General features: G+C 38.5%; 1 protein-coding gene across 6 annotated transcripts; it reads right to left on the reverse strand.

The window, feature by feature from the left end:
• Positions 1-10,218: 10,218 nt before the first annotated feature.
• HNRNPC (heterogeneous nuclear ribonucleoprotein C) lies at positions 10,219-36,130 on the reverse strand (the record flags this gene model as incomplete). Of its 6 annotated transcripts, none has more annotated exons than XM_084239923.1 (7): positions 35,836-36,130; positions 31,525-31,600; positions 30,867-30,914; positions 11,974-12,134; positions 10,802-10,915; positions 10,402-10,559; positions 10,219-10,302 (listed from the first exon to the last, which is right to left on the reverse strand). In XM_084239923.1, exons 1-7 carry the CDS (start codon positions 36,074-36,076, stop codon positions 10,219-10,221), a joined length of 882 nt encoding a protein of 293 aa, XP_084096049.1. In that variant the 5' UTR covers positions 36,077-36,130. The 6 variants fall into 6 exon arrangements, with proteins under 6 accessions (XP_084096049.1, XP_084096048.1, XP_084096047.1 ...); XM_084239922.1 differs by having other exon boundaries at positions 10,402-10,562; XM_084239921.1 differs by having other exon boundaries at positions 10,402-10,583.
• Between the last annotated feature and the right edge of the window lie 35,959 nt (positions 36,131-72,089).

A 72,089-nucleotide genomic window follows, 5' to 3' on the forward strand; every position in this document is an offset into this window, starting at 1 on the left:
GTAAACTTTGTAAATGTCCATGAAGCTGTTTACTTAAGATGATAGCATGAATGTACACTTTTAAAAGATTAAAGGATGCAGGTGTTAAGGGGGAAGGAGATCTATTCACTAAGGAAAACTGTGAGGAAAACGGAACTTAAAGGTATTAAAACAGGTTAATTGCAACAGACACATTCACCTTTTTTGATAATGCCCTCTCTCAACCTTGGATTACTGAGGGATTTGTTGGAGTCTGGCACTGGGAGAGAAGTGTGGAGTTATTAGTGAAAGCAGGGACATTGAAATTCACCTGTAACACTCCTCCAGGTGTGAAGTCAGTTCTTCCGCCTTGCTTGGAGTTCCTGTTGCCATTTCCAAGACCGCCTCACCCAGGGCTAACCCTTCCCCACTTCTTCCTTTCCCTTCCATCCACCCATTCATTCAAAATATATTTCAGAAACCATGTTAGGCACTCAGGATATACTGGTGAACAGTAGCAGATGTGATTCCTGTTCTGCTGAGTTCCACTCTTTCAACATTTTAATCAAGTAATCATACAAATTTATGAGTGATTGTAATTAGTATTACAAAGAAGAGATTCCTGGTTCTATGAGCTTACTGGCCTACTTAAGAAAGGCAGGGAAGACATGATGGAGGAAGTGACACAAACTCAACTCAAAATGGAATACACGTTAACTGGGGAAGAATATGGGAAAAGAGGAAGTAATAGGAAGGGGACGTAAAAGGGTTAAAGAAAAATCCACTGTGGTTGAAAAAGTACAGGAGCATATGGTAGAGAGGCTGGATAGATGGGCAAAAGAAGACCATGTTTAAAAGTTTTCTAATTATCCTAAGGACAAGTAAAACCAGGAGTTTAGGGCAAAGAAGTGCCATGGTTATCATGTTTGGAGATTACTATGCCTGTAATATGAAGTAGATTGGAAAAATGATGAGACGATGTGGGTGCACAGGCAGCACAGTAAGCTGGGAGCAAGGTAATGGTAGCTTGAACTGGGATGGTTGGGATGGAAAGAAAATGATTAACCAGATTTGTAAGAGGCACATGAGCTTTAATAGCTATAAAAGATGGTGTCATCTTTCTGACCAGAGCAATCCTAACTGTCTTCATCAGCTAGATAGATGCAACAGTTGAGTCTTCTTGATCTTGCTTGTCTCATTTCTTATAAGACTTAGAAGACATTTCTTCTAAGAAAAAAGGTGTGTGGTCATACTGGAAATGAATTGTGCCCAGGACATTCTAAAGCTTCTAAATACAAATATTGCTCAAGGAGAAAACTGAAAATTATGATAAAATCACAAGGAAAGAGGGCATGTGGGGACATGGCTATGGAACTGGAACCAGCGATTAAAAAAAAAAAAAAAAGTTCCCAAAGGTGATTTAGCATTGTCTGAATACAAAGGATAGGCAGGAGGTTGCCACTTTGGTGGAAAAAGTTAAAAGAGGATCTTCAGATACACCGAAACAGAAACAATCTTTCCAAGGTCTGTAGAGATCCAGGGAAAATGAACCATCCAGTCATTAACATGAAAACCGCAGACTCCTAAATTTTAGATAAAAATACATACCCCTACACTCAAGTGAGTGCTTAAAAGAGGACGACACCATCACATTCAGGAGTGCTGCCCCTCACAGGCTGAGGGGGCGATAGCACCCCAGGTAGTTGCAGGCCACATCACACATCCAAGTAACAGGGAATGGAAGACAGCAGAGACTGAGGTCGTCTCCAGAGGCAGGCAAACAGTGAGAAAGTAAGGAACCTCGTAGATTCTCCTAAGAGCTGCTACTCCCTCAGCCCAAAGCAGGGTAGAAATAGTTCTAACTGGAAGGATGTTAAGGGAACATAAGGGACACGGCAAGAACCTGAGACCACAACAGCATATCTAGCACTTATGCAACTAACCCCCAGCAGTTTCTGGGAACTTGTGACCTAGTGGAGGCTTCGGAAATGTTTGTGGAGAGTGTATATAAAGTCCTGGGGAAAGGGCAGGTTTGGCTGGATGAGGACTCCAACACAAGTATTAACACAAGTTCTACATAGGGAAAGGAGTACTGTGAAGCTGGGCTGGCAGTTGTCTATATAGTTATTAATCAGACAACCTGGTGCCACTCACCATAAACCCTCTGGTTGGGGTCATATCCCCCAGCAGAGAGGGCTGAAAGGAACTTTAAAATATTTCATTCACCTTTGCAGAGCAAGTCATCTTCAGGGCAGGAAAAAAAAAAGCATCAAAGCATCAGACACCAAGATTGTATGGTTCATAAAGGATGCTTTCGAGGCCTGGATGGAAACTAGTGAACCTGTTAACAAAGCACCAAGCAAGAAATGGATGTTTCTGAGTCACTGAACTTGACAGGTATTGCTAGCACCCTCCCTTCCTTTTTAACTTGTATCCAAATTCACACCAGGAATTACTATTGTGGCTTGTATGGATCTGCACAAGTGACTCAATCTGCCACTGGACCCCTTCCACAAAAATAAGCCCCTGTCAGGGACACGAGTCTTTTTTGGGACATTTTTTTAAAAAAAGATTTATTTATACAAGCACTGGGATACAGGCCAGAGGCACGGGAGGGTGAGAGAATTCACCAGAGACAAAGCAGGGAGCAGAACAGGCAGAAGGACAGAAATACACTGCTGAGGGGAGAAGCAGGAGAGACAGGAAAGGTCTGCCACACCATGTGGGAAATCTCCCTGGCTGGCCGGGAATCGAACCTGTGCTGCAGAGGCTGCGGACAGCTTCACAGTGCTGTGCTCAACCCACTGCACCACCAGGGAGGCCCTTTTTTGGGACATTCTTGGAATGACACTTAAAATGGGTGATGCTGGCTTATCAAGGTTCAGGGACGATAAGAAACGAGTTCGAATGGTTTAAAATATTTGAGGTACCCCAGGAAGACCTAAGGACAATGAGTGGGAGCTTGACAGTATTCTTGCTAATTTTCTAAAGTCCAACCAAGTTGCATGAAGTAGCAGTTATTTTAATTAAGAGCCAGGCATTTAAAAATACAGTGCTTTTGCAAGTTAGGCCTATGAATGACCCTAGTGTACAAAATGGAGAAGATACTTCCATCATTGAGAAGGTGCTGACATCCTACAGTCTTTTATTGTAGTTTGAAAATACTGTGTCATTTCCTAGCATTCAGGTTGTGGGTGCAGAGATATCATTTACTCTCTTAAGGTCCAGAATGCATGGAAAAGTCAGGTTACTGGTCAAAATGTTTGCTTCCCCATTTAATAACTATAGGGTTTAACCTAACCAAGCTACTTAATTTCTCTGCAACTCTTTGAAGCATAGGTATTAGTTTTATATATCCATACTTGGTTTATGTGAAAATCAAGATCATACATTAAATGTTTGCCTTGATCACACTAATGCATATAAAACCTTCATTAAATAGCAATGTTTGCCTTGAATTTGATTTGGAGCAGCCAACTGACCAGACAGGTTTATACTAGCAAAAACTTCAATGTTAGGGTCTAAAAATATGTATTTTCAATGAGCTCAGGACATGAAACATCTTGGAAACATATTTGTTGATCTAAGTTTGAGTTAGTAAGACTATCTGTACTTTATAAAGTGTACTCAAATACAAAACTATCCAATAAGGTACAAATGCTACATGTGGCTATTCATATTCAAAGAAAATTTAAATCCAATCCTCACATCTTTTTTTATAAAGATTTATTTGTATATTTGTTTATTTATGCATACAAGCACTGGGTACAGTCAGAAGCACGGGAGGGTGAGAATAATTCACCAGAGCCAGAGCGGGGAGCAGAGCAGGCAGAAGGACCGAAGTACACTGCTGAGGGGAGCAGCGGGCGGCAGGAGAGGTCTGCGCACCATGTGGGACCCTCCTCCAGTGGCTGGGGATAGCAGCCGGGGATCGAACCGGCGCTGCACAGGCCGCGGGCAGCTTCGCAACCCAGCGTTCAACCGCTGTGCCACCGGGGAGGCCCCAATCCTCACATCTTCAGAGCGCAGCAGCCTATTATGGCTACCCTATCAACTAATGCAATATGAGACATTTCCATCACAGAAAATTCTATTACTCAGTAGTTATCCCTACTCAGAAGTTGTCATAGGTACTTTCTGTACCTTGGCCACAGATTTCAATGCAGGTACACTCTCATCAGAAGTTTTTCACTTTTTAAGCAAAGCATGCACTGTATGCTTGCTTTCCTCACTACTCCAGGAAGTTTTCTTGATCCACTTAACATGGACATTCTTTTACTGACTTGTTACCCAGCGATATCCTCTCCAAAGTGGAGTCTTTTCCTAATCCATTCTCCCTTTCCACCTACTTTACTAAGGAAATGGCACTATTTGCCTCTCAGTGCTGTGATTCTCCATCTTGGCAGCAAATTGAAATGACAGCAGCTTGAAAAATATTGATGCCAGAGAACTCCAGATTTAATTGGCCTTGAGAGGACACCTGGGCAAAGGATTTTAAAACCTCCCTTGATAATTTTAACACAGAACCAAGGTTTAGAACCAAATTAGAACCAACTAATTTAATAATATACTAGCAAATCTTTTGTGAAAGGCCTCCCACAGTTATTTTTGCACAAGTACCTTCAGAACATCTCATTTTCCCTTTTTAGTCCCGTGTAGCACTTCAAAAAAGCTGGCATGCTCAGGACTGAGAGAGCAACATACCCTCTTAGGCGCATTCATCTTGGACCACAGGCTCCTTCACATTAACACCTTTGTCTTTGGCAGTCATCCCATTAGTGGCCCTCTCTTTTCTATTACATTCTGTTGTTTAAATTTAAGCAGGGGGGAGGGGCCTTAACATAACTGCAACAGAGCTTTTTAACACTCTTAAGCAGATTCTAACTTTCTTAACAAAAAACTCAACTAATATTGTTTTCAGGGCTTCTCCTTGATTTACTTGATTAGGATTAATCTGATGAAAACTCAAATTTGGAATTTTCTAACACCCCTAATTGGATCTTTCTAACTATCTGGAATGCAGTCATTCCAGTAAGGTATACATCAATATCCATCTTTCTCTCTGCAGTTCAATATTCTTGAACATAATTCCCATTAGCCAAATAACCACCACAGTATATAATCTGTTTCCTGCATATTATATATAACTCATTTACTGCTCACTCTCATTTATGTTGTATGTTTAGAATTCTTAAGTGGTTTCCTTATCAGGATACCTTTTCTTCTTTCCCTCTAAATTCAACTGAAATGCATTTTCTTGATCAAGGTGATTGGAACTAGGGTTCAGAAATTCATATCTTGACATTGGTGTAGCTGAGTTTCCTTATCAAGGAAGGAGGTCTACTATCAGCAGGAAAGGTAAGGGCTAAGTCCTACAGGCTCCCAGACCTGTCAGTGATGGTTTCCAGTTCTATTCCAAAAATAAAATTAGTGCATTAGTAGTCAGTGCTGCCAGAGGCCAGCAGCACATTCTCAGAGCCAAGTACTACTTTCCTCTAATCTCACTACACAGCTATTTTCCTATTCCAACTATTTCCATAAAGCGCCCCATTAGACTACCTAAAAATGTTTTAGTACAGTTATATACTGCATGATGACATCTTGGTCAATGACATGTTTAAGTTGCCTAAGTGTGTAGTAGCATAGCTATAACCATTCAAGTTTGTGTAAGTACAACCAATGACACATAACAAAATCACCTAAGGGTGTATTTTTTTAGTGTGCCCATTGTTAGTTAATGCATTACTATACTTGATAGCTTATCATCTCTTCTGTTTCATTTCTTTCAATATTATACCCCTGAGCTTTGTGATCCCTAGCTACTTCTTTTGAACTTTTAAACACACTGTTGCTAAGTTATCCAGTAGATTTCTTTGACATTTTATATGGCTACTATAGATGGCTCAAACAATGACTGTATTAATGTGTTCTACTCCTATTATATTCTCAATCCTCATCTTGTTAGGGGGAAAAGGATGTCCTAAAGCTAATTCCATACAGGCTTTGTGGACTCCACCCCCACTCCAGACCAAAGCCAAAAGACATTGGGAGACAAATCCCATCACCAGCAAAGGGAAGGTTGCTGGAACCTGAGGGTGGGGTTAAGCAGCCAGGTTTGGTATAAAACCAGACACATGGGCTTTGGCGAGGGGAGGGGGGAGGGTGTCCCTTTTTTGGCTCTCTGCCAGCTCGCAGTGCTTGGTCAGCTCTTGGAGTGCCTTTGGGTTTCCAAGTCAGCGATCGGATAGGATGCATTAAAGACTTTATTTCCCTATTTTCTCCCTGAGTTGTACATTTCCTCATTTCCCTTTCCCGTGTAAATAAACCTTTTATTAACCTTTTGTATGTGCCTGTAGTGGAGTATAAGTAAGTCCCTTTTAAGCGCGCAGGTGAGGACCCACAGCCAGGCAACCCGTTTTTATATTGGAGCTGCTCCGTAACAATCTGAATTAAGTTTCTTTCTTTCTGATTTCCCCTATTTGTTTGCATTATTTTCCTTTTGTTATACCTCATTCCCTCTGTCAAACAGGGACTTTCAAATTTAGACTGACAGGTACTAATCATATATAAATCCTTGCAGGTTTCAGGTACTGTGAATCTAAACTAAAATCTAATGGGAGCCCTCTTTTCAAGCACCTCAGATTTGTCATCTATGTCCACCTAACTTTTAAGTCAGCTCTTAATACTGGTGAGTATAGTATCAGAAAGGTTTTAAAGGGATCTTTTCAATCATTTATCTTCTCTCCTGCTTTCCAATTTGGCTACAAACTTACATTTTGTAAGTTTCTGGACTATGAGATTTTATGGCATAGTGAAAAAACCTATTCTGATGACTTCATAAATGCATTAATTTACTATTTCCATTGAATACTGGAAGGATCCTGCCTTTGCGATTATCAAATTACCCAGAATGCTCTCTAAACAATTATTAGCTAACTCTAAAACTATGGGACTGCATCAAATTAAAGAGCTTCTGTACAGCAAAAGAGACAGTAACCAAAACAAAGAGACTCCCCACCGATTGGGAAAAAATTTTTGCACACATTAATAAAGGACTGATCACAAAAATCTACAAAGCGCTGATGAGACTCAACAAAAACAAAGTAAATAATCCAGTCAAAAAATGGCAGAAGAGCTAAAAAGAAACTTCTCCAAAGAGGAAATGCAAATGGCCAACAGTCATATGCAAAAATCTTCACTTGTAATCTGGGAAATGCAAATCAAAACTACAATGAGATATCATCTTACACCAGTGAGAATGGCACATATCAAAAAAAAAAAAACCAAACAAACAAACAAACTAGCAACAACAAATGTTGGTGAGAATGTGGAGAAAAAGGACCTCTCCTGCACTGCTGGTGGGAATGCAAACTGGTCCAACCACTATGGAAAAGCTGTGTGGAGATTCCTCAGCCTGCTAAAGATGGAGCTTTATGATTCAGTAATTCCACCCCTAGGTATTTACCCAAAGGACACAGAAACATTAATTCAAAAGGGCACCTGCACCCTTATGTTTACAGCAGCACTATTTACAACAGTGATGCTATGGAAACAACCCAAATGCCCCAAAACAGACTGGCTCAAGAAGATTGGTACGTATACACAATGGAATATTACTCAGCAATAAAAAAGGTAAGCTCATGCAATCTGCAGTAACATGGAGAGCAGGAAGGGATCATGCTCAGCGAAATAAGCCAGAAAGAAAAATACCGGATGGTCTCACTCGTAGCAGTAATTTAGAAAACCTAAATAAGGAACCAGGAAAAAGACTAATTATAATGAAGTAATAATCAAAATCAACAAGCAACTATAAACCAGAGATACACTGTGGGAGGGAGGAGGAAGGAGTCAGATCAAAACAAGGGGGGTGGGAATTATATGGGGGCTACAACCAAGATGAAAATGCACACATTGTACAAAAATAAAAAATGATGTAAAAATGTATATAAAAAAAACTATTGGGTCTTTTATCTGCAACATCGAGTTTACAGTTCTACCTTCTAATTTATATTGAACATACCCCAGTCTTATTTCCTGGGACCCAGGGTTAAGCAATTTAAGTTTACACATCCGATAGTCTTTAATAACATCAGTCTCTTTTTAAAAAAAAAAAAAAGCTGCTGGTATCTATTATACATAAACTGTTTTGATCAAATTATTAATTTGCTATAGTTTTAGCACTGGAGACAAAGTATTAAGTGCATACGCCTCTGATCGCACAAACTTTAAAGTAATGATTTCTTACTTACATGAGGAAATGTAATTCATAGCAGCCCGAGACCAACAATGTGAAGACTGCTATTTTATCAAAAACGCTATATGTGTGTAGACTTTCTAAGAGAATATATATAATCATTTCTCTAGTTATTAAAAATGGCTCAACATGGGCATTTTTTGGTTATTGTTTTCTTCCTCCTCGATGTCATATGGATTAAAAGTAGACATTTTTATGTCTGGACCAGTATATTTTAAATACTGATGGGCAATATAGTCTTACAGGTTTATTAGCATCTTAGAATTTTGACCCTTTCTTCTAAACATTTAGGTTATTTTGCCATCAGTTAAATGCAAAAAGTTTGCATAAGATCAGAAAACAGGGAGGGTACAAGAATTTTAGACCAAGAGCTACTTTTATAATGTGGATATGGCCTTCAAAGGTAGTCTATATCTATAGTTCAGCCTCTTCTTTCTATCTGCTTTATCACCTGTTATATAAAAATGATTTGTAAGATCCAAATATATATATATAGTATATGACTTCTGCCAATAAATGCCTTTGCTACATGATACAAGACAACAGTAATTTTCTGATGAAGTCACGGTTTGTACAAATGATAAATCAGCTCAAACTGAACATGTTTTTGTCCTGCTGTGATGGAAGAAAAACACATAAAACAAACTGGGTCTTTCTGAACTGAAGGCTGATTATTATATCCATTTTTAGAAGTTTGGGTGCTAACTAGTGTACTATGCTTAAAAATCACTGCAGTAAATCAAATTAGGGAAAGGGATAAAAATTAGTTCATATGAAATGAACTTAATAAATACATAATTCTTCATGATATTTCAGTTACCCAGGAAGCTAGAGACTACAGTATAGAAGATCAGTAAAGAAAGAACTTTCCTATTTACAGTGACACCAATGCAGACCTCAGAATCCAGGTCACTGAGGCTATAAATAGCAATAACAAGGACAAAATGTAAGCAAACAGAGGTTTCATTCTTCAGCTTTAAATTTTTCCTAAAATCTCAACATGTTTGGGGCCTCTTCTATACAAGGATTTTATCATACAACAAAAAATCTCAAATGAGTATCAACCAGACTACAAAGCAATATAAAGGCTTAAACGAGTTCTCCAATCTTTTCATTAGGACATATAAACGCTACTCTAGCTCAGTTACCTGGGTCCTTGATGCAACACTCCCCCCCCCCATGAAATATAATTTGAGTAGTGTATGTTGGTATGCATAATGATTATGATTCTAAGAAATCTATACCTAGTACATCAGAGGGGTTTTGTGGAGGCCGCTGTGAAACAAAGAATTTGAATAAACAATTATAAAATACAAAAATAAAAAAACCAGGTTATTTTTTTTCTCCAAATTCCTGGTTTAATAAGGACTTGTTTATTTTGAGAAAAAAAGGTCCCAAACATCAGGCTGTTCACAAAAATAACCCACAGTATCAACTTTAGAAAACAAATTTTAAGACTATTACACTATTTTTCTAGAGGATGCATTTGACATGCCAACTCTCATTCACAAAAATACATTGTTACATCTGTGTTGACCATCCCCACATAACACTCTTATGTGGAGTATAACACACATACCTCTAACTCAAAGCTGCTCTCAGGTGCTACTCAACTAATGAGATTGCCTTTGCAGTTAGGGAAGCAACTACTGAACTCATGTTATGAATGAAAAGAACTGTACTCCCTGCATAACAAGAGATTATTTTGGAGACAGTTGATAAAAACCATACATCCTTTTTATTGTTAAGTCATAAAGAGGTATCAAAATTAAAAGCAAAAAATTACAGGGTGAGACTTAACATAACTACTAGGAGCGTCAAAGGAAGTGAAAATGGGACTAGGCGCAGGGCAATATGAATTAATGAACATGGGAAGGACAAGGATGGGTAGAACAGTGAGCATGTGCTGAAGATACTAGGGGAGAGGATCTGGTGAAAATTTTGATTTTAGACAAGCGCCTAGGTAAAGAAATAATGGGACAAGATTTCTAAACCCCACTATGTGCTTAAGAGTCATCCTCGCCATTGGCGCTGTCTCTGTCATCCTCTCCTTCCTCAGCCTCTTTTTCATCATCCTTGATCAACTCCAGCTGTGAGAAACAGACACAAACAGGATGGAGTTAGAGGCACTCCATGTGTCCCTGATCCCCCCTCCACCACCTCTTTCTTTCCTTTCCCGTGGTTTTCACCTGGTCATCCCCCCGATCTTCATTATCATCATCATCCAGTAGGTCCCCCTCCTCAGCAGAGTCATCTGCACCCCCCTCAGACTCCATCTTCACATTAGTCTCATCTTTCTTCAGGGAGCTGCTGCTCTGCTCCTCTTCTGACTTATCATTCTTCATCTCTACTGGGGATGAGAAGGACAAGTCTGTCTAGGGGCAAGTAATGTCCACAGGATGTAGACAATCCCCACTACTGATCATAGATGGCAGCACAAGTCTAAATCCTCCCACACAAATGCCCTTCCCAATTCAAAGTCCCCAAGCTTCAAATTCATTTGCTTTATAGCCCACTATTCCAATATATACTTTCAACTGTCTTAGGTAACTAACCCAACTTTATACCCAACAACAGCGGACCATTTACCTCCTTGTTTGCTCTGTTCCTTTTCAATTTTTTCCAGGCTTTCAAGTAGAGAATCCACTTTTTGTTTTATCTGGGTCAACTCCTTCTTAATGGTCTGAAGGTCATCTCCTTTCACTTTAATATAACAAAACCCTAGATTAGAATCAAATATACAGAAGCTACCAGTTACTAAATACCTTCTTGCTAAACTACACACCAGGAGCCAACAGGAGATCCCTGGGGAGCCAGTACCAGACTATCCCCAGTAAAATGGGGACCTTTGCTCTTTCATTTGGTAGTTGAAAACTGAATCTCACATCTACTTCCTTAGCAGTAGCATGCAGACCTTTGTTGGCCTGCCAGAAAACTTTAATCCTTCTTTTAAAAAAGATTTTATTTATTTATGCATACAAGAACTGGGGTGTAGGCCAGAGGTGCAATGAGAGGATTCACCAGAGACAGAGTGGGGAACAGAACAGGTGGGTCCATTGTAATTCACTGCTGAAGGGAGCAGTGGGTGAGACAAGAGAGGTCTGCTGTGCCATATGTGGGTTGGCTCCCAGCCGGGGTTCAAACTCAGGCTACAGTGGCTGGGAACAGCTTGATAGTGCTGAGACTTTAACCCCTGTACCACCCAGAGACCCTTTAATTCTATTTAAAGCATTTTCTCTATGTTTTACTGATATACGTTTCATACATTTATTTATTTATGCATTTAAGAGCTGGAGTGTAGGCCAGAGGTGGGGAGGAGAGGGGTGTGGAGAGGATTCACCAGAGACAAAGTAGGGAGCAGAACAGGCAGATATGCCTTAAAATACACGGCTGAGGGGAGCAGCGGGTCCGAGACAGGAGAGGTCTGCTGTGTCATGTGGGTCACTTCCCTGGCAGGGCACTGAACTCGTGCTACAGTGGCTGAAGATTAGCTTCATAGTGCTGAGACTTAACCCCTTGCACCACCAGGGAGGCCCTGTTTCATACATTTAATAGGTGCCTCAACTAATAGTCTATAATGACTTCAAATTACCAAGGTTGTAGGGATAGAAGGCAGACTGGAATTGGCCCCTTAGTTATTATCTACTTGCATTATTTTGATTATGCAAGCCATTTATACAAAACCTGAACATGATTAACTGCATTAATTCCACAATTTCAACACAGAAGAAACAAGAATCACAAAAATGAGTAATACATACACTTTCCAGATTTGGAAGAAGAGCCTCGCTGTCCACTCTTAGAATTGAAGCCACTTTTGCCCCTTCGTGATGTGTTTCCTGATACACGCTGGCGTTTCGAGGGCACTACAGCCCGAGCAATAGGAGGAGGTGGAGGAACACGAGCGGGGTAACTGTACATCCTATTGGATAGAAGGAAAAGAGAATTCCTTCATAATTAAAATTAAGTCGGCAAGATTCAAACAGTGACTTAATAAAATAATGAATATGCATCTCTCTCAATCATTTTTTTGCTAATTTCATTCAAAAGGACAGTAAAAACTTTCACTCTAGTATTTTTAATACTGTAGTCACTTTTCTTCAAGAAAATATCCAATTAACATTGGATATATTGGCCTTAAGCACTGGACATAAAAAGGTTCCTCTGTACTAAGCAGTAGTAAGAGAGTATTGTGTTTTTACAATATGAATGGCTTTTATCTATCTGTTATTTACACATACATACTACACTAAGCAGTTTCTGTACAAAGTACATCATCGTTAAATAAAGTACACCATCATAAAGGACCGCAACTAACTATATCTGTAAAGGGAGGTATTTGCTACTAGCTAAATCCTTGATCTCTTCATCCAAAGAAACATACAAATCATTTCTAGTGATATTAGGTTGAATCACAAAGAATCGTCAATAGTTAACTACTCTTGGTTTAATGAACAGCTGCTTTGTATGTTAGCTGGGTATAAGGTACTGCTATCAGTTGTAACAAAATTTAAGCATAAGCCCCACTTAAAGCTAACAGTTTAAAAAATATTGTATACTTTTGTTCATTATCATTATTACAAAATATCATTATTTAAAAAAATTCCACTGCCTAGCATATATTTAGCTTTCAAAACTCATTGATTTTTCTACTGCTACATCCATTGGAAAAGCAACCCAATGACTGCTAAAGATGTATCAACATAATGGCTTGGTATTGACTCTCACAATAAAGATGGATTCAAAATACCAACAAAAATTTCTTACATTGACATTAGTTCAGAAAATTTCAACATTACATATTTCTATTTTTACAAGAGTCTATGGGGACATAAGAGGTAACAGCAGGGGGAGAGTGGGCGGGGAACTTTTTAATTCTAGTTCTGGGGTTTTTAGCTACTAAACTCCAAGGCCCAGGTATTCCTTAAACAAACAACCTCAACCTTAAACAAACAACCTCTAACTGCTTTCCCAATTTCAAAGGTTTTAAGGAACAAATATGATGTATTTAAACAGCTTTGAAGTTTTATAAATCATATATTACATAATTAGACTCCCTCATGAACATCTCCTTAGTGACTAGTCTTCTCTGAATTTGTAACTGTTCACTGCTGGTGGTAGTGAAAACATTGGTTTTATGGTCTGGCTATCATACCTAATTCTTTTCTGGTCATTTCAACAATCTAAAATATTTCCTTTTCATTGAGAACAAAGTAGTATTTTATCTTTATTATTAAATATAGTTTTAAAAGTTTAAAAAATTATTTTTATCATTATTGTAATAAAATGTCATTATTTAAAAAATTCCAATAGGGAACACTTTTAAGTATGATCCCCAGAAAATAAAGTTTATTGATTTAGAAATCAGGAGGGCCTTGTTTCCAGAGGCTTCTTCTCAATGGTTAAGTATTAACTGAGTTGTCAGTTTTACTCCATTTATGGAAATAAGCACAGCTATTCAGTAATTTTATCATCATTACCATCTTTCCCTCTTTACATAAGGCTTTATTTTTTTGGTCTTATTCCAAAGTATGATTCAGAAACTGTAAAATATCAGCATTTTTTTTTGAAAAGACAAAAAATAACAAAGATTTAATACATATATACCCTATATACATAGCAGAGATTAGGCGTGACTGAGTAACTCACCCATATGGCTTCAGACACCATCTTAATCGCTTAATTAAGACAAGAGATGTTGGGAAAAAGAAGGGAACTTCAATATGGAGTATGCCAAGGAAGGCACAGCAGACAGAAATATACAGATTAAGTGCTGCCTTCTCCATTGAAAAGAGATTAGGTCTTCCTGGTACACACCCCTACAGAAATGTATATGTAAATGTATTTTTTTCAAAAGCTACTTTCATCTAGCCTTCAGAGCCCCTCCCATTAAATGAAACTTTTAAAAAAGACATAATAAGTTGTGGTGGTAGACTTTTGATCCCTTATAGGGAGCTTACAAAATGTAAACATGGGGTAGGAAGGTTATGATAGCTAGCCTTCAAAATAGCATCTCCTAGTCTTTTGGTGTGTGCTGCTTCTCCCCACATGAATATTAGCATTCTTAAAGTACTATCCTGTGGGTAAGGTGATGGTATTTTAAAAACAATTTCCAGAGGCAAACAACAGTGAGTTATCCAAATCTTTGGGCACAGAACTGAGATCTCATGCTAAGCCCAGCTGGGTTGAGTGATCTCACCTACTCCCCAACCTCATGTACTGTCACGAGCACCTGTCTCAAAGCAATGAGCCAGCTGTTCTAGACTCCATATATAGGTAAAAACATTGAAATTTCCTTTTGAACCATACAATTCAGTTGATCCAGTTAATGGCCATAATGAAAATGAGGCAAGAAATGCAGTTTATTTTCAATCTCTGGAACGGACCCAGAAAACAAAAGGGAGAGTCAAAAATTCTAGTTGATTGAAAGATCAACCGTAATGTGTGAAGGGCTCTTTGTGCCAAAGAACTTAACTGCCACTCAAACACAAATAAACTCTCAAAACACAAAGATTTCTCCTAGGGGGCCTCCCTGGTGGCGCAGCGGTTGAGCACTGGGTTGCGAAGCTGCCCACAGCCTCTGCAGCGCCGGTTCGATCCCCGGCTGCTCCCCGGCCACTGGAGAAGGGTCCCACATGGCGCAGACCTCTCCTGCCACCCGCTGCTCCCCTCAGCAGTGTGCTTCGGTCCTTCTGCCTGCTCTGCTCCCCGCTCTGGCTCTGGTGAATTCTCTCACCCTCCCGCAGTTCTGACTGTACCCAGTGCTTGTATAAATAAAATTTAAAAAAATAAAATAAAAATAAATAAATCTTAAAAAAAAAAAAAAGATTTCTCCTAGGAAGTTTAAGGAGAGACCATGTCGCTGTAAAGTATCAAAGTGCATGACTGTGAATGTCAACTGTGATAGCCCTTAAGGTAAAAGGGACAGATAATAAAGAAGCTCAGCATGACAGCTGCCAGAACCATACAACAAAATTAAGCTTCCCCTTGAGAAAAGCTATACAGCAAGTTACAAATCTACAATGGCTACTATCGCCTATTGATAAAGCCCTATTGTTAGTAGGTCTTGATGAAAGTTTCAGCACCAGAGAAATATGCATAATCCCCAAGAGAATTATGACTATACCTAAACCAGAAATTGGATACCAAATGTTGATAATAAAACCTATAGCAGTAACAAAATGTAATTAAAACACCATTTTAAAGAAACAAAAACATTTCTGAATGTACAGAAGCTAGATAATTATTTGAACTGCTAAGAAAATTTCTATCCTTACCTCAATGCTAAAACCATAAGCATCACTAAATATTTACTAAAAATACAGGCTTTCAAAAAACAAACTTTGGGCTTCCCTAGTGGCGCAAGGGTTTAAGACACTACCTATGAAGCTATCCACAGCTACTACAGCACAAGTTTGATCCCCGGCCAGGGAGCAACCCATATGGCTCAACAGACCTTTCCTGACTCACCTGCAGTGTACTTCCATCAATCTGCCTGTCTGCCTATTCTGTTCCCCACGGTCTCTGCTGAATCCTCTCACCACCACCCCCCACCTCTGGCCTGTACCCCAGCTCTTGTATGCACATAAATAAATCTTTAAAAAAAAGTAATAAACACTTTTTTTTTTTTTTAAAAAGATCCATCTACCTATGCATACAAGAGCTGGAGTACAGGCCAGAGTGGGTGAGAGGATTCACCAGAGACAGAGCAGGGAACAGACAGGCAGACTGACCCAAGTACACTGCTGAGGGGAGCAGCAGGAGAGCCAGAAGTTTGCTGCACCATGTGAGTTGCTCCCTGGCCGCTGGGGATCGAACTCGTGTTACAGAGGCTACTGACTGCTCCACAGTGTGGTGCTCAACCCCCTGAGCCACCAGGGAGGCCCGGAAGAAGCAAATCCTGTCTTAGAAAGAAAAGTTTATTTTAAGAAAAGACAAAGACTCCCAGGTATAAGGTACCTACCTGGGAGGGGCCAAGAGCAGCCAACACACACACATTTTAATCACTACCAAAACATTCGTTGTTGGAAAAGTCATGATGCATTTTTCCTACGTTTTTCAAAGAAAAAAATACATCCTGGCTTTCCCCACAACCCAACAGAAACCTGAGGTAATATGCTAGTATTAATTCTATGTTCTCTGGAATATATCTATGGTACCATAGTTGTTTCCTGTCTTAAAGAATTGGGATTATACAATTCTAATATAATTTAATCCAAGTGTTAGGAGATAGCATATATAACAGAAAATTTTCAAGATGAATTTTCATCCTGTTGGCCATTGATTATCCTAGAAAAGGTACTGACTTAAGAGAATACTATGTGTGGATTTTAAAAATGTCTGAGAATCCCTGAAATTGTCTGCCAAAAATATATGAATGTACCCATTTATTAAAAGTTAAAATTACTGATGCAGAAACAATTCGTTCTATGTAAGCTAATTGGGACCAAATCTAAAGTACTATGCGCTCATTTCTGAGACAACTGCTTTACATTTAGAGAAGTACAGAGAAAAATATGTACAAGGCCATGATGAGATTCAAAAGGAATGATTTTAAGAACGAAAACAAGAGACCAATGAAGAAATAACACATAAAATGCAATCTGTGGGCTATACCTAGAGGAACTTGTGCAAAACTATGTGACAGTTTGCAAAATTTATAGTGTTTAAGAGCCATGAGCAGATGTCCATACTAGCTCCAATAATGACTAGCTGAATGAACTTCCAATTGATGACAGATAACCAGCCTCAAACTCAACCAGAACGCTGATGGAAATCAGCACACTAGTGACTTCTTTAAAAAGAGTTTAGGGCCTCCCTGGTGGCGCAGCAGTTGAGCACCAGTTCGATTCCCAACCACCGGGTGAGGGTCCCACACACACAGCGCAGAGACCTCTCCTGCCCCGCCCGCTGCTCCCCTTAGCAGTGTACTTCGTCAGTCTGCCTGCTCTCTCCCCTCTCTGGCTCTGGTGAATTCTCTCACCACACCCCCACCGCGCTTCTGACTGTACCCAGTGCTTGTATAATAAATAAATCTTTTAAAAAATAAAATAAAAAGAATTTAAACTAAACTAAGGTTCTGAGTGAAGATCTTCTGTTACTATAATTGTTCTCATTCCTTCCTTATCGATATGCCCCAAACTATGACAACCTAGAACTTCAACAATAGCTTTCCCTAAGTATCATTCCAAGCAAAACTTCAGAATATACCATTACATAACATTCTGTACAATTTTGTAGAGAAGGCCTTTACAAACTTAATCTTTGGCATTTTGTGGACTGAAGTTTTAAGCATTATCCTCCATGAAAAAAAACTATCAGCTACTGATAACTCACAAATACCAGAATGAAAACTACTGAAAAATCTAGCTCTCTGCTGAAAAATAATTGCTCTCTTTGAACTTTACAATATATATAATCTGGATACTTCCTTCCCACTTTTTATAAAAGTGGCCTGCACCCCAGTTCTTATATGCATAAACACATCTTTAAAATTTTTTTCAGCAAAATGTAACTATGAAATCACATCATGAAAAAAAATGACCCCTCCCCCAAAAGACTTTTCATAATTGTATCTGGAATTTGTGTTTAACAATAAACCATCTGGCTACATTTCTGTAATGTGTCTTATTTCTAAATTAAGACAATTTCTAGATATTATTTGTAAGCATTCCACTACTAACACGCTGCCTGTTGATTCTGGGATAAACTGAACTGGACACAACTGTACAGGTTTTGTTAATGTAATTTATGGATTGCATGCCAATTATCAAAGCAAACTGGTTATATTTTATGTTTCTTAATTTTCTCCATGGTGCTTTTATCCAATGATCCACTGAGGACATGGATTACCAGTAGAACAGTCAATTTGGTAACAGCAAACACTACTAGTCTAACTGATAAAGGGACTAAATGATGATTAACAACTATGCTGTTAAGGATCCTTTGACGTATATGGGAACTCAAACTGTTATATTTAAAAAAAAAAAAACAAAAAACACCTTGTAAAGGGGAAAAATAACAGAGGTTATTACCACCTCTGTGGCTTTAAGAATCTTCCCCAAAAGAATACTACATTTGGTTGGGAAACACCACATGCATTCCTACTTATAAAATGCAGAAACTGGGCCTCCCCAGTGGCGCAGTGGGTTGAGCACTGTGCTCTGAAGCTGTCCTCAGCCTCTGCAGCGCGGGTTCAATTCCCGGCCGGCCAGTGAAATTCCCACATGGCATGGCAGACCTCTCCTGTCTCACCCGCTGCTCCCCTCAGCAGTGTCTATGGTCCGTCTGCCTGTTCTGCTCCCCGCTCTCTCTGGTGAATTCTCTCACCCTCCCGTGCCTCTGACCTGTACCCCAGTTCTTGTATAAATAAATAAATCTTAAAAAAAAATAAAAAGAAATAAAATGCAGAAATCAATGGTATCAAGTCAACAATCTTCTACGAGAAAGAATTGTTGATATTGGTACTTAGGGTATTTTTGCAAATTCAAAGATGTACTTGACTGAAAATTGCTCCATTTAATTATTTACAACCGTTTTGAAGGGGAAAAATATTGAAGGTACACATTTTACACAGTTCATTTTGAGATACACTCAATTTTTACAAATTTTAAAATAAGAAAAGCAGTAAGAAAATACAGCAATTTGTTCAGTTGGATTCATGGGAAAGCTATGTTAACACAAAATTAGACACTGCATTGAAGACAATTTGAAAATTCACATAAAAACTTTCTGAAAAATAATTTGGACAATGATGTGCTGGTTGTTCTGAGTCCTAAATCAATCTGTTCAAAAACAGGGCTGAATCCAAGACTACCCTAAGAAAAGCAATGAATTCCTATTTTTGCTTCTGTTTATAAAGCTTTCTAGCCAGATGATGATCTTTTCTAGATTCCTCAATTTTCAAAGAATTAAAATATTACTCACTAATAGTTCTCATCACATATACTTCCATATGTCACTTTGAATCTTTCCCAAAGACAATGTCTTAAAATGTCAGCGTGGTCCATATTTTTATTTTTAGAACAGCTAACTATAACAGTATTTATAAAGAACACTGTTTATACACCCTACTTTTAAGAACATATAAATAAAACTATTCATTCCTATATTGTCATTTTATCAAATAAGAAATTACACATCTTTCCTTCCACTATGAATAAAATATCTCTTAAGGAGTTGTCTGAGAAAACAGATTTGCGGCTGCTAGGGGATAGAGTTGAAGGAGCTGACTACAAAAGAACTTCATAGTGAATTCCTGGGAATTATGACGCTACTTGTTATCTTCATTACACTGGTAGACAAATGGTAATCCATGTCAAAATCGTAGGTTTTGTTATTCTATGCTATCTCCAATTTCTAGCTTTCTAGTCTCCTGAATATCCTTTCGTTTCTTCACCACACCCACCATTATCAAAACCTACCTTGTCTAGGTCACCAGTAATCGCAATATTGCAAAATGAAGTGGGTAGGTCTAAATCTTCACATTATTTCCATTTCCAACGTTACTTAACAGTTCTTCCTTTTATTCTTTCAGTACATAATTAGACAGGCTCCAGAACACTTCAATCTCCCTTCTATCTCCATTTATCTAATACCCAACTTTTTACAGTTGCTAGGCAGATGACAGCTTTGGCCCCATGTAACTAATTGCATACTTAACATCCCTTGAAGTGGATGTCTAACAAGGAAGCCGATAACATGTCCACAAGTATGTGATATTCACTCCTAGTTCTGTGTTTATGTTCTCCCTTGCCCCAATCACTATTTCTGTAAATGCCAAGCACCTAGCTATACAGGCCAAAAAACTTTGGTGACATTTTTGACTACTCTCAGTTCTCACATCTGTACATGAATTTTTCTACATTAACTTCAAAATTCAAATACTTCTCACCACCTCCTTGGTTCTTCCCAAAATGAATGCTTGTGTATTATTATTCTATTGACCACTTATTACCTATTCTGAGTGATCTTGTTATAATACAAATTAGATTCTGTCACTCCTCTGCTCAGAACTCTCCAATGGCTTCCCATCTCATTCAGAGTAAAAGCTTAAGACACATACTGTGTATCATGTGTTCAATCTACCCATCTGTTTTTCATTACAGAACTCGAGGTTCGCAAAACAATGCCTCACAGTGAGATCTTAATACCTTTTGAAAAAATAAACGTGTTTCCTAAATTTGCCTCAAGGAAAGAATTTATCACAAATGGTAACATTAAACCATACTAATATTTGGAAATCTAGGAGAATGAGTTTACCTTTTTTCTAACTTTATAAAGACAACTGGACAGCACAAGTTGAATATAATTATTTACCACAAAATTAGCTTTTTCAAACTATTATAAAATCAAAATCTGATCTTATGCTTACAATGGATATGATCTGAGATGATTATGCCAGGCTTGTTATAATCACTGACATAAATTTTCAGACAACTTACCCTGCTACTTTATTTCCTGTAGCTTATTCATCTGTTCCCCTTGCTGAATTTCACTAATCTCATAGTAGCAATACATTTGTTTCCTTCAAGGCAGTAAAGATACTGGGAAAAAATGTTTTCCTGCCTATACAATCAAATTCTAATTAATAAACTGTAACCTAAGAAACAAAGTCCAAGAGGTTATTATTAAAGTGTAATCCTATTTATCAAAAGTATATATTCCCTATTTCAAAAGTAACATTAATTTTCTGAATATTCTTTCAACATTGTCAGCTTTGATGCAAAACTATAACCTGGGATCTCTGATTTCTTCTAGGAAGAGTAGTCTCTAGTCATTGCAATTCTCACACTTAATACTCAAAACTCATTTGATCTAGGGCCTCCCTAGTGGAGCAGTGTGTTGAGTGCAGCGCTGTGAAGCTGTCCACAGCCTCTGCAGCGCGGGTTCAATTCCCAGCCAGCCAGGGAGATTCCCACATGGCGTGGCAGACCTCTCCTGTCTCGCCCGCTGCTCCCCTCAGCAGTGTACTTCGGTCCTTCTGCCTGCTCTGCTCCCCGCTCTGGCTCTGGTGAATTCTCTCACCCTCCCGCACTTCTAACTGTACCCAGTGCTTGTATAAATAAATAAATAAATAAATAAATAAATAAATAAATAAATAAATGTTTAAAAAAAAGACACCTGACAGATTAAAAAAACAAAACTACTCATTTGATCTAATAAAACTAACTTCGCAATATTCTAGGGTGGCACTGTCCAACTTAGTCACTTACCCACATTTCAAGTGCCAAGCAGCCGTATGGCTAACATTAGCACACTAACATGGGGCAGATATAGAAAAATATTGTATCACGGAATTCCTAATGGGAAGCACGGTTCTAGTCTGTTGCTTCCACAGACCTTTACCTACTGCCTATATGGCTTTCAAAGAGAACATAAGATTCTATGATTTTTTTTCAGTTTAACAAAATACTCCACAAACCTTGTCTAATGTCCATAGCATTAATTGATAATTACACAGTTATAATCACAAAGCACAATGTTGAAACTCATATAAAAAAGCTGAAAACAGGGTCTCCCCAGTGGCACAGCAGGTTGAGCACAGAGCTGTGAAGCTGTCCGCAGCCTCTGCAGCACCGGTTTGATTCCCGGCTGACTAGGGAGACTCCCACATGGCGGGGCAGACCTCTCCTGTCTCGCCCACTGCTCCCCTAAGCAGTGTACTTCGGTCCGTCTGCCTGTTCTGCTCCCCGCTCTCTCTGGTGAATTCTCTCACCCTCCCGCACCTCTGACCTATACCCCAGTGCTTGTATAAATAAATAAAATCTTAAAAAAAAAAAATCTGAAAACAATTAACTTTACAATGCCAATGTCAGATATTCTACTCAGAGACTTACATCCAGAACATGCAAGCCTACAATACCAAGAAAACAACCCAATATAAAAATGATAAAGAATGAGAATACATTTATCCAAAGATTAATAAACCATCAACAAACACATGAATATTCAATAAGATCACAGGCTAACAATACTACTCCCCCCTGGAGACTACAATGGCTTATATAAAACTGGTAATAAAATAAATGTTGGCAGAGAGATATAGAAACTAGAACCCATATATGGACAATGGGAATGTAAAATGATTCAGCTACTTTGGAAGACAAATTGGTAGTTCTTCAAAAGGTTATCCTAAGACCTAGCGATTCTACTAGGAGGTATATACCTAAGAGAAATGAAAACACATGTCCATGCATAAATTATTCAAAGAGGTAGTCAAAATGTGAATTAACTCATGACCACTAACTTGATGGACAAATAAAATGTATTATCCAAAGTGAATATAATTCTTTAGCAATAAAAAGGAATGTGGTACCAGTACATGTTACAAATGATGAACCATTATTCCAAGTGTAAGAATTATTCTAAGTGGAAGAAATCAAACAAAAAGTCAAAGACACATTTTCTGATTCTGTTGAAATGCTTCCCTTCAAAGAAATACCTTCTGCCTAACCAACAAGATATGCCCAAAAGAAATGTTGTATTAGTAAAAAATTTAAATCTGGTATTAACAGGTTCACACTGAAGTAAATTCATACTGATTCATTATGCCTTCATCTAAAATCCTTCTGGCACCTATATAAACAATTTCCCACAAGAAAGATACAACCAACAAAGTGACTCTGAGCAAATGAATTACTTTAACTTATTATGTCTAAAGTACCTTTTCCCCACCTGAAATGACAGGAAAAGTAGCATCTTCTCCAAGCAGCCAAGAACCCTTTTGTTCTCTGAATCCACATGCCTTTCTTTGTACCTAATTTGTACCTAATATTTAATATATAAATATTTCATGTACTCTCCCTTCATACATGATACTATGCTCTCTCAGGTCCAGTGTTGTTCAAAAATGTTAAAGTGTTACGAGGGAGGCAACACATCAGCTCCTCTAATTCGGTAAGAATGGGTGGAGATGAGGTATGAGTAATATCTTCAGTCCATATTCTCTGTATTTTTTTACTTTTAACAAGTGAATGCAAAGCTTAAAATTGTGGGCCCAGAATATAACAGGAGAGAAAACATTAGTTTACAGACTATGAATGGTTGGCCTCTTTTATCTGTCTTGCATTTCAGTGGAGACTCCCGTAGCACTGCACTTCACCTTAACTACTTTTCCCCACTATTTACCAGACTACCTTCCTGAGAAAATTTATACAGCAAGTATTGACAACACAATTGCATCGCCCACCTCCACAAATTCTAAAATCTCAAATCCTCCAACCTCTGGTCACATAACCTTTAATAATATAATCCTAATGATGAGAGGTAAAATCTCAGTTATATATTTGACTGTTTTCTCCCTACAAGCACCTACTTTCATAACTTACTCCCAATCATACCAAGACCAGTCTATCCTCAGAGATTTTTTTTTTTTTTTATATAGAGGCATGCTTTATTTATTTTTTTGCTGGTTTGTTTTTGTTTATACATGCACTGGGTACAGTCAGAAGTGCGGGAGGGTGAGAGAATTCACCAGAGCCAGAGCGGGGAGCAGAGCAGGCAGAAGGATCGAAGTACACTGCTGAGGGGAGCAGCGGGCGGCAGGAGAGGTCTGCGCGCCATGTGGGACCCTCCTCCGGTGGCTGGGGAGCAGCCGGGGATCGAACCTGCGCCGCAGAGGCCGCGGGCAGCTTTGCAACCCAGCGCTCAACCGCTGTGCCACCAGGGAGGCCCTCCTCAGAGATTTTTCCATCTTCAATCCATCCCAACATTTACAATGGTCACTACATAATTTATCTTCTCCACTTTTTTTTTAAAAAAGATTTATTTATTTATTTATACAAGCACTGGGTACAGTCAGAAGCACGGGAGGGTGAGAGAATTCACCAGAGCCAGAGCAGGGAGCAGAACAGGCAGACTGACGAAGAACACTGCTGAGGGGAGCAGCGGGCGCGGCAGGACAGATCTGGGCACCATGTGGGACCCTCGCTGGCGGCCGGCGCTGCAGAGACTGCAGGCAGCTTCGCAGCCCAGCGCTCAACCGCTGCACCCTTGGGAGGCCCTTCTCCACTTTCTTTTTTCTAGCCATGAGGTGGTTTCTAATTGTGTCTGCCTGTAGGACACAATTACTTAATTTGCCATACAAAGACCTTAACAACCAATATTCTTTCCAATTACACCTAGTTGTGCCCCCAAGGGATAGTCGTAACTCAGTATAACCTTTGTAAGAACTGCCCTTATCCTACTTGCTTAAAAATCTAAGGCATATCAGAGGCAAGTTCAAATACAGGCCTTTGTTTGTTCCCCACTCTGTCTCTGGTGAATCCTCTCAACGAGAATCTGGCCTCTACCCAGGTTCTTGTATAAATAAACAAATCTTTAAAAAACACCAATCAATAAATCTTTAAAAAAATAAATAAATAAAACACACACACACACACACAAATACAGGCCTTTGTGAAACTATCTGTGTCTCATTAAACCTTAACAGGCAGTTTATACCTCTTTAAACAACACAATCCATCTTTCTCTACAACAACCCTATACAATGCAGAACACAAAACAGTCCCTATTAATTTCAAAGCATCTTCTTTTCTGTATCATATTTTGTTCTATGTGTGTGTTGCATTTGATCTGTGCAGTGATGTATTTCATTCCTTTTTCTATTCATGGTACACTGGCATATCTACTGAATGTATTTAGATTTATAATCTTTGAAACTTGATCACTAACACCAGAACAAAAGTACACATCACTGTTTCTCCTAACAAAACATCAACATTAATCACCTGTTTTCTGTCATTTAAAATGTTTCTCCTTACAAAACAATCAACACTTACATTCTTACTCAAGTTAGGCTAATGATTAAAATGTCCAATAACTTTATGAAATATTCTGGTTTCCTTTCCCTCTCCTCCACCAATGCCATTAATTAAAAACAAAATCTGATCAAGCCTCCCAATCATACGTGCAATTTCCAGGAATATGCTAAATACCACAAAATACAACCTACAAAAACAAGTTTGGAAAACTGACCAGGATAGTGGATGAAATTAAGTCAAAGAATTTTATTATTTTGAGTCTAAATCATTTTATGGCTATGTTTATAAAAGGTGTCTTTACCTTTGACTGGTATACCCTTATTTTTTATTTTATTTTATTATTTTTTATTTATTTTTATAGAGACATGTTTTATTTATTTATTTATTTATTTATACATGCATGCATGCATACATACATACATACATACATATACATACATACATACATACAAGCACTGGGTACAGTCAGAAGCACGGGAGGGTGAGAGAATTCACCAGAGCCAGAGCCGGGAGCAGAGCAGGCAGAAGGACCGAAGCACACTGCTGAGGGGAGCAGCGGGCGGCAGGAGAGGTCTGCGCGCCATGTGGGACCCTCCTCCAGTGGCCGGGGAGCAGCCGGGTGCCGCAGAGGCAACCCAGCGCTCAACCGCTGCGCCACCAGGGAGGCCCTATACCCTTCTTTTTAAAAAAAAAGATTTTATTTCTTTTATACATACAAGAACTGGGTTGCACACTAGAGAGGTGAGGGGGGTGAGAGGATTCCCCAGAGAGAATGGGGAGCAGAACAGGCAGATCCATTGAAACACACTGCTGAGGGGAGCAGCAGGTGAGACAGGAGAGGTCTGCTGCGCCATGTAGGTTGCTCCCTGGCAGGCCTGGGATAGAACTTATGCTGCAGTGGCTGGAGATAGCTTGACAGCGTTGTCTTCAACCCCTGCGCAAGCAGGGAGGCCCTACCCTTCTCTATTAAATGTATGTGAATTGAAATGTTCCGTAACAGAAAAAGGTTAACTATTTAAAAGGATGTTTAGAAAACCAATATCAACCATTCTTTATTTTACTGTGCATTACTTTGGAAGATGATGGCCACACATAATTTGAAAATGCTAGTTGTGCTAGATCTATTAAGTTGGGGGTGGCAAGTGATAGGATATCCATAAGCCCTTTCATTGTGAAACTGAAATTAGTCAACCAAATGTGCAGTAGTAATGTATGTATAACAGTGTTAAAAAGGTTTATAAAATACTAATTGAGAGCCATAATTTTTAGTAATTTTAACATAAGTATGTGGAGATTTTGATAATAAAGTTATCATGGTTTGGGAATTCTTGACTGTCCAAAGAGCGCTATTTTGGGGTCATTTTTAATACTATCTTTCATGTTTCCTTTAGTCTTCCTATCAACCCTGAGAGTAGGAATTATTTCACTTCAGGGACAGGAAAACTGAAATAACATTAGTTAATGACTGTGGTTATAACATTTACTGCAAAGTTATATTTACCGCAAAGTGACAAATCTTTGTATTGTTCTTTTCTCTGCTCCTTAGTAGCTACCACCCTACCATAATGTAATAGGTAAAAAACTCAAGATGTCAGAAAGCTCATTAAAAATGATTTAAAGAAATGCCAAATTTATGTCTTGCAACAGTCACATAAATTTTATGTTCTTAATGGAAGGATTAAAGGACTAAAATTACAAGTAAATACTGATTTAATCCCAATTTAGATAGTAAAGCCCAATTTTCAGAATAATTCAGAGCAAAATTTCCACCTTCTTTATTTAATAAAGAATCCATCACAATTGGAAGATAACTGTGTTACTAACTAGAACAGTAACAATTATTTTAACCTTATACCCCCAGAAAGACTGCTGAGAAGAAACTAATTCCATTTTCCTGAATATTTTTTCCTCTCTACCAGGTCTTACTAAACAAATTATTTCCCAGGCCCGACTACCTTACTAGTATCTCCCAAATCACTAAAAAAACCTATGGATCGGGGCCTCCCCGGTGGCGCAGCGGTTGAGCGCTGGGTTGCGAAGCTGCCCACGGCCTCTGCGGCGCCGGTTCGATCCCCTGCTGCTCCCCGGCCACCGGAGGAGGGTCCCACATGGCGCGCAGACCTCTCCTGCCGCCCGCTGCTCCCCTCAGCAGTGTACTTCGGTCCTTCTGCCTGTTCTGCTCCCTGCTCTGGCTCTGGTGAATTCTCTCACCCTCCCGCGCTTCTGACTGTACCCAGTGCATGTATAAACAAAAAACAAACAAACAAACAAATAAATAAACATGCCTCTATTAAAAAAAAAAAAAACCTATGGATCTGCCAAATGGCAGACAAATCCTCGCTAATAGAGCACTCTTGGGCCTCCCTGGTGGCGCAAGGGGTTAAGACACAACCTATGAAGCTATCCGCAGCCTCTGCAGCACATGTTTGATCCCCGGTCAGGGAGCTACCCACATGACACAGACAACCTCCCCTGCCCGCTGCTCCCCTCAGCAGTGTATTTCAGCCAGTCTGCCTGTTCTGTTCCCTATTCTGTCTTTGGTGAAACCTCTCATCCCTCACACCTATGGCCTGTACCCCAGTTCTTGTATGCATAAATAAATCAATCTTAAAAAAAATAGCACACTCTTCAACATCATATTCAACAATCATACAAAACATAAACCTAATTCCTTAACTCAACTTGAGCTATGCAATTTCCTAACATGCATTTATTTCTTAAAATTCTTAACTAAAAACGTTCATTTCCCTTCCAGTCTTCTGTACTATACTTGAATCAGTCTTTTGCCAGCATCTATTTGCTAATTCAATTTATCATCAGAAGTCCTTCTAACTGGTTGAGATTGTAATGGAAGGGGAAAGACATTACTCTTCACTGATGCTCTACAGTATCAAACAATACAGAGCATAACTAAGGGTATCCCCCTGACTCTTGAAAAACAGAAGTGAAGCCACCAGTGTAGGGCCACCAGTTTTTAGGATTAAATAGCAACGATAAGAATTTAAAGATTTTCCACAAACACCTAAATTTCTTCACTATTTTTTGCTTTCTATATCATCTTTCATCAATTAAACCTTGAGATTTCTTACTTAAAAGTTTTCCCAAACCTACTTACATACAAAAAGATGACATGGTCAAAGTTTTGCTGCCTTACTAATATGACTAAACATAATTTTTTTTTTTAATAGAGGCATGCTTTATTTATTTGTTTGCTGGTTTGTTTGTTTTGTTTATACATGCACTGGGTACAGTCAGAAGTGCGGGAGGGTGAGAGAATTCACCAGAGCCAGAGCGGGGAGCAGAGGGCGGCAGGAGAGGTCTGCACGCCATGTGGGACCCTCCTCCGGTGGCCGGGGAGCAGCCGGGGATCGAAGCGGCACCACAGAGGCCGCGCTCAGTTTCACAACCCAGCGCTCAACCGCTGCGCCACCGGGGAGGCCCTAAACATAATTATTATATCCCCCAAAATGAGCATATTAGAATTTTTCTAAAAGGAGTTATATCAAAGAAATAAGAATCACAGAAATACAACAACTTTTTCATTCTCTTATCATAGATTCTTAACTCTGCCTGGATATTTGAAATTCTTAGGAAGCTTAAAAAACAAACAAACAAACAAGCAAGCAAGCAAAACCCCACATCATTAAGCCTACCGTGGGGGTACAAAAATTCCCACAGGATATAGTTGGGCATTAAGTATTACTATGATGATTGGGCCTCCCCTGGTGGCGCAAGCGGTTGAGTGCCGCACTGGAAAGCTCTCGCAGGCCCTGCAGCGCGGGTTCATTCCCAGCCGGCCCGCGAGGGTCCCACATGGCACAGCAGACCTCTCCTGTCTCGCCCACTGCTCCCCTCGGCAGTGTATTTCGTCAGTCTGCCTGTTCTGCTCCCCACTCTGTCTTTGGTGAATCCTTTCACCCTCCCGCGCATCTGGCCTGTACCCCGGTTCTTGTATAAATAAACAAATAAATAAATCTTAAAAAAAAAAAAAGTATAACTATGATGTGTGGCTTTTATTAAGACTTTCAAAGTGCTTCATTAGTTTTTAAACTGTGTTCAAATAGTCACAAAAATGTGAGGAAATCTTTAAGACAAATGAAATAACCATGTTGATAAAATATGGAGACTCATACCACACCACTTACTAGTATGGCACTCAAGGCTTTTTGTAATGCAGTTCCAAACCACATTTCCAGTTCTAATTTCTGGCCTTTTAATGACTGGCTACCATAATTTATGTGCTTTTTCTCAAATACATAAAATAAACAGATTCAGTTCTTTGATCACACAGTTTACTGGCTGACTTGATGCCTTTTACCTTGACATGATAGATCAAGTCAGCTAAGCAGTTAATTTCATTTTTGCAAAAACAGTCCCAATCAAAAAAGCTATTATGTATAATACAAAAAGCAGGTATTGATCTAACTGGAATTTATTATATATCAACTACAAAAACACAAGTGATTAGAATACTAGAATTTCTGAGATGACAAGCAGCAAAGAAAAATTTAAACTGATTTTTAAATCAAGCCTAACCAATGTTCCATATACATACATACAATGCTCAATTAAAAAAATAGCAAATCAAATAAACATGTTTCCCTAGTATCAAGACTTTACAGAATGTAAATATGACAGTAACATTTTTGTATATCATTCTATTTTCTGATAATTTCAACATAACCTAGTCTAAATCCATCACTCAAAGTCATCCATAACCCATCTCTATCCCTACATCTTCCAATTTTATTTCTAATCACTCTCCAACAAAACCAAACTCTATTCTGAAGGTCAAGAAATAATTCCAATCTCCTTGCCTTTTTAACTTATCACTTAACTGTCATCAATCTACAATATGAATTTCTATACTTTATAATTAACTCTTCTTTTTAAAAATTTATTTTGTATAAGAACTGGGGTCGGTCTCCCTTGGTGGAACAGGTGGTTGAGAGCAACACTGCGTGAAGCTGTCCACAGCCTCTGCAGTGCTGGTCCCATCCCCTGCCGGCCGCAGAGCAGCCCATGTGGCGAAGCAGAACTCTCTCTGTCTCGCCCGCTGCTTCCCACAGCAGTGTATTTCAGTCATTCTGTCTGTTCTGTTCCCTGCTCTGTCTCTGGTGAATCCTCTCACCCTCCTGCACATCTGACCTGTACCCCAGTTCTTGCATGCATAAATAAATCTTTAAAAAAAAAAAAAAGAACTTGTGTGTTGGCTAGAGTGGGGAGCAGAACAGAATACACTGCTGAGGGGGAGCAGCAGGCAAGACAGGAGAGGCCTGCTGTGCCAGATGTGATTAGCTCCCTGGCCCAGAATCAAACTCAGGCTATAGTGGTGAGCGTATTGAGACTTAACCCCTACGTCACCAGGGAAGCCCCATAATTAACTCCTAAAGCAATTTGTATTTTTAATTTATTATAGATGTTTATTGCATCTATATTTCATATTAGTTGGTTTGCTGAAAGGAGACTAAAGTTTTTAAGGTTTGGGAGAGCTTCATATCGTTTTGGTGTAACAGCCTACAACGCAAAGCCAAGTGACAAGTACGCAACGGGAATAATGAAAGAACATGGATCTGTTAAATCCCATTTCATCATCAGGCAGGTGAGTTATTCTTTACTCTTATTTGGCATACTAATCAAAACAAACAAAATCCCCACTGACTTATCCAGAAAAAGCACTATCCATAAAAGACTAGACATATCCCATATGCTCAACAAAACAAATTCATTCTTTAAAAATCAATACAAATGTCACTCTACTTATTTGTAAGGTATTTTTCACTTTGTTTTCACAGAAAAGGAAAAGTTCATTACTACAAAACAGAAAAATAAAATGGTTTATAACAAATGGCATTTTACCAGAAAAGACACACAAAAAAGCTTTAACATACCTGTCATAATAATCCCGTTGGAAGTCATAGTCCAAGTCAAAAGAGGAGCTGAAAAATAAATACCAAAGAGGATTAATTTGGAGTTGGTGATATAAATTCACAACAGCAGATGGGAAAAATAAGAAAAAAAATAAAAACAAACAAAAAAACCTATGTCAAACAAACCACAACAAACAGATCAACAGATAGCATGGAATAATCCCCACCATTCAAACAATAGATCACTAAATCCTAAATAAGTTTAGGCCACTGCAATACAGTGTCTAAATTGTAAATTTATATAAAAGTCTGCTGAAATTTCAAATCAAATCATAACAGCTAAAATAACATTGAAAAATACAACAGTAAACTAAACATTCTTACATCACCCTTCCCTTTCTTACTGCCCAGCAGCTTCTTAGAAGCTAAACAACTCTTCATGAAGAATTACAATGCTATAAATACCAAACTACTCTTTACTAGTAAAAATCTAAAGAAAAAGGGCAATAAGGAACTATAGTAACGCAAAATAAATACTTTTACACAGATACTACAATTAACCCTCCCCACATCCAGAAAACAGATAGAGAAGATGCCCACTGATGGACACAATGCAGTTATAAATAATAAAGTTCCGGACCTGAGTAGAGGGGACGGAGAAGGGTGTTCTGGTACTGACCCGTACATCTCCGCTGCAGATCGTTTCACACCTGCTTTTCCTCGGTTCACTTTTGGCTCTGCAGCCAGATTAATATCTGCAAAAGCAAAGATGTTAATTTTAATTCTGATGAAAAGGTTTGGAATTAAAAATACAACATTTAAAAAATGTACTTAGTCATACAAATCAACTAAGGTCTAACAATATATATCATCTTTCCTTACATAAAAGAGGCTCACGAATTCTTACAATGCTAGAAATTAATGCTTCATTTCCTATGTTCTGTTTTCTTTATGTATCACATTGTCTTTGGTACGTCCTATCCTCAGCTTCCACCTCACTGAACTGCCCTACGCAGAGCACCCACTGTTTCCCTCAGTTACTAGGACAGGAGAAGTGTTGACGATCAACATTTGCCTTTGCAGGAATTAATTCTGTGCATTTAAAATGAGCACAATTACATTAAGAATAAGTGAATAACCTAAGAGATTTTAGAATATATAATAACTCATAAATCAATGTGATTTAAGTATGGTACATGTACCTTATCCCCAAAGGCAAACTTTTATTCCCCTTGTAAGTAGAACCAGCTGTAAAACTGCATAGCAAGTGCTGCTTAAGAAACTCTATGCAGGGCCTCCCCTGGTGGCTCAAAGGTTGAGCGGTGGGCTATGAAGCTGCCCATAGCCTCTGCAGCACCGGTTCGATCCCTGGGTCCCACATGGCGCGCAGACCTCTCCTGCCGTGCCCGCTGCTGCCCTCAGTAGTGTGTTTTGTCAGTCTGCCTGTTCTGTTCCCCGCTCTGGTGAATTCTCTCACCCTCCCGCGCTTCTGAATGTACCCAGTGCTTGTATAAATAAATTAAAAAAAAAAAAAAAGAAAAAGAAAAAAAGAAGCAACATCCACTCAACCTTTAAAAAAATGGAAAAAAGAAAAGCTATGCACCCAAGGGGAATAATAACTATACAAAGGTGACCTCTGATGTAATAAAAAATTAAATAGGAAAATGAAAAATTTTAAAATCCTATGCAAGCAATAAAGTGCTTAAGAACCCGCATGTGTGTGCATATACTACAAATCGAGAAAAAGTAGGAAATAAAAAAATTCTAGTTTTCATATACAACATAATTTTTAAAATATCTGTTCCAGTGTGGTCCGTTACTTTCTGTCACCTATCTACGTAAGAGTTGGTTTTCTCTCTTGTTCTAACAAGAGTCCATTTGTCATTCAGCCAAAAGCTAGTTCTCCAAAACTCAGTTTATCAAAAATAGACGTAGTACATGTCTACTTGATGAAAACATTGTATTTATGAATAACCTTCAGAATCCTAAGTTCACTAAACTCATTTCCAATTTTTAATCATCAAAAGTTTATAGCGAGCTGGAAGGGATCATGCTCAGCGAAATAAGTCAGAAAGAAAAAGAAAAATACCAGATGGTCTCACTCATAGCAGGAATCTAGAAAACTTAAATAAGGGACCAGGAAAATGAATAACTATAAGAAAGTGAAAATCAAAATCAACAAACAACTATGAACCAGAGACACTCTCTGGGGGTGGGAGCGGGGAAAGGAGGGGTTGGGTCAAAATAAGGGGGTTGTAACTGCATGGGGAATATAAAAATAAAATTAAAAAATTTATAGCAATTTTGCTTTTTATAGTTTTGGCTTTGGGATCTTATATATTTTATAAAACTAAAGATAAAATTAAATTTAAAAAACCTGAAATGTAAAAACAAAACTATCAAAAGTTGATCACACAAAACTATAAAAGTGTTTCATGTAATTCCATAGAGCTGAGTCAATATCCAGAGTAGATTACATATTTATAATTAAAAAACCCCAAAGTGTAAAATTACCAGTAATCTTCATTAAGCTATAAAAATATAGGTGTGGGTTATTTTGAAACTCTGGCGCAAAGCACACATAAAATTTTATGTGGTGGCGCAGCAGTTGAGCGCTGGGCTGCGAGGCTGCCTGCAGCCTCTGCAGCGCCGGTTAAATCCCCGGACGCAGGCGAGGGTCCCACATGGCGCGCAGACCTCTCCTGCAGTGCCTGCTGCCCCCCTCAGCAGTGTATTTCGTCCGTCTGCCTGTTCTGCTCCCTGCTCTGGCTCTGGTGAATTCTCTCACCCTCCTGCGCTTCTGACTGTACCCAGTGCTTATATAAATAAATCAATAAATCTTAAAAAAAAAAAAAAATGTAAGAAGAGACTCCCTATTCTACCTACTAAAACTAACCATAAGTAATTAAAATTTGTTAAGAATAAACACTTCTGGTATACAGACTGTGGTTTCTAAGGAAGTACTTCTGAAAGGAGCTGTTACGGAAAGTGGCAAATAGGTCAAGAAATATACCAGATGACCTGGGATATCATGTGATTCCAGAAAGCAAGGAAAGAAGCAAAGCAATATTACAAAAGTAATGACAATGACACAGGAATCAACTTGAAGTAAATTCCACTGAACTAAAGAATTATTTTGAGCTCTAAATAATTTGCAATTTAAACTATATAAATTTATGAGGATACTACTAAAGGTGATAATTACATTTGAAAGTTGCTAGAGTACCAATTCATTACAAGATTTGAAAAAGATTTATTATATTGCCTGCCCAAGTATCTGGGGAAAACTAACATTGAGTTCATTTTAGAAAAATTACAGTTAATAAATGCAGAATGAATGAGGAAACCCACTATGTTGTGAGCTCTAATGAAATACCTAAGCAATGATTATCAGTGGTGACCATAAAAGATAAATTAAAGACAAAACTTAATCATGGATCAAAAGCTTTCCCTGAACCCACAAATTATTTTTCATAGTACTAAAACTGGGATATAAGTCCATACAATGTTGTAAGATATGAAATTTTAGCTCATTCTTCCATAGACACTTGATAGATGGTAAAGTTTTACATACTCTGTGTTTTCCTCTACTTTCAAGTATAGAAAAAAATGCACATGAAAATTTCTGCGCTCCAAACTTTCATTTTAAATGTTAAGGATTACTTGTTCTCTAACTTCCAATATTTTCCCTTCCCAATTCATTGGGGTTGGGATATTAAAAACGGCATTTGAGAAATGTTATATTCAATATGAAATGCTGATGTTTTGAGTAGTATTACGCAAACACTTAAAAGTCATTCCAGTTAGAAGAGAAAGGCAAGTAGGAAATGAAGCATAAATGAGCTCTAAAATTTACTGTACTAATAAGCATTAAAAGTGCTGAACACTGTGGCGCGGCGGTTGAGCGCTGGGTTGCGAGGCTGCCCACAGCCTCTGTAGCGCCGGTTTGATCCCCGGCCACCGGGCGAGGGGCCCACAAAAAAAAAAAAAAAAAAAAAAAGTGCTGAACACAAACTCTTGAAAATGCCAAAAACAAATGGAATTCTATCATTGAAAGCAGTGACTATTAAATTGAAAAGGACAATATATTATCAATGCAACTAGTCATTCGATGGCACTCAAAACATTGTGTGCTTATTCTTTTTTATTCATAAACAGCAACAATAAATGGACTTGTCTTAGATAGCCTTAGTTTCCTTAATATTCACATTCAAGAACAAAAGCTATACCAAATCACTATGATTCTAACAAACCAGAAACTGGCAATTAGAAAGATATTTAAAAAGATGAAATTCTACTCTCACCAGTGTGTTCTCCTCATGTGTTAATAGTATAATATGTAATGTGAACTTCTAAAATTTATAATATAAACCATTACCCTGAACTATGCATAGATATTAAATACTTGAGTATCAACAAGGATACCCAGATTGGGGGAACTAATACATAAAACAGAGAGTTTATGCTCTAAGATAGTTGCAGCAGTATGTACTTTTGATTGAGTGTAACACATTAGACTTACATTGCCATTCTGAATTAAACTTCATAGTATTACTGTCATTTTAACATATGAGAAAATTTAAGGCTCAGTGATGCTACAGTGGCTACCCAATACACAGAATTGAGAAGTCCCAGTACAAGGCAAGCAATTTGACTTCAGTGCCCACGTGTAACTAATCTATAGTCTCCCTTAAGTTGATCAGGAGCAGCAGGCCACTGTCATTTAGGCAGCAACTGCACATTACAAAATAATGCTCTTACCCCTCCCTACCTACTTACTGAAGACTGACAACTGATGGTTATCCAGTCTCTCCTACACGAAACAGCATAAAAGTAAAACCCTTATTTGACCTATTACATACCTATTAACGTTATATGGTTTTATTAGACTTAAGTTCCATGCAGAAAACTTAAGACCATTAATTTTATGGAGAAAATTAAAAGAAAAACTAAATTACATCATCAATAAAAAAATTAACCCAAACCTTACCTAAAACCTGGCCAGCAATCATTCTGCCATCTTCTCCTGCCACAGCAGCGCGGGCATTTCTTTCATTAACATATTGAACGAAGGCAAAGCCCTTATGAACAGAGCAACCCACAATTTTGCCATATTTAGAGAAGATTGCCTCCACATCAGACTTCTTCACCACAAGAGTATTGAGATTCCCAATGAATACACGGGAGTTCATGGAGCGAGGATCTGTCTTGTTTGTAACATTGCTGGCCATTGTCTTTGATGGTAAGGTTCCTCACAAAGCTGAAAAACTAGAAAGAAAAAAATTGCATTGAGATAAAAGGATGCTAATACAAATAAAATAGTCCTTATAAAACTTTCTTATTTTGAATCACCATGACTATCTAGAATATTATCCGTCAACATAAAGGGAGGGATCTCACACAGCAGCAAGCATATGGCTATTCAATATATAATCTTATACTCAACCTCCCCTTCTCGGGTCCATTCCAGCAGTACTGGATTACCATTTCAAAGGAGGAAATACTTTTTTCATAGTCTACTCACAACACTTTCTGAGATATTAATTTCAGATGAGCACTCTATGTTCTGAAGTTTTGAAGAGAAAGTTAGAAAACCCTAAGTGCTCTACTATCAGTTTCTGCATGTTTTTCACATTCCCAGTCATGCCAAACCATTCCTTGCCATCTAGTAATAACTTTGCTTTCTTGCACATTACTTACATTAAAATTCATCTCATTCATTCCCAAGGATATACAAAACCCCAAATCATGCTACAAACCATTCTTTGGTAGGCAACTGACACTCTAGCTTTCAAGTACAATTAATCTTAAGAAATGGCAATAAACAGCCAATTTAATCACTTTGGAAATATCTATTTACAGGTATTTCAACTGATTTGTCATATAGCTTAATTATCAATACCATCTTTTTTTGCAGACGCAATTTTTCACGTGATAACCTACAAAAAGCTGTTAACACTTAAAAAATACTGAATGATAATGATGATAAAACAGCATGAATCACGAGGGAATCAGAAGAGAATATACCTTCCCCCCTCAGATTTTTTCAAAATAAAAGTAATTTTTTTGTATGTAATGGAGGGTTCGAGTCTATCATAATTACATGGAGACTCACAATAATATCCTTTTAGGTCTTCTTCAAGTGAAAAGGTTTTAGGCATTTTTTTTTTTAGCTTTTATTTACGTACCTTTCCACTCCAACAACCAAACTTAAAACAGAGTTAAAGATGGACCACCTTAGATTTAGAGTAACATTCTTAAGGTTATTTCTCATTGGCCCCTTGAAAGCTACTAAAGAACCTCAAATCAAAAGATACCATTGTCTAGGATCTGTTATCTTTCTAATTCCTAACAGAATCATGACAAATGAATTTTCAGATTAAGTAAATATGTCATATAACAGATGCATAAAACAGTATAGTGTAACACTTATACATGACCACTACTATTGTGACCCTTAAAAAACAAAAAACCTGTTAATTTCACAGAAGCATACTGATTTAAAAGCTGCAACTGCTTTTTCCTAACAGTTCTGAAATTCAAGAATCTGTCTTATTTAATGTTTAAGCTCTATCTTTTTTTTAAAGATTTATTTATTTATAGTTATACAAGCACTGGGTACAGTCAGAAGCGCGGGAGGGTGAGAGAATTCACCAGAGCCAGAGCGGGGAACAGAACAGGCAGACTGATGAAGGACACTACTGAGGAGAGCAGCAGGTGGCAGGAGAGGTCTGCGCACCATGTGGACCCTCGCCCGGTGGCCAGGGATCGAACCAGCGCTGCAGAGGCTGCAGGCAGCTTCCCAACCCAGCACTCAATCGCTGCGCCACGTGGGAGGCCCAAGCTCTATCTTTTTAAGAGTAGTCCTGAATCTTTGTTTAAACTAAGTAATGAAAATCACCATGCTGGGCCTCCCCAGTGGCACAGCGGGTTAAGCGCTGAGCTATGAAGCTGTCCTCAGCCTCTGTAGCGCAGGTTCGATTCCCGGCCAGCCAGGGAGATTCCCACATGGCGTGGCAAACCTCTCCTGCTGCCCGTCTCAGCAGTGTTTTCGGTCCTTCTGCCTGTTCTGCTCCCCGCTCTGTCTCTGGTGACTTTTCTCACCCTCCAGCGCCTCTGGCCTGTACCCCAGTTCTTGCATAAAATAAATAAATCTTTTTAAAAAAAAATTCTTAAAACTCAAAAGTAAAAAACCAAACACAATAATTAGAAAAAGGGCAAAATTTTGAACACATGCTTCACTAAAGATAAACAGATGGCAAGTGAACACATAAAAAGATATTTGACACAATTATTATAAAAATGCAAATTAAAACACAAGATATATCTATATACACCTATCAGAATGGCAAAAATAAAAGAAAAAAAATCACCATGCCAACAGCAGTTGCTTAGAATCACCAACAACAGCTATGCAACTTTTGAATACCGTAAAACTTTACAACACCAAAAGGAATTAAATAATCCTGCTAAAAGCCTTAATTGGTTTCAAATATTATTGTTGGAGATTAAGGTCTGCTATTATTAACAAGCTAGTTTTAAAGAAACAATAAATGTCTGACTAGCAAGTATAGGCAAAACATTGTAGGCTTTAATGTGGATTAACTTGTAGGAAGACTGTCATTTTACATTTCACCATCACACCAAACAAGAGACACAGAACTCTGAATAGAAGAGGAATGGATTTAAATGCCTCTTCAATTTTCACAAGGATGGTTAAGTACCAAACCAGATGCAGAGAAGGGAATTCATTACACAGAAATAAAACAGTGTATAAGGATTTAATTCTTTCTAGGAAGTCCATTTGAAAAGGCTGGTAGAGGGGTCTCCATGGTGGCACAAGGGGTTGAGCAACACACTATGAGGCAATGTGCAGCCTCTGCAGCATGAGTTCGATCCACGGCCAGCCAGGGAGCTGACCCACATGGCGCAGCAAACCTCTCCTGTCTTGCCCGCTGCTCCTCTCAGCAGTGTATTTCAGTCAGTCTGCCTGTTCTGTTCCCCACTGTCTCTGGTAAATACTCTCATCCCCCGCATCTCTGGCCTGTACCCCAGCTCTTGTATGCATAATTAAAAAAAAAAAAAAGAGTAACATCCAGTACCCAAATAAAAAATAAAGATTATCTTTGAATTTAAGGATATGATTTTATTTGCTTTATACGTGGTTTCTAAATGTCCTATTAAAAAATCATATATTGTTAATACAAAAACAATGACCCCCAACTTCAAAAGCATACTGAAGACAAAGGAGGGCCTCCCCGGTGGTGCAGTAGTTGAGCGCTGGGCTGTGAAGCTGCCCACAGTGCGCAGAGACCTCTCCTGCAGCACCTGCTGCCCCCCTCAGCAGTGTACTTCATCAGTCTGCCTGTTCTGTTCCCCGCTCTGGCTCTGATGAATTCTCTTACCCTCCCGCTCTTCTGTCTGTACCCAGTGCTTGTATGTATAAATAAATAATCATTTAAAAAAGAAAAAGACAATGAAATAATGTTCAATGTTCATACTTATGAAAAGAAATTCATCAAGATAACCAACAACAGTAAAGACAGAACTATTAATCCCACATTTAGGGGGATTAACATTCTCTTCAAAAATGTAACAAAGAGGCACTACCAATTAATATGTTTTTTTCACTGAACATTTAAGTATCTCCTAAGTACTAAGCACCACCAACTGAGCTACTGAAGGGAAGGAACAAAAGGAATGGATCCATCAGAGTTTACATTCCAGAGGTACCTCTACTTCAAATTTTATTGAATAGATTTCTCAAAGCTTTAAAAAAGACCAAATGGTCTCAGACCATACTTTATCCTAAGTCTGATTATTAAATCAGACTTTATTTATTTATTATTTATTATTAGATCTGAATAATAGACTATTTATTATTAGATCTGAAATGTCTATTAAGGGAGAAAATGGTGAATTCCCCAAATGCATTGCGAACTATTGGAAAAGAATTCAGAGTCTTGGAAAAAAGCAACAGCAAAGCAGTTTTCTGAGCCTTCACATAAAAAAGCAACAAGGCAAGTGAAGCCAAAACAAAATCCATGGTAAAGGCATACCAACAGCCAACAAGCATGGTACCGATCAATGACTATAAGAAAAGGAAAAAGCAATAAGGTGTCTACAAGACCTAGAAATTAAATTATTCCAAAATACCTGTGTAGTTTTTACTGGGTAACAAGAACCAATTCTAAGAAATGAAGCTGAAATAGATTTTACCTGCTCTAGTAAGAGGATGAATACAAGGGACTGTGGGGAAAATGAAGGTGCTACAGCATTTTACTCTATAAAACCTCAAAACTCAGAAGCCTTGTGTATTATCATTCCATTTTCATTATTTTTCCATCTCCCAATTCTACTCTAACTTTACTATCACTTTCTTCCATTTTAAATAATTCATCACCTAAGAGAATATCCCTAGAGAGAAGGTTTGTCCATTAAAACCAGTCACCTATTTTTCAACCCCTAAGTTTCCCTTTCATCCCTTAGTTGGGCATCATCTATCCACATACGGGGTTTTTGAATTATAGTTTCCCAGTCTAGGTTTTCCAGAAGTTCATACTCTTAGTACAATTCCATATATTCTTTTGCCTTTTGTATTTCCTGACACTGGAAGTTAAGCCCAAAGGCTTGATCAGACTTGTGTGACATTTTAAGACTATACATAGTAGGTACTTTTTGTGATGTCCTTAATGTTTCATTTTTACATTTCACTAGGTAGTATGGTGTTTTAGGTTTATCTCTGATGATACTAAGATCTCAGAAGACTAGCTTCTCAGATCTTACGTGCTAGTAACAGTTTGCCTGTGTCCCTTATATTTTTAAGTCAGTTTTGCTGGGTATAAAATCACTATACCCCATTTTCTTCCTTTAAATGTTACTCTCATTTACTTCTGGACAGTTTTCTGGCTGTCATGAGGTCACCCCAAAGTGTAAATCTTGCTGAAAAAGCTTTTTTTTTCTTAATGTGGGTAGCTGAGCAGGTCTTTGCTTTGTCATCACTCATTAAGTCTTATTTTTTTTTTTTTTACCCAAACAGCTCACATATTTACAGAGCCAGGTACAAAGGTGTACCAAGAGAAAACGTGCACAAAGCAGTGATGTTTTCAGTGACATGATAGATGCTACTGATCTTGATACAGCATAAATATGCACACCATCTCCATGCTATTCCTTACAGACCCAGCTTGGTTCTTCTCCAGTGTCTCCTCTTGGAATTGTACCTGATTTTATTGCCAGTTTTCATCTGAATTCACTGGGGAATGGGACGATTTTATTTTTATTTCTTGGCTAGGAACAGCTTGATCCTGAAAGCCTTGAGAAGACATGGTAAGGAAGAGGTAAGCACGCACAGCGCCATGGTGGAGGGAAGGGTACTCATTCAGTCTTAACAGTTTAATGATAGAACTAGAACATACCTAAATGAGCGCTTTAAAGCTTTCTCATGGGTCATGAAGTTTATACTCTGGAATAAGCCTGAAAGGGTACATAGGCCACGACAGTATTTCCCAACTTTCAAAATCTAGGTGCTATGAAAGGAAGAAATGCAGACTGTTTTGAGCTGCTTAAACATCAGGACTAATAATCTTAGAGAAACACATCAAGGCCTTCCTGGTGGCACAACTGGTTAAGACGCAACCTATGAAGCTGCCTGCAGCCTCTGCAGCACCAGTTAGATCCCCCGGGCCAGCCAGGGAGCAACCCACATGGCACAGCAGACCTATCCTGACTCGCCCGCCGCTTCCTTCAACAGTGTATTTCAGGGCCTCCCCGGTGGCGCAGCGGTTGAGCACTGGGTTGTGAAGCTGCCCGCGGCCTCTGCAGCGCCGGTTCAATCCCCGGCTGCTCCCCGGCCACGGGAGGAGGGTCCCACATGGCGCGCAGACCTCTCCTGCTGCCCGCTGCTCCCCTCAGCAGTGTACTTCGGTCCTTCTGCCTGCTCTGCTCTGCTCCCCGCTCTGGCTCTGGTGAATTCTCTCACCCTCCCGCGCTTCTGACTGTACCCAGAACATGTATAAACAAAACAAACAAACAAACAAATGAATAAATAAATAAAACATGCCTCTATTAAAAAAAAAGTGTATTTCAGTGTGCCTGCCCGTTCTGTCCCCTACTCTGTCTCTGGTGAATCCTCTCACCCCCCCACACCTCTGGCCTGTACCCCAGCTCTTGTATGCATAAATAAATAAATCTTAAAAAAAAAAAAAACCCCACACAAAAAATAGGGCCTCCCCTGGTGGCGCAGTGGTTGAGTGCTGGGCTAAGAAGCTGCCCGCAGCCTCTGCAACGCCAGTTCGATCCCCGGCCACAGGTGAGGGTCCCACATGGCGCGCAGACCTCTCCTGCCGGCCCGCTGCTCCCCTCAGCAATGTATTTCGTCAGTCTGCCTGTTCTGTTCCCCGCTCTGGCTCTGGTGAATTCTCTCACCCTCCCGCGCTTTTGACTGTACCCAGTGCTTGTATAAATAAATAAATAAATAAATGAATAATCTTAAAAAAAAAAAAAATCAGATATGTAAAAAGCAAGTTGCAAGAGGAATGAATTGTTTACATTTCATGTGGATTTTTTGTAAAATAGATTTCTAATAACTCAGCATTCTAATTATCAGCAACTGCCACCTTCAGAGAATAACTTTTAAATGTGGGAATTATATTTAAATTAAAAAAAAAAAAACAACAGTAGTATGTACAGCTGTACAACACAGAACCTGGACAATGTAAAAACTTGGTACAAAAAATGTGCTTAAGTCAGAAATATCAAGTATTTTGTATAGGTACTCTACTTTTGGTTAATTTTTGCTCTATATTGTCAAATTTTCTGCAATTAACTTTTTTTTACAGTAAAAGTTATCTTTTAAATCAAGCACATAACTCTAATACATTTGATGGAAATAAAAAAGGCCAGACTTCCAAACCAAAACATCATGAGAAAAAGCACCCAAGAAATGAAAACTTCCTTTTCTTGAGCTACAACCTTCAGCAATGTTAATTCCTTTTGTGAACAAAACTAAAACATCTACTATTCTCTGATACCTCCCAGAATGCAGGAACTTTTATTAAGTGTTCTTATTTCTCAAGGCAATGGGTTATTGTGCATAAATTCACCCAGATTTTTCCTCTATGGAAGACTACTGGAAATATGGTTCTATTACAAAGGCTTTCACCAAAATGTCCTATCTGAGACCAGACTGCTTTCAAGAATTCTACCTGATCTCAATCTTCAAAGAAAAAACTAAGAAGAAATAAAACAGTGAATACCTTGCTTTAAAGAGTTCCAGGTCTATAGGAAAAGAATAAGAAGAGTCATCATTCCTGACAGCACAGGCCATTTTAGGGACCTCAAGAGATAGATTTACCCAAAAAATACAGGTATCAAGGGCAATCTTATGTTGAGACCTTGGTGTGGTCCCAAGAGACCATTAGTTTTATATGAGATTCCTTATGAAACATTTCTGCAAAGCAGATTTTAAAAATCAATAGGGGCTGTACTCTTGCAATTGTGCTTATGCAAAAAACTGGGCAACTTTATTGGAAATAGGCTTAATTTACAAAAAAATTTTTTATCGTTTTGGTATTTTTAGATTTATTTTTATTTATGCATACAAGAGCTGGGGTGTAGGCCAGAGGTGCACGAGGATTCACCAGAGTGGGGAGCAGAATAGGCGATCTACTGAGAGAGATAGGAGAGGCCTGCTGCCCCATGTGGGTTAGCTCTCTGGGGATGGAGAACAAAGGGAGAAGGGACCCCAATAGTCTTTGGTGGAGGATTATGGGTAGCATTGTTTGTGGGAGTGGTAACATACATCTAAAGAGGTATGAATCTATTCCCCTAAATCAGTGTTAAAAAACCAATGTTGCAAACTCAATAAAAAAGTTGGTATTATGTAAAAAAGTAAAAACGTACAGCCACATTAGTGTCAGTATGTATTAGCAGTAACAGGCTGCAAACAGTGCTTTTATAAAACCAAATGTTTTGAGAATATCAAATGTACCAACACTGCTAAATAATGAATATTAATCTGCACAAAATAGTTTGAATTTTAATAATCTTATGTAATGTCTTTTTAAAAAAAATTTATTTATGCATATAAGAACTGGGGTACAGGCCAGAGGTGTGTGTGTGTGTGTGTGGGGAAGAGGATTCACCAGACACAAAGTGGGGAACAGAACAGGCAGACTGACTGAAATACACTTCTGAGGGGAGCAGCGGGCAAGTCAGGAGAGGTCTGCTGCACCATGTGGCCGGGGATAGAACTCATGGTGCAATGGTTGCAGATAGCTTCATAGGTTGCATCTTAACCCCTTACACCATCAGGGAGGCCCCATAACGGGATGTCTTGATGGAAAAATCCAACTCATGCATCTAGTTTATAAACTTCAACTTTATTCCACTTTTTGAAAATGATTAAATTTTCTAAATGATTAATCCTTTAAGTCCTCAAAGATTAAAGCACCTAGGTTTATGTCCTTTAAATGTTTTCTCAGCAAAGTTTTAAGTCAAATTCATTAAGATAAATTCATTCTTTAATTTATTAACAAATACTATGTAAGATCTAAGTAAGTGAAAGTTCAAAGAATAAAAAAACTGTATCAGATTCCTTTCTGAAATTGGCTTTATAGAGTATAGCCCTCAGGGAAAAGATCTGTGAAATGACTGTGTTTGCTGGTTACTATACATCTTGTTTAACTTACTAGCAGAGCAACTGGTCTGGTTTCCAGAGAATTCCAAAAGCAGAATTCCATGAAAATACAAATAGTTTCCCTAGAAGGTATTAAGTAGTGGCACTCCAATCTCTAGTCCATGAATGCATATACATGCAGATTTGTCTGTTTTTCTCACTCCAGGTTTTAATTCCTGAACTTGGACTGAGATACTTCTATACCCATATACCAAAGGATCTGTGTGTATAATATGCTTCATGCTGAACCAATACAAGCTATGAGATTTTAGTGACAATGTGAAGGATAAGAAGTGCTTAAGATTCACAGATACAGGAAAATGTGCTTCTATTCCTACTTCCACCACACCATTCTAGTATACCCAAAAATCATCCCCCCAAAAGCATTTACCTCACTGGGATGCAAGCAAACCTATGGATTTTATTTCCAAATCTTACTCTAAAGTTTTAACTACTACCATGACTCTTTGCCCTCTTAAGAAAACCTATCAGATCATCAAATCTAAGCTAAAAAATTGGAAAATGTTTACAACTACCCCATTTCTTTTAAGTTCACATTAAACCTCAAGTAAATTGTGCACAGAAGAGGTATAGAAAGGTGGAAAGGGAAGACAGCACTATTTGATTATGAGATCGAAGATGCAAATGATCCTGAAACAGGTTATGAAAGTTCTGGAATTCACTGGGAGTGGAGTCAAAATTGATTTCAAATTGGAATCTAGCCTTCAGCTCCATTCCTTTTGTGACCAAGGTACTAGAACTCAGATGCAGCAGAAAGGAACTACAGGTATAGAAGATACTGACAAAACAGTATCACTCATTCCAATTGTGTCAGGATTATATACAGACATTCACTGCAAAGAGAGGGGGGAAAAAATGCAAACTAGCCACAAGGAAATGTTTCTATTGTGCATTTCAATTTCAGCAAGTCCTCTGTTCATCCCCTTCACACAAAATGAATCACATATACTTGATAACTCATTTGTCAAAAAACAATATATATATGGCATCAATATGGCTTATCAGATGTCAAATCATATTAACTAGAAAACAAGGGAATTAACTTACCTCAAGGTAGAAAATTTAGTACTGTTCCTTTAGAATTTCCTTTATTACTACCCCTTAAAACATAAACTAGCGTTTATATTAAATTCAAATTAGATTATAGTGGTCATACACCTAATGTTATTTCCCATCTTTCAAGAATCTTAAAAACAAAGTGGCACTAGATGGCAGCAATGAGGTAGTGCTAAAAAAAAAAAAAAAAGACTTGAGCCACAAGATATTTGATTTCACAATGCAGTCCACAATTTGCCTACTTCCCCATTTCTCTTTACATTTTCAAAAGGACATGTATTTAGAAAAAGACAGGAGAACACAAGGTAGGAGAAGGAGCCTTCTGCCCTCTGGTTTTCTGGTTTGTTTTTTAATTTTTAGTGTGGGAAAGGTTTTGTATTTTTATGTTCTATTTAGGATGTTCAGCTCAAGGTTAGTCACTATCTTAAATGTGGGGGGAAAAAAAAAAAACAACCTGAGGAATATTATTGCCCATAAAAATTCAAGTCTTTAATACTGCATACAAAGATGTATGAAAATATACCCTAAAGATAAAGAGCTCAGAGGTTTTGGAGTGAGAGATTCCTTTCAATTCTAAACTCAACCACAGAAATAGTGTGCCCTTTCCTTTATAAGTCAATCTCTTCAAAATCAGATTTCTCAACTGTAAACGAGGAACACTGATATTATTTGCGTCAGAGGACAGGAATAAGGCATAACTGAAGACACAGAAAACATCTAACAGTGCCTGGCACGCAGCAAGTGTTGCTGCTACAGCTGCTGCTGTTACTATACATCATTTACTATTATTGGTACATACCAATGTAAAAAAAACTGGACCAAGAACAAAAACAGGTGATTAACAAACACAAAAAGGTCAATGAAAATTAATAATTCAACACTGCCATGAAAGAAACATAAACCAGATGAACTAAAACATTTTAAATCACAAATGACTTTCATTATTCTGACAGTATGAAGTGGTACCAAATTTTCACAGAAAAACTGGATTTTATGAAATCTTGAAACTATTCTTCTTTGACTCAATAGTTTCCACTTTTTGAGAATTCATTTGAAACAAAAAGACATTAAGAATGAAAGATTAGAAAACATGCATGACAACAGGAGACTGGCTAACTAAATTTCAGTACCTCTATACAACTGAACATAGCAGCAACAATTATTTTAAAATGACGACTATTAACACTGACAGATGTTCAAGATATTAAGGAGAATGTGCAATGTACAAACTATTTAGAAGATTTCACATTAAAGAACTGGACATCTCAGGATATGGTAGGATAGTGAAATTTTTTTTATAAGATTTATTTATTTATACAAACAGTGGGTACAGTCAGAAGCACGGGAGGGTGAGAGAATTCACCAAGCCAGAGCGGGGAGCAGAGCAGGCAGAAGGACCAAAGTACACTGCTGAGGGGAGCAGCGGGTGGCAGGAGAGGTCTGTGCGCCATGTGGGACCCTCGCCCGGTGGCCGGGGAGCAGCCGAAGATCGAACCGGCGCTGCAGAGGCCGCGGGCAGCTTCGCAACCCAGCACTCAACCGCTGTGCCACCGAGGAGGCCCAGGATAGTGAAATTCTAATTCCTATTTTTTCCCAATTAAAAAAAGTGATAATGCTTGTATATATGTTTTTCCATTCTGCAAGGCTTAATGCTACCCTGGAATTTGACACTACGATATACAGATTGGCTTATAGTAAGCAAAGCAAACCTTTTTTATATAAAAACTGCTGAAAGTAAGTTGAAAAAGTTGAGATCCATTCTTCAAGAATAACTGCAACTCCCCCCCCCCCCCAAAATCAAGAAAATGGGCATATCTGGAGCACAAATATTTTCACCACTCTATTTCAAAATTTGGAGTCTCTCATATATAGGCAGTCTCAACAGATAAAGACAACTCTCCACATTCTGTCTTCATATAATCAAGTATTAGTCATCTGTCCCTCAGGTTACCCCAGATTTAAGAAGGGAAAAATGGCTTATTAGCACCCACCATATTCTTAACTAGAACAGCCTCTACATTGTAAAACTCCTCACCAGTAAACAACATCCATTTACTCTGAGGACATTTTAAGTCACTTGAAAAAGAACTCATTAGGAATATGTGAAAGAATGCTTTTCATAGGAAAAGAATTAAATTCAAAACTTCAAAATTACTTTAGAAAGGCAAATAAATATGCACAAAGCAACATACAAAATAATACAGGAGGGCCTCCCCTGGTGGCGCAGCGGTTCAGCGCTGGGCTGCCCGCAACCTCTGTAGCACTGGTTCATTCCCCGGCCACCGGCAAGGGTCCCACCAAAAAAGTAAATAAATAAATAAAAAACCAGGACATCCTTAATGTAATTGAAAACTTAAGTGAATGAGAGTAACAAAGGTCATCAGTGTATAAACTCCTGGTCAGGCAGAGAGTATCTTTATGCTTGAGAGATTTATGCTTACAAATTTAGGGGTTTTTTTGTCTTAAGTGAGCAATTTTCTTTCAAAGGTTCAGTAGAAAAAACTGAAAGAAAAAAGCCAATTTGGCTATCTATCAAGGTGGACAACAAAGAAACTCAGTGTGAAGTTGGGGAAAAGGAAAAAGTGGTTATATAACTAGTAATCATAGATCTACCTTGAGCTGCAAAGCTTTTTTTAAAAAAAGATTTCTTTATGCATATAAGAACTGGGGGGGTGCAGGCCAGAAGTGGGGGGGGGGGGGAGGATTCAGAGAGTGAATGGGGACCTGAACAGGCAGACTGACTGAAATACACTGCTGAGGAGAGCAGTGGGTGAGACAGGAGAGGTCTGCCGCACCATGTAGGTTAGCTCCTTATCCTGGGGAACTCTGTTGCAGTGCTTGACAGCACTGTGTCTTCAACCTCTGCGCCACAAGGAAGGTCCCTTGATGTGCAATCTTTTTAAAGTGTGAATCTTTCAGGTATCATTTCCCACCAAGAAATAATTCTTGGTCACCACATGGTTATACTATGTTATATAATAATATGTAATTTGACTAAGCTCAGGTAATTCAAAATGTATTTCAGGACTTCAACTATTTATGCTATTTGTAAAACTTCATTTATTATCTCGTAGAAAGCTTCAACTGCATCGATATACTTACTAAAATTTGCTACAGTTCATGGAGACTTTTGCTTGGAAAAGCATAATCTTTTGGATTTTACAAAAGTAGCTGGTTATCTGTTGTGTAACATCTCAGCAGAATCTAGGGACGCACACAAATCAAATACGTTAAGTTTCTGTAGCAATGCATATTTTCAGTCACTGAGGCAACAGATTATAAAAAGCATCATGCCAACTAAGGTCAGGTTTGTTACTAAATGAGTCTGGATCGAACTAACAAAAATCTCTTGTCAAATTTTTATTTATTTTATTTTTTTATTTTACTTAATTTATTTTATTTATACAAGCACTGGGTACAGTCAGAAGCGCAGGAGGGTGAGAGAATTCACCAGAGCCAGAGTGGGGAGCAGAACAGGTAGAAGAACCAAAATTACTGCTGAGGGGAACAGTGGGCGAGGCAGAAGAGGTCTGCTTCACCATGTGGGAATCTCCCTGGCTGGCTGGGAATCGAACCAGCACTGCAGAGGCTACGGACAGCTTCACAGCATGGCGCTCAACCCGCTGTGCCACCAGGGAGGCCCTTTGTCAAATTTTTAAATGTCTGAATTGTGAATAGAAAATTGTGGAGCAGGGCCTCCCGCGGGGGCGCAGTGGTTGAGCGCTGAGTTGCGAAGCTGCCCGCAGCCTCTGCAGCACAGTTCGATCCCCGGCTGCACCCGGCCACCGGAGGAGGGTCCCACATGGCGCGCAGATCTCTTCTGCCGCCCGCTGCTCCCTTCAGCAGTGTGCTTCGGTCCTTCTGCCTGCTCTGCTCCCCACTCTGGCTCTGGTGGGTTCTCTCGCCCTCCGCACTTCTGACAGTGCCCAGTGCTTGTATAAATAAATAAAAATAAATCTTTTAAAAAAAAAAAAAAGATAAAAAACAAAATTGTGGAGCAGTGCAGGAAAATTAATTTTTATATAGAAATTTTTAGTAAGGAAATCGAACAAAATTATTGCAACATTCCCCATTATTCAAACCCAAGAAACTAAAAACTGGATTATACCTAAATTTGAGAATTAAACAGTGAAATGTGTAAAAAATTAGGAGTCCTGTATTTGTTATCATAAACTTCATTTTATCACCACTATAACGATGTAGATTCTTATCTTAGGGCCTTGAAAATAGGTATTTATTCAATGTTTTCTGTGTGAGCACAGTTATTTTTTAAGCTCTTACTTTTAGAAATACATATTAAAATACCTACAAGAAATATACCAAGGAGGCCTCCCCTGGTGGAACAGCGGTTGAACGCTGGGCTGCGAAGCTGCCTGCAGCCTCTGCAGTGCCAGTTCGATCCCCGGCGGCCAGAGATGATCCCACATGGTGGGCAGACCTCTCCTGCCGCGCCTGCAGCTCCCCTCAGCAGTGTATTTCGTCAGTCTGTCTATTCTGTTCCCCACTCTGGTGAATTCTCTCACCCTCCCGCGATTCTGACTGTACCCAGTGCTTAAATAAATAAATAAGAAATATACCAAGGATTTGCTTCAAAATAACACGTGAAGGACAAATGCAGGTATAAATGAAACATGGTTAGCCAAATATTAAAGTCGAGTAAGAGGGCCTCCCTGGTGGCACAAGGAGTTAAGACGCAACCTATGAAGCTAAAGGCAGCCACTGCAGCAAGAGTTCGATCCCCAGCCAGGGAGCTACCCACACGTCTCAGCAGACCTCTCCTATCTCACCCATTGCTCCCCTCAGCAGTGTATTTCAATCTGCCCGTTCTGTTCGCCACTCTGTCTCTGGTGAACCCTCTCACCGTCCGCAACTGTCACCTGTACCCCATTCTTGTATGCATAAATAAATCTTAAAAAAAAAAAAAAAAAGCTGAGTAAGAATTTGTAGACTATTCTCTTCTCTAGAGTATATTTGGCATTTTTCACAATAAAGACAGCACTAAATATTTACATATGCCTATCTCAGCATAAAAATTACATGTGAATCTCAAGCTATACATAAAATGTAGTCAACATAGTAGCAAACTTTCAACAGATCTGTAACTATAAACAACTCTTTAGCATACCAATTCCTACTTCTTGGGCAAGAAATGCCCAGGATTCTATAAATTTACAAAATTATCAAACACTAACTCCTCTCACCCTCACTGCTGACCTACACCCTAGTTCTTGTATGCATAAATAAAAAATAAATCTTAAAAAAAAAAGCCTGTGTAGTCACAGGTGGACAGGAGAGCTACAAACTTTTGTAAAAGGAAAACAAATAGAACATGAAAAGATTCTACAAGTATGCAATGGAATACTACACAGCTATTAAAATGTTTAGATGATCTTTATTTACTAATAAGATGCTCATGCTAAGTAAAAACTTAAATGGATGTGTTATCTGCATGACCCAACTTTCTGAAAAGCCTACACATACCAAAAAAAAAAAAAAAAAAAAAAAAGTAAGTCTGGAAGGACACAACAAAACCTTTTATCTTTGGATGGCTGAAGTTTATCTTTCTTTTTGGTTTGTTTTCAAAGTATTATATGAGCATGTATTGTTTACTGAATTTGGACTAAATATGCAACAGAAAAGGGGGACCATCTCTTAAAAATGCACAGTAAGGACCAAATTAATCAATCTTGTCAAAACTATCTTAGGTCCAGTGGTGATGCCCTATTCACAAGAGTATGCCTCTCACAAAGGGTCTCCACCTCTCTCCAGAAAAGAAGCAACTTGTTCTTCATGGATGAAAAATGCGCAGGAGTCTATAAAATTATCACCATTTTTAGCCAAGCACAAGATGTCCAGTTTTGCATGCTGGCTGCCCCACTGTTCTGTGCCAGCCTACAAGAAGAAAAGCAATACTTACAGAAGGATGCTCCTTCATAGCAAAGCTGCACTGAAAGCACCTTGAATCAAGATGAGTGGCAATCCCAATAAACACATTTGGGATTTAAAAACAAACTAAACAATCTATCTTAGATTATATCATAAATAACCGAACAGTTGAAGATATCAGCCAACGAAGAAAATTTCCTTTGGAAATCACTGAGTTATAAAGCTTTTTGAAGTTAACACCAAAACCACTTAGGTGAAGAGGACAGTAATATACTAACAGTGCACTATGATTGTATCTTTTTCAGAATACAGAACCTTTGTGATGGGTGGAGGGAAAACGTCTGTTTAATATATATTCTACTATTAAAAAATATTTCAGACTAGCCAGAAAAGCCCAAGATTTGTTCAATGAACTCACAAGAGTTATAGGTTCATCTCTATGACGCCCAAGTCATGGGTTCATCTATGCAGGAAACTGGAAGAGTATTTCAGATTGGTAAAATTGGATCAGATTATACAGGAAGAAAATACTCAGATGTTCTCTAATCTCTTATGGCTACTTCTTACAAACCTGTGTTCTCAGTAAAGAATATAGATATTTTTAAATAATAAAATTCTTTCAAATTTTGATGACAGCCCCATCCCAGGTAACATATGTCCCCATATGCTACCAAAACTGTTTACTAAACCCCTATGTACAAATTCTAGTTATGCCATTTAAACCCAGACACAGAGAACTGAAGTAAAACTGTTGTTTTTAAATTAGAAACAAAATACTGTACTGCTCATTACAATACTCAATCTCAGCACATACAGTGAAAGTTTCATTCCAACCTTTCCAAAATCCCTCCCCCTTGCCCAGAGATAATCAATATTAATTACTTCGCATGTATTTTACAGACAATTTTCTATATCTTTATGTAGAAAATAAAGTTCTACAGCAGGTGAGCAGTGCTGGACTATTTAGTGGGAGGGTAAGCGTGAATGGCTGAGTGAGGGTAAAAAATACTGAGATGGTAACATCTATTAACCTAAACGAATTAAACTTTATGTCTAGGGTAATAAATTGTAAGGAAAGCCTTAGGTAGGAATATTTAGTGTGTTCAAAACATGGTAATGTGGCTGGTGTAAAGTGTATTATTAGTAAGGGAAGAAGGGAACAATAATTTGTGTGGAGTGTCTTGTAAATCACAAAATTTTATAGGACCTACAGGTCACTAATTTTCTACAAGGCCAAAGATAAGGTATGAGAAAAAAATGAAGGATGCCTACACAAAATCTGTCCACATGACATGAAAACTAGTTTATTAACTGATCAGGCCGACAGTGCAGAAGAAACTGGTTTGAGGTAAGCAAAGGAGGTGACCAATTTTGGACTTTTAAACCTAACATACTTAAATTCAAGGAAACTGTAATTGGCAGATGAGTATGCCCATCAAAAAAGATGTCTAGGTTGGGCCTCTCCAGTGGTGCAGTGGGTTGAGTGTCACGCTGTAAAGCTGTCTGCAGCCTCCACAGTGCCAGTTCGATTCCCGGCCAGCCAGGGAGAATCCCACATGGCAAGGCAGACCTCTCCTGTCTCTCCCGCCCATCCCCTCATCAATGCCCTCAGTCTGTCTGCCTGTTCTGCAACCTGCTCTGTCTGGTGAATCCTCTCACCCTCCCACGACTCTGGCCTGTACCCCAAGTCTTGTATAAATAAAAATAAATCTAAAAAAAGGGCTGTCTAGGCTGACTACTTAAGTGTGGGAATTCCCGACTCAAGAGATGGTATATAAAATCATGTGACTGAATGAAAAGACCCAGAGAGTACGAACAGAAAAGGAGGACTGAACCATAGAGCACACCATCTAAATGGTACAAAAGCCAGAAACAGAAAACCCTGGAAGTTAAATTAAAAATGTTTCTAGGGGGGCCTCCCCGGTGGCGCAGAAGTTGAGCGCTGGGCTGCGAAGCTGCCTGCAGCCTATGGAGCGCCGGGGAGGGTCCCACACGGCCTGCAGACCTCCCCTGCCGCCCCCCTCAGCAGTGTATTTCATCAGTCTGCCTATTCTGCTCCCCGTTCTGGCTCTGGTGAATTCTCTCACCCTCCCGCGCTTCTGACTGTACCCAGTGCTTGTATAAATAAATAAATCTTAAAAAAAAAAAATTAATGTTTCTAGGGCCTCCTCCCTGGTGGCGCAGGGGTTAAAGTCTTAGCACTATCAAGCTATTGGCAGTCACTCACTGCAGCATGAGTTTGATCCCTGGCCAGGGAGCTGACCATTCCTGTCTCACTCACTGCTCCCCTCAGCAGTGTATTTCTGTCAATCCGCCTGTTCTGCTCCCCACTCTGTCTCTGGTGAATCCTCTCACCCCCAATACCTCTGGCTTACACCCCAGTTCTTGTATGTATTAATAAAAACAAATCTTAAAAAAAATGTTTCTAGGAGATAAGTGGCTTGATTATTTAAGTCAAGCCACAGATCAACTGAGATGGAAAAAAAGAATTTACCAATATATCCCTCTGTATTTTTAAAACAAATTATTTTCATCTAGAACTCACTTAAAAAAATAGTTACTCCCTTAAAAGAATGTCATACCCAGATTCCATAAAAATCCTGCTATACTGGGCCTCCCTGGTGGTGCAAGGGGTTAAAATGCAACCTATGAAGTTGTCTGCAGCCTCTGCAGCACGATTTCGATTCCCCAGGCAGGCCAGGGAGCAACCCATATGGCACAGCAGACCTCTCCTGACTCGCTCCCTGCTCCCCTCAGCAGTGTACTTTGGTCAATCTGCCTGTTCTGTTCCCCACTCTGTCTCTGGTGAATTCTCTCACCCCCCACACCCCTGGTCTGTACCCCAGGCTCTTGAATGCTTAAATAAATAAAAAATTCTGCCACAAAGCTTCATAATTTATTGCCTTGGACACATGCCACTTGAAAGTGTGGATTAAATACATTAAATATGTACTTTATTATTTAATTTTAAATATTTAAAATTTAAAATACATAAAATATTTTATGTATTTAATTTTAAACACACACTAAACAGTGGTATTTGGCTCAAAACAGAATGGGGAGCAGAACGGGCTAATCCACGGCTAAAGGGAGAAGCAGGTGAGAAAGGAGAAGTCTGCTGTACCAAACGTGGATTAGCTCCCTGGCCAGGATAGAACCCAGGAATCAAACTGAGCCTGGAGCAGTGACAGCATGATAGCGTGAGATTTAACTCCTACACTACCAAGGAAGCCCCCGAAGCACAGTTTTCTTGGTACTTTAACCAAATTAAAACTGGTTTTCTATAACACTTGACAATCAACTACAGACTAGTAAGATTAAGAATTAAAATTCACAGGTTTAAATGCCTGGGTTGAATTCATGTGTCACCATTACTAGGTATGTTTAGCAAATTAAATTCTATGGTTCAATTAAATATATATTAAAAAACCATATATAAGGTTCAATTAAATATATATATATAAATTTTTTTTTTTTTTTTTTTTTTTACAAACTGTTTATTTTCCATTAACCTTATTTCCACTTTCTGTTCAAGTCTCTGGAAGAACAGCTTAAGACCACTCAGTGGTTGTTCCCACCCACTCAGTGGCTTGAGCAGTGGGAGCTGCAGACCAGTCTTCAGTGGCAGGCTGGGCGCTCCAGTCTTCAGTAGGGAACTGCTGGATAGGTACAGAGGGCACCTGCACGCCTTCAGACCAGTCTGCCACTTCAGGCTGAGTAGCAGTAAACTCAGCATGTAATACTATTTATGCAAGGTGTGACATTCAAGTTAACATAAATTGAGCACCTTAGCAGTGATAGCTACATGGTAGAGTCCAGGTTATTACTTTCAGAAGAAAAAAATTCACATTCTACCTTTCAAATGAGAAAGCTGTTATATAATGACTGACCAAAGAGTGGTGGTTATAGAAATAACTAGTAATTTCATAGAGCCTGACCAATCTATCCCCTTCAAACTAATTACATGTGCTCATTAATACATGCAAAGAATTCATTTGAAAAACGAGGGCAAGTAGTAACCTCAGGTATAGGATTCCTACTTTTTGAGGAGATCAATAGTGACCTACTCTAGTGGGTTTTCTAACTTACTGTTCTACTTGTCCTTGGTCCTCATTACTAATATCACCAGACAAGAACCCAAAGGCAACTCCATTCTCCTTCAACATATTCTTATCAAGCCCAAGATAATCTAGATCTTGCAGATGGCTCTACCAGGACTTGTATACTTTGCTTGGTCCCTACCTACCTCTCCAACTTCATCAGTAACTCTATTAGCATTCTTTTTAAAAGTATTTGTTTATTTACTTATGCATACAAGAACTAGGATGTAGGCTAGCTAGAGGTGCAGGGAGTAAGATTCATCAGAGACAGAGTGGGGAGCAGAACAGGTGGATCTCCTGAGATACACTGCTGAGGGGAGCAGGGGCAAGACAGGAGAGGTCTGCTATGCTATGTGGGTTAGCTTCTGCCAGGGATCCAACTTGTGCTGCAATGGCTGATGATATCTTGACAGCGCTGAGACTTTAAACCCTGCACCAACAGGGAGGCCTCTCTGCATTCTTGATGACTATTCTCCAGTAGTATTTCTTGTTCTGAGGTCAAGTCCCTTAGCCCCCAACTCTGCTTTTAAATAGGATAACCCTCTTCCAAATATCAATTTTGACATTAATTCCTTTAACATCTCTTCTCTGGCAATACCCTCCCATTTCCAAATTCTAAATTTGGTTCCCTTAGTACAATCATCTCACCCTGTTTTCCTTCATGGATCTGGAGTGTGAAAGTGTTTTATGTTCATTTTCTCTCTTCAAAGGTCTATTAACATCCAGGAAGGCAGGGGACAGAATGTTGTCTTCATTCCTACATGCTCAAGTCTAATGATGACTTTCAGAGTAAGTACTCAAATGTTTAATCAAAACCTGTATACCTGAGCCCCTCCCTGGTGGCACAAGGGGTTAAGACACAGACTATGAAGCTATCCCAGCCAGGGAGCTGACCCACATGGCATAGCGACCTCAGCTGCTCCCCTCAGTAGTGTATTTCAGTCAACCTGCCTGTTCTGTTCCCCACTGTCTCACCCCCCCCCCCACCTCTGGCCTGTAAGTCAGTTCTTGTATGCTTATAAACAAATCTTAAAAAAAAAAATCTGTATACCTGATTGTTCCACGAAAAATTCAAAGATCAATAAGTTGTTCTTTTTCTTACTTTCAAAGCTAACCCAGCTCCCTTTGTTGCCTTAGCTTCTATCCCCATCCCAGAAGCTAGAAACCTGAAAAGTCGTGCCAGTCTTCTTATCACAGCCATCACTAAAATACTCCTAAATTTATTTTCTCCTAATCACAGTGCCACTGCTTTTGATCAGACTAGGTGATTACTGTTCCTTAGATTTAATATCTCCTACTTCCAACAATCCAATTCCCCACTCAGTCATTCCTACACTGCTGTTACGCATGATGACATTTCTAAAAATGAAAATTTGATGTCACTCCACAATTTGGAATCTTTCAATAGCTCACTTTCGATTTCTGGCTTAAATACAATCTCCTTGGTATATCTTTCAAATTTGTGTAATCTGGTCTTAACTCCAAGATTCAGTTAATCTCCCTTTCTCTGAAAGGCATTTCTTGACCTCAAAAAAGAATTAGGTAACTATTTTTGCATTTGGCTCTGTGCTTATCTCTGATCACATTGTGACATTATTTTACCCATCTGTCTCCCTCAGAGGCTGAGTGCCTGAAGAACTATTGTATCTTTCTGTATAGCCAAAACCAGAATATGACCCACGAAGTAATGGATATGTAGATTAACAAGGAATAGAATTATGCTGGACGTATAGTAAACAGCAGCCACACAATGAGTAAAGAGCGTTAAGAGAAGCAGAAAAAGGTTTCATATACCAGGAGCATGAATAAAATTTGGACCCATAATAAAAACATTTCTATTCTTCCAGATAAACCTCCAGACCTTTTTCCTTAACCTTCTCCCATCCGTTTTCCTTTGAAGCCTGCCTTCAGTGTTCACGAACTAGATTTTACTCTTCAGTATGTGAACATAACTCAACACATCTTTAAAAATTATTCTACTTCCCCAAGCGCAAAGTCTGTTAAAGCAACTCTAAAATGAACTATTAAACATTCCAATGTCAGAAAAAATACTACAGGTTGCTAAAATTCTTAACTTTTTAGCTACATTCTCATTAACTTATTCGCTGTTCCTCTAACAGACCAGATTCATTCTTTCCTATTACCTCTGGGATGACAACAGACTCTCAAATATCTGGTTGGGACACAGTCATCACTGAAAACAAGGTCAACCCTAGATCTTTCCTGACTTGGATACAGAGACTTAAATGATTTTTGTCTCCAAGGTTAAAAAGCTTACATCCTTTTCTTTAAAAAAACTTCAGGGAGACAGCATTTTAATATCAAGTCATGTGGGGTTTGTTATATTTTACTGATAAAAGTAGGCTAAATATAATTCAGTTGTCAAAAATCCAAAGAAATGTACTTTAATTGGCAAATTTACTAATTTACAGTAACTTAAAAACAAGGACTGCCATGTCTTGTTGCTAATCACTAAAACAAGCCAGTCATTCTAAAGCATACTTTATTCTTTCCAATTATCAAAAATTCTCAATCATGCAAATTAATTACTCATAATCCCATCAGTTTACAAAAAAGCTGAGGTGGCCTCCTTTTGTAAACAGCTCTTGAAATACACACACAAAAAGCATCACCCAAACATTACCAGTAGCTATCACCTACACCACAAAACTAGACTTAAAAATCGATGTATTTCCTAGCCTTTGCAATGAAACCAAGTGGACCTCACACCTCTTACCATCACCCAGGAAGGGTGTGCATCTGTTCCGAAGGCCCCCCTGGCTCCAAGTCATCCTGGCTGCTGCTGCTCCAGGCTGGGCATCCATGTTGCTGCAGCTTGTGGTTTGTGAGGGGTAGTGTACAGGAAAAGCAGGATGGGATTTCAAGGGAAACAGGAGGAAGATGGCTTTCTGGGAAAATGCCATCATCATCATAGGTGTTAAGTAGTACCACACACATTTTATTGCAGCACAGTTTAAAAATTTAACAAATGAAAGATTAAAAATAAAAAAAAACAAAAAAAAAATTAAAAATACAGACGTCCAGAGATGCTCTAAAACAGTTAAGTTAAAGATCAGGAAAAATAAGGTCACAGACTTAACAGCCAGTAAAATTCTTTTGAGGGGGTAGGGGATGAGGGCAAGGGTGGGGTTGGGAGAGAAAAGGTTTATGCTCAATCCACTTAAAAATGCTAATGCCTTCACTTTCTCTCCCAAGGTGCAAAACTCCAAAGTCAATCAGGAGGCGAAGAAATTCTTATGAACATTCAGAAAAACTCGACTTTAATCCGGTTAAAAATCATCAGTCATTATCATCATTATCACCACCATCATAAGTATAATAATAATAATAATAATAGTAACTAGTAACAACAATAAAAAGGAAATCAGCGGAAAGTCAGGAAAAATGTAAAAAAAAAATTGGAATAACTTACTGTAGCTGAAGATCAAAAAAATCTCACTGTAAAAAAAAAAAATAAAAATAGCCCAGATTAGAAAAACGGGAGGTGCAAAAATGTTAAGTCAGTAAAGTTCATTTCTTTCTTTCCAAAAGCAGTTTCCACAAAAACCGCAAGGGTAAAGTTCTCAGTAGCAGACAAGCAAAGCCCTTTCCACATCATCAATCAATCTTAAAAATACACGAGGAATAGAGAGGTCAATTTATGAGAGGCTAAAAGGCTCCTCCTCCTCTAACCCAACTGCTGCAGAAAAAATAGAAATAGAAGTTTTAAAAATTACATCTTAAATCCAAGTCCCGTTTTTGGAAATGATTAAAAAAAAAACACCTGTAAATTTGCTGTAGTGCACACCAAGTTGCATCATTATGTTTAAAATGTCTTAAAATCAGTTTTGGAATGGGAATGTGTGTGTTCTGGAAGGGTGGGGTAGGGAGGTTAAAAATCAAAGCTGAGCTCCAGTGAGTAGGGATGGGGTTCGCCTTGCTGCCCTGTGAAAGGAGAAGGGACAGATTGAGTCAGAGTTCCTCAGAAATGTTGTGCCCTACACCCCCAAGACAGAAACATCTGTCCATTGCATCTAACACATTTTGGTAAAGCTTAACATTCCATTGGGATGGGGAGAGCCTTTATAGAATCAGCACCTCTACCAGTGACTGTTTTTACAATCTTCAACATCAGTAGGTGACTAAAATCACGGTAGTACATGCCTGTATTTCCTTAAGGGTCTCAAAAAAGGTCTATAACCTAACATTCATCTTGCTAATCAGCCGTTTGGGCAAAGAATATAGAAAAACCAGGTCAGCAAAGACGAAGATGTGAGCAAATGTCAAATATCAAGATTGTAAATGTAAACAGATTCATGGTTTTTAAAATTTAATTCCTGTGAGACTGAAGGAATGGTCTATCATGAAGATACATGCTAGGGGTATCTATTCTCAAAATTAATGTGATCGAACTGTAAGACCTGATAAGTTATACAGTAAGGAGGAACGATGCTTTAAATAAGGAGCACATTATTTCACTACCAGAATGAAAAAGCTCAGATGAATAAAAGATTACTATGTTTATTGAATATCTAATGTCATTCATGTGTTCAAAACCAATTTGCCTTATGGAATCTGTTTTGTGGTCCCAATGTTTATAAATAGGTATGTAAAGCAAATTCCAAGATATGTATTCTAAGAATCCCGATACACAAACCCCACTAAAAATAATATGCACCATAAACTGCCTACTAGCTAACACAAGATTTGCAATAAGAGTGTAAATCTGTGCAAATAAGAATGAACCGGTTGCACTCACATTTCAACAGTCTTTATAAATTTCAGTAAACTAAAGAATTTAAACGGCTCGTGTCACTAAAGTCAATTATGCATGAATGACTACAGCAACAGAATAGCAATTGTAACACTAAAATTTTAATGGTAAAATTTTTCAAAATAATAAATAAGTTCAGGCATGACAGGTAAGCTATGCAAATATACAAAATACAGAAAAAGTTGTAGGAATTATCTCCTTCCATTCAATCCAATTTTCTTATTTGGATTGATAGCCTGAACCTCTTACTCAAAAATTTCAGATTTATGTTAAATAACTTTGTGGCTCATCTACAACAAATCCTTTCCACGTGTCATCAGACAGTAAGCTTAAAAAGCACCAAGAACGCTTTCATTTTTGAAAGCATTTTCTCTTTCAAACGCAAGATCATCTCCCAAAAGATAGTATGTTAAACTGATGGGCTATCACCCAAAAAGACTAAACAATTTTAGCACCTAACTGTAAAGCTGTGCAATTAATAGTAAACAAGATTACACTTTGTTAAAACTCTGGGCAATCTGGATCCCTTCTAAAAGGGTAGTCTCAAAAGGAGATTTCTGCCAATGAGCACCTTGTGGGATTGACAAGAAATGCAAATTCTCCTAGACCACTTTGGAATCATCACTTTAATTATAAACTCTAGGGGTACAGAGCACAGCAAAATTTGTTTTAACTAGCCCTCTTGCTGATTCTGATGTCAGCTCATGTTTGAGAACAAGAGCAAAGAATTTAATATGGAATCTTTATCCCCTAGTTAAATCAATTCTTTTAAATAAAGTGCCTCATCCTTGCAGTGTACTGTGACAGCATGAACACGAAGGCTCCAAAATTTTTCCTGATACAACTGAAAATAAATCCAATATCATACCCTATACAGTAAATACACCAAGGGAATTTAAAGAAAATCCCATAGCAATCATTTTTTCCCCTTTATAAACCCCAAGTGTTCAATACCTAAGAGAACATACGTAGACATGCTATAGCCAATAGTTTTGGTTTTCACCAATTCTCTAGTAAATCTAGTATGCATAAAACGGTAATTTTCCTGATCTCAAAGAGTATACATGTCAAATGAGCAAATAATGCTCACCAAAGACAACCACCAGTAAAATTACTGAAATACTAAAATTACTGAAGACTGAAATACTGTTAAGCCAACTAACAGTAATTGCTAACATACAAAACCTGCTTTCAGATAAAGCTGTTTTTTAGTCTTCTGGCGACAAATGACATCAGTTACACAAATTAAAATCGGTAAGAAGTCAAAGGCCCCTTATAAATATAACCGAAATGCAAGAAGTTTAACTGATCTGCCTGACATCTAATAATCATGGATGGATAGGAAGGCAGAGAGGGTAAATAAAAATCAGTTCTTTTTAACTCCTAAATCGAGATTCTTTAAACTGTTATACTCCCAAGTTAACATCTCACATTCGCCAGTTAATATAATTAAACTTCAGTATTAGAATAACTGTCCTGGAGCTTATTCTTTGCTTGTTTCTAACAACCATCCCATCGAAAACAAGGTCAAATGCTATGTGACACCCTCTGGAGACCTAATTACAAATATAATCTGTGTTTAAATTTTCCACAGAAAAAATAGCCACCAAGCATTCCATGGCAAGAGCACACAAAAAGGTCATAAGACCTGCAACTTACTCACCCGTAAGTCAGTCCTCTCTAGCCAACAAAAAAAAAATATACTAGGGCCTACCTGTTTTAACACACAATTAGAATTGTTTCTCCGACCAGAATGTGAATTCTGGGGCCAAATTCTTCCAAATGACATTAGTTCAAAGGAATTGTTATCTCGGTATATGCTAATCCCAAAGAATCCTTATTTCTAACACAAGGCAAAAAAGTGCACTTTAATTTCAACTAACAATTGTACTTAAATATTAATTTCTGAACATCCCTTTCTTTGCCAACAGTATTTTTATTAGGTAGATGATTCCTGTAACTAGCCAATCATTGCCCTTATTTCTAACGGTTCTACTGAGAGAAACCAGATTTAAATTTAAGAAAAAAAAATTAAAGATCCCTAGCACATAGCTACATAGTGAGGAATCAACAAATGCACTATTTAAAAAATATTTTTGCTTTCTATCAAATACATTCCCCTAAGGGAACAATTTACCCTGGGGGGGGGGGGGGGATTTACCCTGCAGTACTGATTTCAAATGTGCCTTTTAACAACTTTTTGTGAGATGAAAAAATTAATGAGATATAACAAACTACTTCTTGGATACGGAAACGCGGTACTACTTAGAAACCTATGTTAAAAAAAAAAAAAACCAACCCTGTGTAACCAATTTTTATAATCTTAGCAATAAAGTTCAATGACGTTTCAGGACCTAGTGATAGTAGGCATTATAGTACTTGCTGAATACAAAGTACTTAGTTACGCATTTTTGCCGAAGTTTAAATGAACTGGAGAAGTAATGCCAGCATTATCTTCAAAGTCAAATTTTAAGTTTATCATCTTACTACGTTACATGAACAACAAATAGAACTCTCATAATTAAATATTTTTCCAAGGCGCAGTTCAGGAATTTCATCCAGTAATTTCTGTAATTCGGTTCTTGTAAAGATTCAATCACAATACATTTGTGCCTAAAATTCCAGTAACAGAAAAACCATTTGACTGACCTAGTGGTCAAATTCCTTACTAGGTCCGCTACTAAGACGACCCAGACCATCTAAACTTATGCCTCAGCTTCTGTCTTAGAAGATGGTAATACCTACCTCAGCAAAGTTCCACTAACTTATATATTTCAAGTGATTTTGTAACCTGCAGATAAAAAGTTAGCTTTAATTATTACTGTTATTAGATAAATGAGATTAGCCTTTTTTTAAAAAATGAAACTGAAAAAACGACTTCGCGGTCCATCATTTGCTCAGAGAGAGAGAAAAAGTAACCAACAAAATATTAAACCTATTGTTATAATATCTATTACCCTTATACCCTGCGGTAAGCTCCAGAATTGAGACGCTTGTAGTAAAATACCTACTTGGCAACCCTTCTCCCTCCCCCCTCCAATTAAAAAATTTAACAGGAGTTATCAACACTGCGTTAAATTCAACTCCATTAATGAGCATCTTCATCTTCCCTTCCAGAATCTTTCTCGGAGTCCTCATGGTCGTAAAAATGAAAGGAAAGCAGCCGTTAACATTGGAAAGCGAAAATAGAAATAGGGCATTTCCCCTGCAGATCGAGGCCTAGAGGACGCCAGGTTAAATCCACGCAAGGGCCGAGGCCTAGGAAACTCTCCCACATAAGACCTAATCCCCCCCCAAACAATCAGAATAACTGAGGGCCTGAATACTCTACCGAGAGGAGGGTTCCCTCGTTTTCTCTCACACCCCCTCGCGCTCCCAGAGGAACCCAGCGCCCCCCTTGCTTCCGCCCACTCCACTTACCAGGAGGGGGGAGGGAGAAGAGATTCGATTCTGAATCTCCTACTCCCGGGTTCTACGTGGGGAAGCCAACTGCTGCTCGAGGTCGAGAGCTGCAACCGCTCAGTCTTCGTTTCTTCACAAAATGGCTCCCGAGTCTCCTCTGCCGCCGAGGCGAAGGCCTAGCTCCCGCCCCACTTCTAGGACTCTTTGTATTGGCTACGGCTTTTCTCGCTCCCGCTTCTAATTAGACACATCGACCGCTCTTCAAAATTCTGTCCAATCACAATCAGTAGTGGGTTAGACTAAGTAAGTGAATTTCCACATGCGTGAGCGATACTAGTTTGTAACTGGTTGTTTCCCCCGTCACTTATCACTTGAGAAGTGTTTATTGGCCACTGTACCGGAGGAAGCGCAGGCGGGGGGGAAGGGATCTCGCCTTTGTATCGCGCACCGCTTCACATCCGGGTAACAGAGAGGCCTGATTGGCGGTCAGGCTGTCCTATCGCTGCTACATAGAGCTCCTAGTGGAAGGCCCGCCCACATCTCGGAATTCCCGCGGCGCGAGGGCGGAGCAGGAGCCGGGAATGTTGTGAGGCAGCGGGTGGAAGGAAAAGCGTCTAGTGATTTTTCCATCGTGTGGTGTGAATGAAAGACTTTTCTAAGAGGGAGCAATCAAGACGAGACCATGGGTAGAAAACTTACCATCCCAGCATTTTGTCCAACCCTAGAGCCTTTCTCAGTGGAGACCCAAACGACAGCTGCCTCGTGGACCACTCCACTCCTCAACCTTTCAAAAGCCCATCTTCAGGCAATCCACATCTCACCCAAGCCAGCTGAGTTCCCTAATCTCTCCACTACAAAAAGTAAAGGAAGTCCAAAATTCTGGCCTGGAATACTGCAGTGCATCCTCTAGGCCTGAATCTTTTCTCTTGCCCTATATACCAACCAAATTGGCCTACCTCTCTGAATCGCAGAGATTCACAGGGAACTTGTTACCTGTGAAATGACAAAACTGAAACACTTAACTGAGTTTGCTCTCCTTTATTAAGGAAAGCAGTCCATGGGTGGGGCAGTACAAGGCCTCACAAGTACCCCTTCCAGAGGGATTTTAGGCAAGAGCAAGTTTGGCAATATGGAACCCAGGGATGGTGGCTGGGGTTGCATATTTAACTTTATTTAGAAAGGTCAAGGAGCAAGTAAATAGATTTCAGAATCGGCATGGCATTTGGGAATTGGCTGGCTGGATGAGCATTTACAGGAGCACAAAACGTTTGGTTTGCTGACCGCAGCACCCTGGCAAGAGTGACACCATCTTAGATCTAGAAATTTATTTCTACATACATTTGGTGAGTTTACCTTTTTCATTGGTGTGCCTTTCTTATTGTTTGAATTTTTTACTTATGCTTGTGTGGCTTTAAGCTCATTTAAAAAACGAAGAGCATGTAAGAGAAAAATAGACTAAAATATTCGTAGTGGTCCTCTCCTGGTGGGGGAACTATCTGTGGTTTAAAGATTAAAAATAAATGAATAAATAAAAGACTCGTGCTTTTCTGTATTTTCCAAAGTGTCAACTTTGAATAAATTTCTAGAAAAGTAATACCTAGTTTACTTTTTACCTAAGCTATTAGCTGCATATTGTCCTCAATATCTTTTCATCTGACACACCCTCAGCCACTACTAATCTACCCTATTTTGTTCAACAAGTCAAATAAGACTTTACTAGATCACCATTGTTTCTCTTCCCCAGCTGCCTCTGTCATCCAGTAATGTCATAAGCATAAGCACTCACTGGAGACTGAGGGTATGGGATCTGATGACGCCAGACAAAGCACTTAATTAAAATTTCACAGAGATCTCTATCCAACATGATTTTATACTCCTTTAACATTTAATGTGGCGATCTTTCTAGTGGTTTACAAGCTATTGTCTACAGGCAGCCTTAGTCTACATGAAAAAGAACATGGTAAAGATATTAACCATTTTCAAGACCTTTCCTCTTTTTCTGCATTACTCTTTCTCCCATATTGAGGCTGTCCCCCAGCTGATCCTGCAAACTGCTGTCATGGTAATCTTCTGAAAGCACTTACTTTTATTGTTCGACTCCCACACTAAAATCCTATAATAGCTCTCTGTTGCAGGCCTACGTTTTCATTGTCTCATTCACAGCTCTTCCCTGATTGGCCCCCTCATTACCTACTAAGACTGGAAAATTAGGCAGCCCCTATTGTTCCACTCCAGCAGGCGGTATTCATTCTCCCCATAGTCTGCTGGTTCTTTAAAACCCAACTCAAGTCCAGTTAATTTTTAAAGAATGTATGTTGCTTCATTCAACTGCTTTTTAAATTAACCAACATTGTGTTTTATTTTTAAACTTTGAGTGTTTTCTATACTCATGCACTGACCTAAACATCACAAACCCGGATATATTGATAACAAAGTTTGACTAGCTATCTGACATAGCATTTCATTATACCCATTTCTCTTTTCATCCACAAAACCTTTAGCAGTGGATAAAATCATAGTAGGAGAAGTTAGAACATAGAGTCTAATGAATAGATTATTGATGATCTGTTTGTAGAGTACAAGTTTTCCAAAAACAATTTTACACACAGTTAGTAAAATTAGTGGTCACTGTGGTCGGATACACACCTTCTGAAAGCTTCCAGTGTTTTTTTTTCCCCTTCTCATATTATTTTTCAAGTATTCAAATGGAAATACCCTATTTGTTTTTTTCTGATGTTGTTGATAATTGTAAAAATTTGAAAAACAGTAAAAACACCCATTCTTAACTTTTTTGGCACAGATCTTGACAGCTTTTTAAAAAAGTATATAGGGTTTTATTTTTTACCTAAATATTATAATCTGCTACCTTTTTTGAGATTAGTATTATATAGTAGATGTTTGTCTATATAAATGTATATAAACTTCATCCTAATTAACAACAGTATTGTAACAGAATCTATGGAAGTAACATAATTAAGAAAAAAATCTCCTAATCATGTAGCTTGAGCTTGTTTCTAGTTTTTCAGTATTATATAATATTTAATGACTCTTAATACTTCCTTAAAACTTCCTGCGTGAGAGTATTGAATATTTCCATCAATTGAGAATTTGGGAAACTGATCTGTACAGGGCCTCTATAGATGTACCTATGAATGCTAAAAATTGGCTAGCTATTACTAGAGTTTCTGCAAACATTAATATCATTCATCAAGGCATAAACACTTACAACCATATTGAGCTTTCATGTCTTTTTAATAGCAGAAAATCCTGTACTTAAAAAATTTAAAAATAAATAAGCAAAAAATATCCATAAAGCTTGAAAAAAAATTTAGGAAGATTAAAAAATCTGAATCATGACATCTGTTTAGTGGTATTGGGGTTGAGTAGTATTTGATTTTAAGTATTTCTCACCACCCTTATAATAATAGTAAAAATAATACGTAACTTTTATTAAGCAGATACCATGTGCCAAACATTTTTGTAAGTGTTTAAATGAATTAATTCATTTGGTAATATTATTCCCATTTAAAAGTACAAGAGGGTAGGTAATAATATACCTGAAGTGGACAACTAGTTTTTTTTTTTTTAAAGATTTATTTATTTATTTGTTTGTTTGTTTATTTATACATACATACATACAAGCCCTGGGTACAGTCAGAAGCATGGGAGGGTGAGAGAATTCATCAAAGTCAGAGCGGGGAGCAGAGCAGGCAGAAGGACCGAAATACACTGCTGAGGGGAGCAGCTGGCGGCAGGAGAGGTCTGCCTGCCATTTGGGACCCTCCTCCGGTGGCCAGGGAGCAGCTGGGGATCGAACCGGTGCTGCAGAGGCTGCGGGCAGCTTCCCAACCCAGCGCTCAACCGCTGCGCCACCGGGGAGGCCCGGACAACTAGTTTTTGATGGAGCTAAGATTCTGAAACTAGGAGGTTTGATTTTAGAGTATTTGTGTATATATGTAAATATATTTTATATAGAAAATACACAGAGAGTCACTCCTAAGGTTTGCTAAAGTGGAAAAACCCTACCTATTCATTCATTTATTCAATAGATATTTACAAGATACATGTTATGTAAAACCTTATATCAAGTACTATGACAGATCACAAGAACATAAAAGTAAGGAGCATAGATATTACCTTTGACCATCAGAACAGAGGCAGATATTAAATGAATAATTTTTCAAGTAATTGTTTATAATAAGTTGTATTAAATGCTACTATAGATAAGTAACAGGATGTTGTGAGAGCTATGTAATATAGGCCCCTATTCCTTCAGGAAGATATTATGAAAATAAATGACTTATTTATTTCTCAATTTCTTATTTTCCCCATCCTTCTAAATATTTTCTCTATCTTTTCCTTTGTCTTTGTTCCTCTTCTAATTTTCATCCTCACAATGACCTGAATCTGGCTTCTTGTAGGGTAAGCCTTCTTTAACACACTTGCCATCTGTTCTCCTTCTGGCTCTGAAGAACAAGATTTTATCCTCTGTTAATTTTTTCATTAGGCTAATCTTTGTGCAGCTTACAAAGGGCTTTGCAGTTGATAAGTCTTATATTTCATAATTAGTGTTTTTTTTACAGAGCAATGGTAGAAACTGACCTATAATTAAACATCTAAATATTATAAAAATGTTATGTGAACCCTCTGGCCTACATCCTTTGAAATATGAAAATTATTTGTTTCACATTGTAATTATCTTTCACATAACTGATCATTATAAAATTTATCCAGAAAAAATTTTTTCTGTCCATGTCCATTAAAGCATTTTGTTAGCACATGTATATTAAATCCCTAGAAAAAGAATCCCAGGATTTTCCCTTTGTATATTTTTGTCTTGCTTCATCATGGCCAACTAAAGTTGTCAATGAACCCAAACTGCAGAGACTGGAGCAGATTATTCTGCCATTTTTCTGGATCTTTGAGTTTTACATCACATCTGGGGCTGATCACTCCACACTTGTTTAACCTGACTGTGAAGTTCACAACAATTTTCCAGCTCTGTGATCTGCAAAGATTTCAAATTTGCCAATGTAACCATGCTTCATCATCACATATAGAAACCAGACCTTGGCTTTGTAGCATGACATTTGCCTCTCTTTTTGGCATTGTTGATGCCAAAAGTTGATGTTGGCATAATGTGTACCATTTTGTGGCACAGAAAATTGTGGCACAGATAGCGGGAAAGAGCTACCCAGGGACTTTTTTTAAACACAATTTTGGAGACCTTTCTTAATGCCTAAGGAACAGCGCCAATTAAATTTGCTCTTATCTTCACTACTCCACTCACAGATTACTGCCTTTTTGTCATCTCAATTTATATTCAAATGCCTAAAGCCTAAAAACATACGCCCTTGCTCACTTCCTTATTTTCCAAAGATACCTGACTGACTGCCTTACCTCTGGGGAGTGGTAAGAATAGAATAGCCTGGGGTCAAAGAATAGAAAACTGAAGAAATGCTGAATTAGGGACAATAACATCAAGAAAAAGGTAAATCACTAGGTAGCATGCATTTGAATTGGCAGATGTGAGGAAGGTAGAAGAGATAATTTGAAGTCCTTTCCTTCTTACAGGAATCCTAAAGAGCAATCAAAACCTTATTAAATTGTGTAAGTAAGACCTCTCTGGTAGTGCAAGGGGTCAAGCAAATCTCAGCACTATGAAGCTATCTGTAGCCACTGCAGCATGAGTTCAAGCCCCCGCCAGGAAGCGAACCCGCATGGCTCACTGGCTGCTCCCCTCAGCAGTGTGTTTCAGTAGATCTGCCAGTTCTGCTCCCCACTCTGTCTCTGGTGAATCCTCTCACCCCATCCCCTGCATCTCTTGCCTGTACCCCAGCTCTTGTATGCATAAATAAATAAATCTTTTTAATAAATAAAATAAATAAAAATAAATTGTAGACTATTTAGTATTTTTTAAATGTTTACTCTTTGTTATATGTTGGTTAATGAAAAGTACACACTTCTAAAAATAAAACATCTAGAGTAGTCAAATCCATAGGAACAGAAAGAACAGGGCCTGGGAAAGGGAAAAGGGAGATCACCAAATGTTAACACTGTCTACCAGTAATAAAATTTCTCTACCATGATTTTTACTTGCTTCTTTGTATATCTCCATTCAAAAAAGCTTGTGGGTGAGCTTCTTTGGTTGATCAATAATATGACTATAATTAGCACTCCTATATATTTAAACATGGTTAAGATAGTAAATGTTATGATGTGTATTTTACCACTTTTGAGAAATTTTAAAAGATAAGTGATTCTAATTTTATTTCAAATAGTAGGAATGTTTATATGCTTGCACATCAAAATAACAATAGTTCTCTGCAGGTAATAGGATTACTAATACATTTCATTTTTTTTTCTTTTCTGTTCATGTGTACCATGAACATGTATTTCTTTTGTAATCAGAGAAATGTTATTATACTCCAACCCCTCAATGACTGAGACTCCTTTATCATGGAATCAGACCTTTTATTCCACATTTAGGAGTACATTAAAACCTAGTGAATTATCTCTAAGGTTAATAGGATGTCAAGGGAAAAAAAACAGGAGGCAACTAGTTGTCTGAAAGTGATAGAAGGAAATTTTTGTATGTGACACTTATATTATTTTGAAATAGTTCTGAAAAAAAATTTTATTGATTAAACTTTTTTATTTTCTTACATTGTTGTTAATTTTTATACAATATTTGATTTCTCCCCTCAGATGTAATCCCCATAAATCTCCCACCACCACATCACCCATCACCTACTCTGCTGTGCTCTCTCCCTCCCCTTCCACTGCTATATGCCTCAGATCTATATTTTGCAAGTTTTGTCTCTTTTTTTTTTGAGCCTTTGTTCAATTTCCCTATATTCCTCCTATAAGTGAAACCATCTGATATTTTCTTTTTCCTTCTGACTTATTTCTTTTTTTTTTTAAAAGATTTATTTATTTATTATTTATACAAGCACTGGGTACAGTCAGAAGCGCAGGAGGGTGAGAGAATTCACCAGAGCCAGAGCGGGGAGCAGAGCAGGCAGAAGGACCGAAGTACACTGCTGAGGGGAGCAGCGGGAGGCAGGAGAGGTCTACGCGCCATGCGGGACCCTCCTCCAGTGGCCGCGGAGCAGCCGGGGATCGAACCAGCGCTGCCGAGGCTGCGGGCAGCTTCGCAACCCAGCGCTCAATCGCTGCGCCATGGGGGAGGCCCCCTTCTGACTTATTTCACTGAGCATAATCCCTTTTAGTTCCATCTATGTTGCTGCGAATGGCATGAGTGTATCTTTTTTGATTATTGAATAGTATTCCATAGTGTATATATACCACACCTTGATCCATTCATTTGTTTTTAGACATTTGGGTGGTTTTTATATCTTAGCTATTGTAAATGGTGCTGCAGTAAGCATGGGAGTGTAGATTTAGAAGGAAATGTTTTTAAAAATCAACACAATTCAGAAAAGAAAGAACAAGATGACCAAACACAAAGTTGGCCTGCTTCAAAATTTTACACACCACAATTTCTGGTTATTTCATCCAAAAAAGGAGAGAAGGTAGAAGATTCATTGTGAAATAGTTTGGACCAGAAGCAATCTGATGCAGATCTGGGAAAATAATATTTGGATTGTACTGTTTTTATTGAAAATATATATGTTCTGGATAATTTCTATACTTTCATTGTCTCCAACACTTTATTATTTCATAGGATATAGGGGAGATCATACATGGCCCATTAAACATATATTCACCTTCCTGGGAATACCTGCACTTCTCAACTTTCCTGGTGCACAGAAGTGCATAAGAAAGAATTTCATGTTAACAGTTGAGACCCTATTTCTCTTAACATCTAATATGAATGCAGGTACCAACCTGTAGAATTTTTAGGAACTAATTTTAAGATCTCGTTTTCAAACATCAAATCCTATTGTTGCATACTTACATTCCAATGTTTGGTTTGGAAACTGGAGACACAGTGAAATGGAAGATATCCATATAAATGGAACAATACAGTGTAGTCAAAAATCCATGCATAACTTTTGACTCCCCCAAAACTTTTTTTTTTTTTAAGATTTATTTATTCATGCATACAAGAACCATGGGACAGGCCAGATATGCAGGAGGGTGAGAGGATTCAATAGAGACAAAGCGGGGAAAAGAACAGGCAGACTGAAGAAATACACTCCTGAGGGGAGCAGCTGGTGAGACAGGAGAGGTCTGCTGCACCATGTGGTTATCTCCCCAGCCAGGATCAAACCCGTGCTGCAGAGGCTGTGAACAACTTCACAGTGCTGTGCTCAACCTCCTGTGCCACCAGGGAGGCCCCCAGAACTCTTTTTTAAAGATTT

The sequence above is a fragment of the Talpa europaea genome, assembly GCF_964194135.1.
Source record: "Talpa europaea genome assembly, chromosome: 8".
NCBI lineage: Eukaryota > Metazoa > Chordata > Mammalia > Eulipotyphla > Talpidae > Talpa > Talpa europaea.